The 62,972-nt window shown below is 51.1% G+C and overlaps 1 protein-coding gene across 1 annotated transcript; it reads left to right on the top strand.

Moving 5' to 3' along the window:
- Positions 1-35,275: 35,275 nt before the first annotated feature.
- Positions 35,276-61,814, top strand: CCDC14 (coiled-coil domain containing 14). The gene is made up of 13 exons (XM_040358312.1): positions 35,276-35,391; positions 36,981-37,036; positions 37,142-37,217; positions 39,574-39,646; positions 41,815-41,934; positions 43,391-43,555; positions 45,215-45,303; positions 46,510-46,987; positions 51,557-51,698; positions 52,681-52,754; positions 54,755-54,949; positions 56,539-56,671; positions 60,882-61,814. The coding sequence occupies exons 1-13, from the start codon at positions 35,368-35,370 to the stop codon at positions 61,729-61,731; spliced, it is 2,475 nt and encodes an 824-aa protein (XP_040214246.1). The 5' UTR covers positions 35,276-35,367; the 3' UTR covers positions 61,732-61,814.
- The last annotated feature ends 1,158 nt before the right edge of the window (positions 61,815-62,972 follow it).

The raw sequence follows: 62,972 nt of genomic DNA, 5'->3' as shown, positions 1-62,972 counted from the left end.
GGGGTTATAGGAGTTGGGGGGTTAGGTGTGGAGGAGGGGTTATAGGAGTTGGGGGGTTAGGTGTGGAGGAGGGGTTATAGGAGTTGAGGGTTAGGTGTGGAGGAGGGGTTATAGGAGTTGGGGGGTTAGGTGTGGAGGAGGGGTTATTGGAGTTATGGGTTAGATGTGGAGGAGGGGTTATTGGAGTTGGGGGGTTAGGTGGGGAGGAGGGGTTATAGGAGTTGGGGGTTAGGTGTGGAGGAGGGGTTATAGGAGTTGAGGGTTAGGTGTGGAGGAGGGGTTATGGGGATTGGGGCGGTGAGGTGTGGAGGAGGGGTTATAGGAGTTGGGGGGTTAGGTGTGGAGGAGGGGTTATATGAGTTGGGGGGTTAGGTGTGGAGGAGGGGTTATTGGAGTTATGGGTTAGGTGTGGAGGAGGGGTTATAGGAGTTGGGGGGTTAGGTGTGGAGGAGGGGTTATTGGAGTTGAGGGTTAGGTGTGGAGGAGGGGTTATTGGAGTTGGGGGTTAGATGTGGAGGAGGGGTTATTGGAGTTAGGTGTGGAGGAGGGGTTGTAGGAGTTTGGGGTTAGATGTGGAGGAGGGGTTATAGGAGTTGGGGGGTTAGGTGTGGAGGAGGGGTTATTGGAGTTGGGGGTTAGATGTGGAGGAGGGGTTATAGGAGTTTGGGGTTAGGTGTGGAGGAGGGGTTATTGGAGTTGGGGGTTAGATGTGGAGGAGGGGTTATTGGAGTTGGGGGTTAGATGTGGAGGAGGGGTTATTGGAGTTAGGTGTGGAGGAGGGGTTCTAGGAGTTTGGGGTTAGATGTGGAGGAGGGGTTATAGGAGTTGGGGGGTTAGGTGTGGAGGAGGGGTTATTGGAGTTGGGGGTTAGGTGTGGAGGAGGGGTTATTGGAGTTTGGGGTTAGGTGCGGAGGAGGGGGTATAGGAGTTGGGGGTTAGGTGCGGAGGAGGGGGTATAGGAGTTGGGGGTTTGGTGTGGAAGACGGATTGTAGGAGTTGGGGGTTAGATTTGGAGGGGGGGTTATAGGAGTTGGGGGGGTTAGGTGTGGAGGAGGGGTTATAGGAATTGGGGGTTAGGTGTGGAGGAGGGGGTTATTGGAGTTGGGGGGTTAGGTGTGGAGGAGGGGTTATTGGAGTTGGGGGGTTAGGTGGGGAGGAGGGGTTATTGGAGTTAGGTGTGGAGGAGGGGTTATTGGAATTGGGGGTTAGGTGTGGAGGAGGGGTTATTGGAGCTGGGGTTAGGTGTGGAGGAGGGGTTATAGGAGTTGAGGGTTAGGTGTGGAGGAGGGGTTATTGGAGTTGGGGGGTTAGGTGGGGAGGAGGGGTTATTGGAGTTAGGTGTGGAGGAGGGGTTATTGGAGTTGGGGGGTTAGGTGGGGAGGAGGGGTTATTGGAGTTGGGAGTTAGGTGGGGAGGAGGGGTTATTGGAATTGGGGGTTAGGTGGGGAGGAGGGGTTGTAGGAGTTGGGGGTTAGATGTGGAGGAGGGGTTGTAGGAATCGAGGGGGGTTGTAGGAGATGGCAGGGGGTTGTAAAACAAGGTTTTGGGGGGTTGGTGTATAGAAGGGGTTGTAGGAGTTGGGGGGGTAGGTGTGGAGGAGGGGTTGTAGGAGTTGGGGGGGGTAGGTGTGGAGGAGGGGTTGTAGGAGTTGGGGTAGAGGGGGGGGGGTTGGAGTTGATAGGGGGTTGCAGGACAAGTTTTGGGGGGTTGGTGTATAGAAGGGGTTGTAGGGATTGGGGTGGGGGGTTGTAGGAGTTGGGGGGGGGTTGGAGTTGGGAGGGGGGGTTGTAGAAGTTGGGGTAGGGTTGTAGGACAAGTTTTGGGGGGTTGGTGTATAAAAGGGGTTGTAGGAGTTGGGGTGGGGGGGTTGGAGTTGGGGGGGTTGTAGGAGTTGGGGTGGGGGTTGTAGGAGTTGGGGGGGGTTGGAGTTGGGAGGGGGGGTTGTAGAAGTTGGGGTAGGGTTGTAGGACAAGTTTTGGGGGTTGGTGTATAAAAGGGGTTGTAGGAGTTGGGGTGGGGGGGTTGTAGGAGTTGGGGGGGGGGTTGGAGTTGGGGGGGTTGTAGAAGTTGGGGTGGGGGGTTGTTGGAGTTGGGGGGGTTGTAGGAGTTGGGGTAGGGGGGTTGTAGGAGTTGGGGTAGGGGGGTTGTAGGAGTTGGGGTAGGGGGGTTGGAGTTAGGGGGGGTTGTAGGACAAGTTTTGGGGGGTTGGTGTATAAAAGGGGTTGGAGGAGTTGGGGTGGGGGGGGGGGTGGAGTTGGGAGGGTTGTAGAAGTTGGGGTGGGGGGTTGTAGGAGTTGGGGTGGGGGGTTGGAGTTGGGGGGGTTGTAGGAGTTGGGGTGGGGGTTGTAGGAGTTGGGGTGGGGGGTTGGAGTTGGGGGGGTTGTAGGAGTTGGGGTAGGGGGGTTGTAGGAGTTGGGGTAGGGGGGTTGGAGTTAGGGGGGGTTGTAGGACAAGTTTTGGGGGGTTGGTGTATAAAAGGGGTTGGAGGAGTTGGGGTGGGGGGGGTTGGAGTTGGGAGGGTTGTAGAAGTTGGGGTGGGGGGTTGTAGGAGTTGGGGTAGGGGGGTTGGAGTTGGGGGGGGTTGTAGGACAAGTTTTGGGGGGTTGGTGTATAAAAGGGGTTGGAGGAGTTGGGGTGGGGGGTTGGAGTTGGGGGGGTTGTAGAAGTTGGGGTGGGGGTTGTAGGAGTTGGGGTAGAGGGGTTGGAGTTGGGGGGGGGGGGTTGTAGGACAGGTTTTGGGGGGTGAGGTGTGAAGAAGTGATTTTAGCGGGTTTACAGCAGTTCCTGTATCCCGGGTGTAATTCTCGGTATCTGTTCCTGTTCTGTATGGACGGACTCTGCACAGTACTACTTCTCTGGTCCTGTATCCCGGGTGTAATTCTCGGTATCTCCTCCTGTTCTGTATGTATGGACTCTGCACAGTAACACTTCTCCTGTCCTGTATCTCGGGTGTAATTCTCGGTATCTGTTCCTATTCTGTATGGACGGACTCTGCACAGTAGCACTTCTCTTGTCCTGTATCTCGGGTGTAATTCTCGGTATCTGTTCCTATTCTGTATGGACGGACTCTGCACAGTAGCACTTCTCTTGTCCTGTATCCCGGGTGTAATTCTCGGTATCTGTTCCTATTCTGTATGGACGGACTCTGCACAGTAGCACTTCTCTTGTCCTGTATCCCGGGTGTAATTCTCGGTATCTCCTCCTGTTCTGTATGTATGGACTCTGCACAGTACTACTTCTCTGGTCCTGTATCCCGGGTGTAATTCTCGGTATCTCCTCCTGTTCTGTATGTATGGACTCTGCACAGTAGCACTTCTCCTGTTCTGTATCCCGGGTGTAATTCTCGGTATCTCCTCCTGTTCTGTATGTATGGACTCTGCACAGTAACACTTCTCCTGTCCTGTATCCCGGGTGTAATTCTCGGTATCTGTTCCTGTTCTGTATGGACGGACTCTGCACAGTACTACTTCTCTGGTCCTGTATCCCGGGTGTAATTCTCGGTATCTGTTCCTATTGTGTATGGACGGACTCTGCACAGTAGCACTTCTCTGGTCCTGTATCCCGGGTGGAATTCTCGGTATCTGTTCCTGTTCTGTATGGACGGACTCTGCACAGTACTACTTCTCTGGTCCTGTATCTCGGGTGTAATTCTCGGTATCTGTTCCTAAGGATAATACGATAGATCCTGGATGTAATGATACTGTTGAGGGATGCAGAGCTCATGATAACAAGTGTCAGATTTCCCTTTACTATCTGTGACCCATTGGGGAGATTCACCTTCACTTCCTGTCCCGGAGACACAACAGGAAGTGAGAGGAAATGCGTCAGAATGAGGGGAAATCCCTTTCCAGGACAGGTGTCCCCATTGGATGGTTTCCCCTCTCTTCCTGTAGGCAGGATACATAGAGAGAACACATATCCTGGGGGGGGGGGGCTCAGACAGTAACAAATATCGGGGGCGGGGGTCCAATATATCATAGAAACGTTTCTTCGGGGTCGCACACTTTAATGCTGACATTGGAAAGTGCAGGGAATTGTCAGATGTCTGTATGGCGCACATACAATAAAGTTTTGTATATATAAATAAAACAATTCTACAACAAACAGACAAAGAGAAACATTGTTACTTTATTGTTTCCTCATATTTATTAGGAGGCGGAGCAGCGTTGTCAGTCTGGAGGGAGGATTAGATGGACTAGCAGATTTAGATACACTAACAAATTGAAGCCAAACTCCTTTTACATTGGTGGATCTCCGAAGTCACATGATTTCCAGGGCGACTTTGATGCGATTTTGATTTGACTTTATTTATTCTCTGCACCAAAGAGGATTTGTGCTGGGAGGGGGGAGGTGATATGGTAGAGAGGGGAGGGAGAGGATTGTTTTTTTTTGGGGGGGGGGTCTATGCCAGTAGGGAGGAATTGGGAAAGAGGATCTGGTCTGGGGGGCTCAGTTTGGTGGGGGGGGGGTCTGTAGACGGCCTTGTCCCGGCACTGGTCTGGGGGGGCTCAGTTTGGTGGGGGGGGGGGGTCTGTAGACGGCCTTGTCCCGGCACTGGGGGGTTCAGTTTGGTGGGGGGGGGCTGTAGACGGCCTTGTCCCGGCACTGGTCTGGGGGGGCTCAGTTTGATGGGGGGGGGGCTGTAGACGGCCTTGTCACGGCACAGGGGGGGCTCAGTTTGGTGGGGGGGCTGTAGACGGCCTTGTCCCGGCACATGTCTGGGGGGGCTCAGTTTGGTGGGGGGGCTGTAGACGGCCTTGTCCCGGCACTGGTCTGGGGGGGCTCAGTTTGGTGGGGGGGGCTGTAGACGGCCTTGTCCCGGCACTGGGGGGCTCAGTTTGGTGGGGGGGGGTCTGTAGACGGCCTTGTCCCGGCACATGTCTGGGGGGGCTCAGTTTGGTGGGGGGGGCTGTAGACGGCCTTGTCCCGGCACATGTCTGGGGGGGCTCAGTTTGGTGGGGGGGCTGTAGACGGCCTTGTCCCGGCACTGGTCTGGGGGGGGTCAGTTTGGTGGGGGGGGCTGTAGACGGCCTTGTCACGGGATCGGTCTGGGGGGGCTCAGTTTGGTGGGGGGGGCTGTAGATGGCCTTGTCCCGGCACTGGTCTGGGGGGGCTCAGTTTGGTAGGGGGGGGCTGTAGATGGCCTTGTCCCGGCACTGGTCTGGGGGGGCGTAGGTTGGTGGGGGGGGGGCTGTAGACGGCCTTGTCCCGGCACTGGTCTGGGGGGCTCAGTTTGGTGGGGGGGGGCTGTAGACGGCCTTGTCCCAGCGCTGGTCTGTGGGGTCTCAGTTTGGTGGGGGGGGGGGGGCTGTAGACAGCCTTGTCCCGGCACTGGTCTGGGGGGGGGGCGTAGTTTGGTGGGGGGGGTGTAGACGACCTTGTCCCGGCACTGGGGGGCACAGTTTGGTGGGGGGGGGCTGTAGACGGCCTTGTCCCGGCATCGGTCTGGGGGGGCTCAGTTTGGTGGGGGCTGTAGACGGCCTTGTCCCGGCGCTGGTCTGGGGGGGCTCAGTTTGGTGGGGGGGGGGCTGTAGACGGCCGGCACTAGTCTGGGGGGGGCTCAGTTTGGTGGGGGGGCTGTAGACGGCCGGCACTGGTCTGGGGGGGCTGTAGACGGTGTTGTCCCGGAACTGGTCTGGGGGGCTCAGTTTGGTGGGGGGGCTGTAGACGGCCTTCTCCCGGCACTGGTCTGGGGGGGCTCAGTTTGGTGGGGGGGCTGTAGACGGCCTTGTCCCGTCATCGGTCTGGGGGGCTCAGTTTGGTGGGGGGGGGGCTGTAGACGGCCTTGTCCTGGCACTGGTCTGGGGGGGCTCAGTTTGGTGGGGGGGGCTGTAGACGGCCTTGTCCCGGCACTGGGGGGCTCAGTTTGGTGGGGGGGGGTCTGTAGACGGCCTTGTCCCGGCACTGGTCTGGGGGGGCTCAGTTTGGTGGGGGGGCTGTAGACGGCCTTGTCCCGACACTGGTCTGGGGGGGCTCAGTTTGGTGGGGGGGGGCTGTAGACGGCCTTGTCCCGGCACTGGTCTGGGGGGGGGTCAGTTTGGTGGGGGGGGGCTGTAGACGGCCTTGTCCCGGCACTGGTCTGGGGGGGCTCAGTTTGGTGGGGGGGGGGGGGCTGTAGACAGCCTTGTCCCGGCACTGGTCTGGGGGGGGCGTAGTTTGGTGGGGGGGGGTGTAGACGACCTTGTCCCGGCACTGGGGGGCACAGTTTGGTGGGGGGGGGCTGTAGACGGCCTTGTCCCGGCATCGGTCTGGGGGGGCTCAGTTTGGTGGGGGCTGTAGACGGCCTTGTCCCGGCGCTGGTCTGGGGGGGCTCAGTTTGGTGGGGGGGGGGCTGTAGACGGCCGGCACTAGTCTGGGGGGGGCTCAGTTTGGTGGGGGGGCTGTAGACGGCCGGCACTGGTCTGGGGGGGCTCAGTTTGGTGGGGGGGCTGTAGACGGTGTTGTCCCGGCACTGGTCTGGGGGGCTCAGTTTGGTGGGGGGGCTGTAGACGGCCTTGTCCCGACACTGGTCTGGGGGGGCTCAGTTTGGTGGGGGGGCTATAGACGGCCTTGTCCCGTCATCGGTCTGGGGGGCTTAGTTTGGTGGGGGGGGGGGCTGTAGACGGCCTTGTCCCGGCACTGGTCTGGGGGGGCTCAGTTTGGTGGGGGGGGGGGGCTGTAGGCGGCCTTGTCCCGGCGCTGGTCTAGAGGGGGCGTAGTTTGGTGGGGGGCTGTAGACGGACTTGTCCCGGCACTGGGGGGGCTCAGTTTGGTGGGGGGGGCTGTAGACGGCCTTGTCCCGGCACTGGTCTGGGGGGGGCTCAGTTTGGTGTGGGGGGGGTGTGGACGGCCTTGTCCCGACACTGGTCTGGGGGGGCTCAGTTTGGTGGGGGGGCTGTAGACGGCCTTGTCCCGGCACTGGTCTGGGGGGGCTCAGTTTGGTGGGGGGGGGGGCTGTAGACGGCCTTGTCCCGGCGCTGGTCTAGAGGGGGCGTAGTTTGGTGGGGGGCTGTAGACGGACTTGTCCCGGCACTGGGGGGCTCAGTTTGGTGGGGGGGAGGGGGGCTGTAGACGGCCTTGTCCCGGCACTGGTCTGGGGGGGCTCAGTTTGGTGGGGGGGCTGTAGACGGCCTTGTCCCGGCACTGGTCTGGGGGGGCTCAGTTTGGTAGGGGGGGGCTGTAGACGGCCTTGGTTGATACAACAGATGTTTCTCTTCTTATCTCCCTCAATGAATACAATGTATCAGAATGACGGAAGATTCCCTCTCACGTCTGATTATTAATGGGCGGCAGGTTGTGACGTTGCACCCGGTGTGACCGCCCGCCGCGCGTTCCCAGCCGCGTGATATACGGCGGCGTGTTTACAGTCAGGCGTAATGAACTTTTAATATGTGACCGCGCCGTGTGACATTATCAATGTAATTAGAATCTCCCCGCTCCACATAAAGGGCGCGACCTTTAATCGATCGCCGCCGCGGAGGCTAATCAACGCGACGCAGGTTCACTTAACGCTTTCCGTCACCGGGAAAGACGGCCGGTCCCGCCAAAGGGTTTTACGGGCTGTGCTGCGCCCGCCGGGGGGTCGACACCGCCGCCAACCCTTCACCGCGATGCGGCTGGGCGTTCGTTTCTCTGGTTGGTATTCCAACGACATCCCTGGCATCTGAACGCGAAAAACGATCGCGCCGGTGACCCGCATTCCTGCCCCCCGCACCCCACCGGTGAGCGCTTACGTGCCACTGTTCCTGCGAAACGCCTTGACCCCGTTCCTTCCTAGAGACGTCTGCGAAAGACAAATTCGCCAAACAGGTTTCTCGCTGGCGGTGTCCTGACCGCGAAGAGAGGCGACAGGGGGGCTGGGCACTGCGGCGGCACCGATTACCCCTCCGCCACCTAACACTTTAACCCATTCATACCCCCCCCCCCCGTCTGAGAGTCTTAAAGGGACAGTACATCTCATCCAGAAGGTTGCAGTATGTGATGGAGCTGATATTAATATTCACAATATATCTGTACTGGGCAGGTGCCCCCCCCCTTCTGAGTCACCCCTTGTCTCCGACCCTAACCCACCCCCGAGCACCATTCCTTGGTTCCACCCACCTCCGAGTACCGCCCCCTTTTAGAGAATAGAGAACCAAGCCCGCCTTCTTCTGCTCTGCTCCATGTGTGAGGCTAGACACTTACTGGGGGGGGCAACAGAGGGGTAATAGAAGACCCCTTCCACACTGGGGCGCTTTTGCACCTGTAAAGTGCCTCTCAATGCTCCCCCAGTGTAAAAACCAGAGAGCGGTGTATACCTATACTGCCCTAGCCTGTCTATATACTGCCCTAGCCTGTCTATATACTGCCCTAGCCTGTCTATATACTGCCCTAGCCTGTCTATATACTGCCCTAGCCTGTCTATATACTGCCCTAGCCTGTCCCTATACTGCCCTAGCCTGTCCCTATACTGCCCTAGCCTGTCTATATACTAACCTAGCCTGTCTATATACTGCCCTAGCCTGTCTATATACTAACCTAGCCTGTCTATATACTAACCTAGCCTGTCTATATACTGCCCTAGCCTGTCCCTATACTGCCCTAGCCTGTCTATATACTAACCTAGCCTGTCTATATACTAACCTAGCCTGCCCCTATACTGCCCTAGCCTGTCTATATACTAACCTAGCCTGTCTATATACTACCCTAGCCTGTCCCTATACTACCCTAGCCTGTCTATATACTAACCTAGCCTGCCCCTATACTGCCCTAGCCTGTCTATATAATAACCTAGCCTGCCCCTATACTGCCCTAGCCTGTCTATATACTAACCTAGCCTGCCCCTATACTGCCCTAGCCTGTCTATATACTACACTAGCCTGTCCATATACTAACCTAGCCTGTCCCTATACTGCCCTAGCCTGTCTATATACTGCCCTAGCCTGTCTATATACTGCCCTAGCCTGTCTATATACTAACCTAGCCTGCCCCTATACTGCCCTAGCCTGCCCCTATACCACCCTAGCCTGTCTATATACTGCCCTAGCCTGCCCCTATACCACCCTAGCCTGTCTATATACTGCCCTAGCCTGTCCCTATACTACCCTAGCCTGTCTATATACTACCCTAGCCTGTCTATATTGTACCCTAGCCTGCCCCTATACTGCCCTAGCCTGACCATATACTACCCTAGCCTGCCCCTATACTACCCTAGCCTGCCTATATACTACCCTAGTCTGTCTATATACTACCCTAGCCTGCCCCTATACTACCCTAGCCTGTCTATATACTAACCTAGCCTGTCCATATACTACCCTAGCCTGTCTCTATACTACCCTAGCCTGTCCATATACTACCCTAGCCTGTCTATATACTACCCTAGCCTGTCTATATACTACCCTAGCCTGTCTATATACCACTTTAGCCTGTCCATATACTACCCTAGCCTGTCTATATACTACCCTAGCCTGTCCATATACTACCCTAGCCTGGCCATATACTACCCTAGCCTGCCCCTATACTACCCTAGCATGTCCATATATTACCCTAGCCTGTCCCTATACTGCCCTAGCCTGTCGCTATACCACCCTAGCCTGTCCCTATACTACCCTAGCCTCCCCCTATACTGCCCTAGCCTCCCCCTATACTACCCTTGCCTGTCCCTATACCACCCTAGCCTGTCCCTATACTACCCTAGCCTGCCCCTATACTACCCTAGCCTGCCCCTATACTACCCTAGCCTGCCTTTATACTGCCTTAATTTGTCCCTATACTGCCCTAGCCTGTCTATATACTAACCTAGCCTGTCTATATACTACCCTAGCCTGTCTATGTACTACCCTAGCCTGCCCCTATATACTACCCTAGCCAGCCCCTATACTACCCTAGCCTGTCTATATACTGCCCTAGCCTGCCCCTATATACTACCCTAGCCTGTCCCTTGGAATTGAACATAATGGTAGGTCATATCATTTTGCATATAGACAAGGTGATGTTCCGTGTAAATCTGACTTCCTGATAAAGTTTAGTTCTAATTATCATGATATAAAATAATGGATGTGGGGGGTCTTTTGGTGGGTGGGATTTTTTTTGTGGGGGGGGGTGGGGTGGTCATTTAATTCTTGGACCCAGGCAGCACAATGTCTTGAGCCGGCCCTGGTTAAGGAGAGTTAAAGGATCGGCCTTTTTTTGCGACCCAGGCCCCCCCCCCCCCAGGCACACGCGCTGACGTCCCCGGGATCACATTGTCTGGCGTTCAGGGAGGACTTCCTGCGGAAAACTGTCATCCTGCCTTTTGTGTTCTGTATTTAGCTTCCCCTTTAATTCAACATGGCTGCCACTGTCCTGCTCCAAATGCCCCCCCCCCCTACCCCCCAAGTCAGAGGCCCTGGAAATTGCCCCTCTGTAGGATTCCGGTGCATTCTCTGGATTTCCCTATCGAGAAGCACCGTGAAAATCCTGCTGAATGTGGCTGAAGAGGATTCTGTACAGGTCCAGGGAATGACCTTGTATTGGCTGAACACAGAAGTGACAGGTCCTCTTTATCATTCATATTCAGTCCTCCACAGTCAGGGAAAGCTGAGAATTGGAGACAGACGGGATTTCTGTGTCACCGCCGATCCCCCGCCTGACATTCCTCATCCGCTGTCACTGCTGTCTCATTAATTAGTACCGGGTGAGGAGCGTTCCTGGAGCCAATGTGCGGCCCACGCTTCCCACCCCGGAGCCAATGTGCGCCCCACGCTTCCACCATAGAGTCAATATGCGCCCCACACTTCCACCATAGAGCCAATGTGTGCCCCACGCTTCCACCCTGGAGCCAATGTGCGCCCCACGCTTCCCACCCTGGAGCCAATGTGCGCCCCACGCTTCCCACCCTGGAGCCAATGTGTGCCCCACGCTTCCACCATAGAGCCAATGTGTGCCCCACGCTTCCACCCTGGAGCCAATGTGCGCCCCACGCTTCCCACCCTGGAGCCAATGTGCGCCCCACGCTTCCCACCCTGGAGCCAATGTGTGCCCCACGCTTCCACCATAGAGCCAATGTGTGCCCCACGCTTCCCACCCTAGAGCCAATGTGTGCCCCACACTTCCCACCCTGGAGCCAATGTGCGCCCCACGCTTCCCACCCTGGAGCCAATGTGTGCCCCAGGCTTCCCACCCTGGAGCCAATGTGCGCCCCACGCTTCCCACCCTGGAGCCAATGTGTGCCCCACGCTTCCACCATAGAGCCAATGTGTGCCCCACGCTTCCCACCCTAGAGCCAATGTGCGCCCCACGCTTCCCACCCTGGAGCCAATGTGTGCCCCACGCTTCCCACCCTGGAGCCAATGTGCGCCCCACGCTTCCCACCCTGGAGCCAATGTGTGCCCCACGCTTCCACCATAGAGCCAATGTGTGCCCCACACTTCCACCATAGAGCCAATGTGTGCCCCACGCTTCCACCCTGGAGCCAATGTGCGCCCCACGCTTCCCACCCTGGAGCCAATGTGCGCCCCACGCTTCCCACCCTGGAGCCAATGTGTGCCCCACGCTTCCCACCCTGGAGCCAATGTGTGCCCCACGCTTCCACCATAGAGCCAATGTGTGCCCCACGCTTCCACCCTGGAGCCAATGTGCGCCCCACACTTCCCACCCTGGAGCCAATGTGTGCCCCACACTTCCCACCCTGGAGCCAATGTGCGCCCCACGCTTCCCACCCTGGAGCCAATGTGCGCCCCACGCTTCCCACCCTGGAGCCAATGTGTGCCCCACGCTTCCACCATAGAGCCAATGTGTGCCCCACGCTTCCCACCCTAGAGCCAATGTGTGCCCCACACTTCCCACCCTGGAGCCAATGTGCGCCCCACGCTTCCACCCTGGAGCCAATGTGCGCCCCACGCTTCCACCCTGGAGCCAATGTGCGCCCCACGCTTCCACCCTGGACCCAATATGTGCCCCACGCTTCCACCATAGAGCCAATGTGCGCCCCACGCTTCCCACCCTGGAGCCAATGTGTGCCCCACGCTTCCCACCCTAGAGCCAATGTGTGCCCCACACTTCCCACCCTGGAGCCAATGTGCGCCCCACGCTTCCCACCCTGGAGCCAATTTGTGCCCCACACTTCCCACCCTGGAGCCAATGTGCGCCCCACGCTTTCACTCCGGAGCCAATGTGTGCCCCACGCTTCCCACCCTGGAGCCAATGTGTGCCCCACGCTTCCCACCCTGGAGCCAATGTGTGCCCCAGGCTTCCCACCATAGAGCCAATGTGCGCCCCACGCTTCCACCATAGAGCCAATGTGCGCCCCACGCTCCCCACCCTGGCGCCAATGTGCGCCCCACGCTTCCACCATAGAGCCAATGTGCGCCCTACACTTCCATCATAGAGCAAATGTGTGCCCCACGCTTCCCACCCTGGAGCCAATGTGTGCCCCACGCTTCCACCATAGAGCCAATGTGTGCCCCACGCTTCCCACCCTAGAGCTAATGTGCGCCCCACGCTTCCCACCATGGAGCCAATGTGCACCCTATGCTTCCACCCACAAGCCAAAGTGTGGCAGCGCTTCCCCCGTAGAGCAAATGTGCACCCCGTACCTACACCCCAGAGCCAATGTGCACCCCGTACCTACACCCCAGAGCCAATGTGCACCCCGTACCTACACCCCAGAGCCAATGTGCTCCCCGTACCTACACCCCAGAGCCAATGTGCTCCCGTACCTACACCCCAGAGCCAATGTGCGCCCCACTCTTCCACCATGGAGCCAATGTGCTCCCTGTACCTACACCCCAGAGCCAATGTGCGCCCCACACCTCCGCCCTGGAACCAATGAGAGCCCCACACCTCCGTCCCTGGAACCAATGAGAGCCCCACACCTCCACCCTGGAACCAATGAGCACCCCACACCTCCGTCCCTGGAACCAATGCCGCCCCATGCTCCTATGGTGGGGGGGGAAGAACGATCCCCGGCCCCATGTTCCTATGGCGGGGGGAAGAACGATCCCCATTCAAAGCTTTGCCAGATCATGTGGAACCTCACACTGTACAATTTTCTCAGACTCTCCGATATCTACATAGAATTGTACAATCACATTACACACATTGCAGCTGCGATAGGCTGCCTGACCTCAGCGCACATTAACGCTCCGAACCGCGCTGAGCTGAATCCAGCCAGAAATCCCCCTAAATATGATCAGTGTGGAAGCAGCGGTCTCTCTGCAGAGGTCTGACACGCCCCTTTGCTGAGTCAGAAGTAGAGCTCACCAATTAACAGGCAGTGGCGCTGCAGTCACATCAGAATCCGGGGAGAGAACTGCAGAGTTTATCAGATTATTTTATTACATTTACAGGCAGAGCGAGCGCCTGGGCCAGCACTCCAAGGCTGAGGTCACGTCACACCCGCCCTCTTCAGATCCGTGCCGCTGCAGGGGTCAGGAGAGGAGAGGCCGCGCCGGCAGGAGCAGCACACGGCGGGGTGACTGATGGGCGGCTTTATCTGAGCGGAAATCGTTGTGTAACTCCAGAAATTTCTCATTTCCTAAAATCGCTAAAATCATTTCACCGCATTTGTGACCAAGAAATCTCTGCGCCTGAATTCCCAGGTGTACCCACCTTCCTGGGGGAAAGAGGACCCGTCTACCCACCTTCCTGAGGACCCGTCTAACCCCTTCCTGAGGGAAAGAGGACCCGTCTACCCCCTTCCTGGGGGAAAGAGGACCCATCTAACCCCTTCCTAAGAAGACCCGTCTAACCCCTTCCTAAGAGGACCCGTCTACCCCCTTCCTGGGGGAAAGAGGACCCGTCTACCCCCTTCCTAAGAAGACCCGTCTAACCCCTTCCTGAGAGGACCCATCTAACCCCTTCCTGGGGGAAAGAGGACCCGTCTAACCCCTTCCTGGGGGAAAGAGGACCCGTCTAACCCCTTCCTAAGAGGACCCGTCTAACCCCTTCCTAAGAGGACCCGTCTAACCCCTTCCTCAGAGGACCCGTCTAACCCCTTCCTGAGAGGACCCATCTAACCCCTTCTCTGGGGGAAAGAGGACCCGTCTAACCCCTTCCTGGGGGAAAGAGGACCCGTCTAACCCCTTCCTAAGAACCAATCTAACCCCTTCCTGAGGACCGTCTAACCCCCTTCCTGAGGACCCGTCTAACCCCTTCCTGAGGACCCGTCTAACCCCTTCCTGGAGGAAAGAGGACCCGTCTAACCCCTTCCTGAGGACCCGTCTAACCCCTTCCTGGGGGAAAGAGGACCCGTCTAACCCCTTCCTGAGGACCCGTCTAACCCCTTCCTGAGGACCCGTCTAACCCCTTCCTGGAGGAAAGAGGACCCATCAAACCCCTTCCTGGAGGAAAGAGGACCAGTCTAACCCCTTCCTGGAGGAAAGAGGACCCGTCTAACCCCTTCCTTAGAGGACCCATCTAACCCCTTCCTAAGAGGACCCGTCTAACCCCTTCCTAAGGGGACCCCTCTAACCCCATTCTAAGAGGACACATCTAACCCCTTCCTGAGGACCCGTCTAACCCCTTTCCGTAAACCCGTCTAACCCCTTCCTAGGAGGACACATCTAGCCCCTTCCTGAGGACCCGTCTAACCCCTTCCTTAGAGGACCCGTCTAACCCCCTCCTAAGAGGACCCATCTAACCCCTTCCTGAGGACCCGTCTAACCCCTTCCTGAGGGCCTGTCTAACCCCTTCCTGAGGACCCGTCTAACCCCTTCCTAGGAGGACCAGTCTAAACCCCTTCAAAGAAGACCCGTCTAACCCTTTCCTAAGAGGACCCGTCTAACCTCTTCCTAAGAAGACCCATCTAACCCCTTCCTGAGTACCTCTCTAACCCCTTCCTAAGAGGACCCGTCCAACCCCTTTCTTAGAGAACCCATCTAACCCCTTCCTGAGGGCCTGTCTAACCCCTTCCTGAGGACCCGTCTAACCCCTTCCTAGGAGGACCAGTCTAACCCCCTTCTAAGAGGACCCGTCTAACCCTTTCCTAAGAGGACCCGTCTAACACTTTCCTAAGAGGACCCATCTATCCCTTTCCAAAGGGGACCCCTCTAACCCCATTCTAAGAGGACACATCTAACCCCTTCCTGAGGACCCGTCTAACCCCTTCCTAGGAGGACCAGTCTAACCCCTTCCTAAGAGGACCTGTCTAACACTTTCCTAAGAGGAACCATCTAACCCTTTCCTAAGGGGACACATCTAACCCTTTCCTAAGAGGACCCATCTAACCCTTTCCTAAGGGGACTCCTCTAACCCTTTCCTAAGGGGACCCCTCTAACCCCATTCTAAGAGGACCCGTCTAACCCCTTCCTGAGGACCCATCTAACCCCTTCCTAGGAGGACCAGTCTAACCCCTTCCTAAGAGGACCCATCTAACCCCTTCCTGAAGACCCGTCTAACCCCCTCCTAAGAGGACCCGTCTAACCCTTTCCTAGGAGGACCCGTCTAACCCTTTCCTAAGAGGACCCATCTAACCCTTTCCTAAGGGGACCCGTCTAACCCCTTCCTAAGAAGACCCCTCTAAACCCTTCCTAAGAGGACCTATCTAACCCTTTCCTAAGAGGACCCCTCTAACCCCCTCCTAAGAGGACCTGTCTAACCCCTTCCTAAGAGGACTTGTCTAACCCTTTCCTAAGAGGACCCGTCTAACCCCTTCCTAAGAGGACCGACTAACCCTTTTCTAAGAGGATCTGTCTAACTTCTTCCTAAGAGGACCTGTCTAACTTTTTCCTAAGGGGACTCCTCTAACCCCTACCTAAGAGGACCCATCTAACCCTTTCCTAAGAGGACCCATCTAACCCTTTTCCTAAGAGGACCCATCTAACCCTTTTCCTAAGAGGACCCATCTAACCCTTTCCTAAGAGGACCCGTCTAACCCCTTCCTAAGAGGACCTGTCTAACCCTTTCCTAAGAAGACCCGTCTAACCCTTTTCCTAAGAGGACCCATCTAACCCCTTCCTAAGAGGACCCATCTAACCCTTTTCTAAGGGGACCTGTCTAACCCCTTCCTAAGAGGACCCATCTAACCCTTTCCTAAGGGGACCCGTCTAACCCTTTCTTAAGAGGACCCGTCTAACCCCTTCCTAAGAAGACCCCTCTAAACCCTTCCTAAGAGGACCCCTCTAACCCCATCCTAAGAGGACCCGTCTAACCCTTTCCTAAGAGAACCCATCTAACCCTTTTCTAAGAGGACCTGTCTAACTTTTTTCTAAGGGGACTCCCCTAACCCCTACCTAAGAGGACCTGTCTAACCCCTTCCTAAGAGGACCTCTCTAATCCCTTCCTAGGAGGACCAGTCTAACCCCTTCCTAAGAGGACCCATCTAACCCCTTCCTGAAGACCCGTCTAACCCCCTCCTAAGAGGACCCGTCTAACCCTTTCCTAAGAAGACCCCTCTAAACCCTTCCAAAGAGGACCTGTCTAACCCCTTCCTAAGAGGACCCGTCTAACCCTTTCCTAAGGGGACCTGTCTAATCCCTTCCTAAGAGGACCCCTCTAACCGCTTCCTAAGAGGACCGTGGCTAACCCTTTCCTAAGAGGTTCAACCCTTTGCTAATTAAATAACAGAGGTTTATGCTGCATGTAACTGGGGTCAGCTGTGAAGGGAATCTGTCAGTAATTTCATGTTTATATTTCCTGACATATCACAATATAGAGTAACAGGATCGATGTTCAGACAAGCTCCGCCTTTTATCATTGTAAAGTCATCCTTGAGCTCCAATCCAGGGACTTTGCCTAGGCTGAGGTGATGTTGTCAGTCTGCTGCAGGTATAAGGAAGCATTTCCCCAGTCTTCCCTCCCCCCCAGTGATCAGACTACAACAATGTAACTGACATTGATGGATAATCCTGTCTAAGGAGATAATTGGCTGGGAGAGAGGCGATCGCAGCCAATGTGCCGCGAGTAACATGCTGATGGGGTGTTGCAGCGACGTCTAATTAAAAGCAATAATTAGCGCTAACGTGGTAATTGTTTGCTAATCCACATTTGTTTCCTCAATTTGGGCATCCTGTGTTGTCGGGATTGGAACAGAGGGGAGGAAGGGGCTGATGGGGATTGGTCAGGGCTGGTCTGACAGGGATGTGGGGAGGAGAATGAGCCCCATCTGTACAGAAGACGGAGCTCGTGTGACAGGAGAGATCCCTATACCGGGGAGATGTACAGAAGACGGAGCTCGTGTGACAGGAGAGATCCCTATACCGGGGAGATGTACAGAAGACGGAGCTCGTGTGACAGGAGAGATCCCTATACCGGGGAGATGTACAGAAGACGGAGCTCGTGTGACAGGAGAGATCCCTATACCGGGGAGATGTACAGAAGACGGAGCTCGTGTGACAGGAGAGATCCCTATACCGGGGAGATGTACAGAAGACGGAGCTCGTGTGACAGGAGAGATCCCTATACCGGGGAGATGTACAGAAGACGGAGCTCGTGTGACAGGAGAGATCTCTATACCGGGGAGATGTACAGAAGACGGAGCTCGTGTGACAGGAGAGATCTCTATACCGGGGAGATGTACAGAAGACGGAGCTCGTGTGACAGGAGAGATCCCTATACCGGGGAGATGTACAGAAGACGGAGCTCGTGTGACAGGAGAGATCTCTATACCGGGGAGATGTACAGAAGACGGAGCTCGTGTGACAGGAGAGATCTCTATACCGGGGAGATGTACAGAAGACGGAGCTCGTGTGACAGGAGAGATCCCTATACCGGGGAGATGTACAGAAGACGGAGCTCGTGTGACAGGAGAGATCCCTATACCGGGGAGATGTACAGAAGACGGAGCTCGTGTGACAGGAGAGATCCCTATACCGGGGAGATGTACAGAAGACGGAGCTCGTGTGACAGGAGAGATCCCTATACCGGGGAGATGTACAGAAGACGGAGCTCGTGTGACAGGAGAGATCCCTATACCGGGGAGATGTACAGAAGACGGAGCTCGTGTGACAGGAGAGATCCCTATACCGGGGAGATGTACAGAAGACGGAGCTCGTGTTACAGGAGAGATCCCTATACCGGGGAGATGTACAGAAGACGGAGCTCGTGTGACAGGAGAGATCCCTATACCGGGGAGATGTACAGAAGACGGAGCTCGTGTGACAGGAGAGATCCCTATACCGGGGAGATGTACAGAAGACGGAGCTCGTGTGACAGGAGAGATCCCTATACCGGGGAGATGTACAGAAGACGGAGCTCGTGTGACAGGAGAGATCTCTATACCGGGGAGATGTACAGAAGACGGAGCTCGTGTGACAGGAGAGATCCCTATACCGGGGAGATGTACAGAAGACGGAGCTCGTGTGACAGGAGAGATCCCTATACCGGGGAGATGTACAGAAGACGGAGCTCGTGTGACAGGAGAGATCCCTATACCGGGGAGATGTACAGAAGACGGAGCTCGTGTGACAGGAGAGATCCCTATACCGGGGAGATGTACAGAAGACGGAGCTCGTGTGACAGGAGAGATCCCTATACCGGGGAGATGTACAGAAGACGGAGCTCGTGTGACAGGAGAGATCCCTATACCGGGGAGATGTACAGAAGACGGAGCTCGTGTGACAGGAGAGATCCCTATACCGGGGAGATGTACAGAAGACGGAGCTCGTGTGACAGGAGAGATCCCTATACCGGGGAGATGTACAGAAGACGGAGCTCGTGTGACAGGAGAGATCCCTATACCGGGGAGATGTACAGAAGACGGAGCTCGTGTGACAGGAGAGATCCCTATACCGGGGAGATGTACAGAAGACGGAGTGTGACAGGAGAGATCCCTATACCGGGGAGATGTACAGATTGTCAGCTTATTGCGGGGGAAGCTGAAACGTTGCTATGACAATCGATGACATTGCGGAACGATTGTATTGTCTGACATTCAACAATCATCCTGAGCCACATATTCTACAAATTATATTACCCTCAGCGGGAGGGGGGGGAGAGCCAAGCTTAGACATTGTCATACATTGTCATAGAATTCGATACATTGTCATAGAGTTAGATACACTGTCATAGAATACGAAACATTGTCATAGAATTCGATACATTGTCATAGAGTTAGATACATTGGCCCGGATTCACAAAGCACTTGCGCCAACGTATCTCGAGATACGCCGCGTAAGTGCAAATATGCGCCGTCGTATCTGTGCGGCGTGCCCACAAAACTAAGATACGCCTAAAAATAGGCTTCATCCGACCGATGTAACTTGCCTACGCCGGCGTAGAGTGGGCGCATATTTACGCTGGACGTATTTGGCGCTCCCATTGATTTTCTATTCACATATGCAAATGAGGGAGATACGCCGATTCACGAACGTATGTTCGTCCGATGCAGTGCGCGTAAAGTCATACGTCCGGCGTAAAGTTATGCCCCACAAAGGAGGTGTAACTCAGCAGCATCCATGCAAAGGGAACACAAGTCGACGTATTTTACGTAGTTTACGTAGGACGTGAATATGGCTGGGCGTAGGTTACGTTCACGCCGTAGGCAGTGATCCGACGTATCTTAGGCAGTTGTTCCGACGCGATTGTGAGCATGCGCAATGAGATGCGCCCACGGGACGGCGCATGCGCAGTTGGCGATACGTATCTGTCTGGCGCTCGGCCCATCATTTGCATGGGGTCACGCCTCATTAGCATGGCTCACGCCCACTTCCACTTACGCCGATTTACACCAAGGAAACCCAGCGCAGATTTGGAAGCACTGGCTTTGTGAATTCAGTGCTTGCCTCTCTGCGCTGCGTCAGCGTAGCGTAAAGGAGATACGCTACGGCGGCATAAATATGCGCCACTGTATGTAAATCCGGGCCATAGTCATAGAGTTAGATACATTGTCAAAGAGTTAAATACATTGTCATAGAATTTGATACATTGTCATGGAGTTAGATACATTATCATAGAATTAGATACATTGTCATAGAATTCGATACATTGACAGATTTTTTGCTACCTGTGTCCCCATTGGTGAGATTTGTCAGGACAGGAAGTGATGGGAAATTCCACCAAAAGTCCAATGCAAGTCATCATCATTGTATTGTCCATGACTGGCTTTGTCATGAAAGTGGTCCAAGCGGCTAATTAGCTGCTGGATCGCTTTTAGAAAGCAGCAGGAAGGGACGTCCCCCCCCTCCCCACCCGCCGCTCGACGGTGTTTCTCTGGCTCACCATTTTTACCGGCGCGCCGGGAAACGATCCGACAGTTTGTGTGGCTGACCATAGAGGTGAACAGTTATTTCAGTGACTTGTCTAAGATATCACTGTGGTCGGTCTCAAATCTCAACAATGACCCCCCCCCCAAATCTCCCGTAAAAATCTTCCTCTATTGACAGATTCCCCCCTTAACGTTACCCTGCGGTTAACTTGAAGTCAGAATTAACCAATCAAAAGCCGGCTGAGATGTCTCTCCATGTCTGTTGTATCGCCCTGAGCACCCTGGTAGCTCTGTGCCAGTTGTGGGTCAGCGTGTAAAAGGTGGCTTTTAGGTAAAACCGAGTACCAGCCCCCCTCTATACGCCTGGGGGTCCTCCCCTCTATACGCCCGAGGGTCCCCCCTTTATACGCCTGGGGGTCCCCCTTATAGGCCTGGGGATCCCCCCTCTATATGCCTGGGGTCCCCCCTCTATACGCCTGGGGATCCCCTCTATACGCCTGGGGTTCCCCCCTTTATACGCCTGGGGGGCCCCCTTATATGCCTGGGGATCCCCCTCTATATGCCTGGGGTCCCCCCTCTACAGAAAACTACTGGTGGGGAGGAAACAAGACCAGTCCCCCTGCACAAGGAGAGAGAGAGCGATTGTAGCTGTGGGAGGGGCCCAGCAGGCTCCACCCACGACAGAAAACTACAGGAGGTGGACGGAGACAAGACCAGTCCCTCTGCACAAGGAGAGAGAGCAGAGCTGTGGGAGGGGCCCAAGAGGCTCCACCCACTACATAAAACTACAGGAGGGGAGGAGCCAAGACCAGTCACCCTGCACAAGGAGAGAGAGAGGAGAGCTGTGGGAGGGGCCCAGGAGGCTCCACCCACTACAGAAAAATACAGGAGGGGAGGAGACAAGACCAGTTACCCTGCACAAGGAGAGAGAGCAGAGCTGTGGGAGGGGCCCAGGAAGCCCCACCCACTACAGGAAGGGGCCAAGGAAGCTCCACCCACTACAGAAAACTACAGGAGGGGAGGAGACAAGACCAGTCAACCTGCACAAGCAGAGAGAGCAGAGCTGTGGGAGGGGCCAATGAAGCTCCACCCACTACAGAAAACTACAAGAGGGGAGGAGACAAGGCTAGTCCCTCTGCACAAGGAGAGAGAAAGAGAGCAGAGCTGTGGGAGGGGCCAATGAAGCTCCACCCACTACAGAAAACTACAAGAGGGGAGGAGACAAGGCTAGTCCCTCTGCACAAGGAGAGAGAGAGAGCAGAGCTGTGGGAGGGGACAATAAAGCTCCACCCACTACAGAAAACGACAGGAGGGGGGCAGAGACAAGACCAGTCATACTGCAGTAGGAGAAAGAGAATAGCTGTGGGAGGGGCCAAGCAGGCTCCACCCACTACAGAAAACTACAGGAGGGGAGGAGACAATACTAGTCACACTGCACAAGGAGAGAGAGAGCAGAGATGTGGGAGGGGCCCAGCAGGCTCCACCCACTACAGAAGGGGAAGGGACAAGACCAGTCCCCCTGCACAAGGAGAGAGGGCAGCAGTGGGCGGTCTTTATTACAGGAAGTCTCACACGGGATCACTGCACAGATCTGATAGAAATACACAAATCACACAGAGATTCCAGGAAATGACACATGATGAGCGGATTTCGAGAAGATTTCCTTATGCCGGGCTTATTCAGGGCAGATAATCTCCATACATAATCTCTCTAAGTGATACATATGTATCCATGAATGTCATTAGAACCCCTTTATGTACTCCAGGCCGCGGTTTATACTTAGTGGCCCCTTAAGTGTAGCAGAGGCAGCAGTTTGGGGCTGCAGCACAGGCGTCTCCCCTGCCGCTGCGGTTGGCGCGGGGGGTTGGCACCGCGCTGCCAGGAACAGGCACCTTATAGAGCCGGCTATCAATGGACATTTATACGGTTTTGGTGGAATCCATGTAACGCTATCTCGCCGTATGATCCGCCCGATGACATCACTGGCCGGCCCGCTGGCTGGAAGGGTCTGTGTTGTTCCTCCCGGCTGGTTTATGGGCCGATGAACTAATCTGTACACCTGGGAGCGTTAAAACGTTCCATGAAACACTTCTGTTCATTCAGGACAAGAGGAGCAGTGTTACCCGGCCAGACCCATCAGAGCTGGAACATGGGGGGGGGGACCCGTAACCCCTTCTGTGCCAGAGATGAGATATTCTGGTCCATCATCCTCCCACAGAACCCCGCCATCTGCCCCAGAAGAACCAAGACCCCCTTCTCATGGGAGGATAGTCCTCATACTGAGAGCAGAGGAGTTATAACTCCCCTTATTGTACTCCCAGACCCAACCGCTGATATCTCATGTAACCTATTAAGGAAAGGAAGGTCCTACCAGAGGGCATAGCTGTAGGTCGGCGTGGTCACTTGTGGGCAAATTGTGCCTGGCTATGTGCTGCTGGTCTGGGCTCTCAGTGTTGGTAGATCTTCAGTGACCTCAACTTGAACCCCCCTTTCCAACCCGACTTACTTCTGACCCATTCTTACTAGGCTTGTGTGTCACCTGTGTGCAAAGTCATTTCAAAAGCTTTCATAGTACCTCAGTGGCCTGTGTGCAAAAGGTAGGTTAAGGGCATGAGCGTGTTGGCATGTGTCCCATGCATACAGGTGTGTGCACATGTCTAGGAGGGTATTTAAACCCCTTTCCTATTTGCTGCTGGAGCCTTGACCTCTGCTTGGGAAGCCGACTATCCTGGTCTGCTGCCTGTCTCAACCTCTGTGTGGAAATTGATTATCCTTGTTTGCTGCTTGCCTTGATTTCTGCCTGAAAATTGACTACTCTTGTCTGCTGCCTGTCTCAACCTCTGTGTGGAAATTGATTATCCTTGTTTGCTGCCTGCCTTGATTTCTGCCTGAAAATTGACTATCCTTGTATGCTGCCTGTCTCAACCCCTGCCTGGAAATTGACTATCCTTGCCTGCTGCCTGCTTCGATTTCTGCCTAAAAATTGATTATTCTTGTCTGCTGCCTGCTCTAAATTCTGCCTAAAATTTGACTATCCTTGTCTGATTCGATTTTTGCTTAAAAATTGATTATTCTTGCCTGCTGCCTGCCTCAACCTCTGCCTTAAAACTATTTATGCTTGCCTGCTGCCCATCTTGACCTCTGCCTGGTTACTATCATTACCTAATGCCTCAACCCCTGACTGGAAAACAACTGTCCTTGTCTGCTGCCTGTCTCGACCTCTTCCTGGGAGCCATCCTTGCCTGATGCCTTTCTCGACCTCCCCTGACTGGAGACAAACTATCCTTGTATGCTGCCTGTCTCAACCCCTGCCTGGAAATTGACTATTCTTGCCTGCTGCCTGCTTCGATTTCTGCCTAAAAATTACTACTCTTGTCTGCTGCCTGCCTCGATTTCTGCCTGAAAATTGATTATTCTTGTCTGCTGCCTGCTCTAAATTCTGCCTAAAAATTTACTATCCTTGTCTGATTCGATTTTTGCTTAAAAATTGATTATCCTTGTCTGCTGCCTGCCTTGATTTCTACCTGAAAATTTACTATCTTTGTTTGATGCCTACCTGGACCTCTGCCTGGAAACGAACTATCCTTGCCTGCTGCCTGCCTCGATTTCTGCCTGCAAATTGACTATCCTCTTCTGCTGCGCGCCTCGATTTCTGCCTAAAAATGGACTATCCTTGTCTGCTGCCCACCTCGATTTCTGCTTGAAAATTAACTACTCTTGTCTGCTGCCTGCCTTGATTTCTGCCTGAAAGTTGACTATCCTTACCTGCTGCCTGTCTGAACCTCTGCCTAGAAACTAACTATCCTTGGCCCCTACTTGCCTCGACCTGAAAAACCTGGAAACCGACTATCCATGTCTGATATCTGTCTCAACCTCTGCCTGGAAACTGATTGTCCTTGCCTGCTGCCTGCCTCAACCTCTGCCCTAAAACTATTTATGTTTGCCTGCTGCCCATCTTGACCTCTGCCTGGTTACTATGATTACCTAATGCCTCAACCCCTGACTGGAGAACAACTGTCCTGGTCTGCTGCCTGTCTCGACCTCTTCCTGGGAACCATCCTTGTCTGCTGCCTGTCTCGACCTCTTCCTGGGAACCATCCTTGCCTGATGCCTTTCTCGACCTCCACCAGGGATGCGTTTTCTTTTCAACCATCTTAAATCTGTAGCTTTCCCTGGTCCTTGTTAGGACTTTTCTTGTTATGGGGGTATTTAAAGATGCCAAATTGCACCCCCCCCCCCAATTCATGATGTCCCACGCCCAGCCGTCTCTCACTTGCCAAAATCACTGTGCAGCTTAGTTTTAACACTGGGCACATGCTTGTGTTGATGGCTCTCTCCGGGGCGCAATGTTTACTGTAAGGATAAGGGCACTTTTCTTCTGTTACAAGGCTGACTGGAGTAGTGACAGCGGAATCACTACTCCTGTCAGCCCAGTGTTGGGAGAAGCGAGGAGAGGAGGAGAAAGCCGGGTTGTGGTGCAGGCTGTGCTCTCTCTCCCCCTCCTCCTTCCTGCTAGTGCAGCTCCTGTGTGTCTGTGAACAGCATCGTCTGTGTGTTAATACAAGAGTGCTGCACTGTCAGGAAGGAGGAGGGGGAGTGAGAACACAGCCTGCAGCACGTCCCGGCTCTCTCCTCCTTCCCTCGCTTCTCACAATACTGGGCTGACAGGAGTAGTGATGCCGCTGTTACTACTCCTGTCAGCCTTGTAACAGAAGGAATGTGCCCTCATCCCTGCAGTAAACCATTGCATCCAAGGGGCAGACGCTCCCTCCCGCCCACCCCTTGTCCCAGCCTTGCCTACATGTGTCCAACATTAAAGGGAGCCTACAGCTTTAACAACCACAAACCCTGCGCCATCCTGACCGCAGCCGGCCTATCACGTGGCACAGAGCCCATAAAGAAGCACAGAGCCTGGTAATAACCAGCTAATTGCTTACAGCGTGATTACCTTCCCTGAAAGGGCTCAGTCACCCCCTCAAACGATCCTCTGAAAAGCGATTGTGTTTTCCTTTTCAGGAGAGATTGCGCGTTCTCTGATCTTATCAGCCAATTACGGTTTGCGGCTCGGCCTAATGATCGCAATCTCATTACAGCTGGTAGAAACAAGGGAAAGAAAATAAATAAATAAAGGTGGCGAGGAAAAGGAGCAAATCGCCTCTTTGTTCTAAACGCCTTCAGGACTTGTCCAAATCAGTCTTGTTCTGTTAGGTCTGTACAGGCTCTCTAATAGCCAGATTCAGAGAGAGTTACGCCGGCGTATCAGTAAATACGCCGTCGTAACTCTGAATCTGCGCCGTCGTACATTTAAGTGTATTCTCAAATTGAGATACACGTAAATCTAGCTAAGATACGACCGCCGGCGCCGTCGTATCTTAGCTTTCTATTTAGGCCGGCCGCTAGGGGCGTGTACGCTGATTTACGCCTAGAATGGGTAAATCAGCGAGATACGCCTATTCACGAACGTACGCCCTGCCGTCGCAGTAAAGATACGCCGTTTACGTAAGGCGTTTTCAGGCCTAAAGATAAACCACCAAAAAATGGCGCAGCCAATGTTAAGTATGGACGTCGGACCCACGTTGAATTTAAAAAAATTTACGTTGTTTGCGCAAGTCGTCTGTGAATGGGGCTGGGCGTAATTTACGTTCACGTCGAAACCAATGAGTCTTTGCGCCGTAATTTGAAGCATGTGCACTGGGATATGTCCACGGACGGCGCTTGCGCCGTTCGTTAAAAACGGCAATCACGTCGGGTCACGATTCATTAGCATAAAACACGCCCACCTCTTCACAATTTGAATTAGGAGCGCTTAGGCCGGCACATTTACGCTACGCCGCCGTAACTTAGGACGCAAGTGCTTTGTGAATACAGCACTTGCCTCTCTAACTTACGGCGGCGTAGCGTATATGAGATACGCTACGCCTGCCTAACGTTACGCCCATCTACGTGAATCCAGCTATAAGTATCCACTGTGTGAAGTGATAAACTGATCATAATAGATCCACAGAGTGGAGAATGAGCGCTCCTGACCAGTGGCGGCTGGTGCTCAACATTTTTTTGGGGGGGGGGGGCGCAAACGTAAAAAAAATAAAAATGCAGCCTCACCGTGCCCATCAAATGCAGCCTCACTGTGCCCATCAAATGCAGCCACTGTGCCATCAATTGTCACCACTGTGCCATGCCATCAAACGCAGCCACTGTGCCATCAATTATCACCACTGTGCCATGCCATCAAATGGAGTCACTATGCCATCAATTCGCACCACTGTGCCATGCCATCAAACGCAGTCACTGTGCCATGCCATCAAACACAGTCACTGTGCCATGCCATCAAACGCAGCCGCTGTGCCATGCCATCAAATGCAGCCGCTGTGCCATGCCATCAAACGCAGCCGCTGTGCCATGCCATCAAACGCAGTCACTGTGCCATGCCATCAGACGCAGCCGTTGTGCCATGCCATCAAACGCAGTCACTGTGCCATGCCATCAAACGCAGCCGCTGTGCCATGCCATCAAACGCAGCCGTTGTGCCATGCCATCAAACGCAGTCACTGTGCCATGCCATCAAATGCAGCCGCTGTGCCATGCCATCAAACGCAGCCGCTGTGCCATGCCATCAAACGCAGTCGCTGTGCCATGCCATCAAATGCAGTCACTGTGCCATGCCATCAAACGCAGTCGCTGTGCCATGCCAAACCCAGTCACTGTGCCATGCCATCAAACGCAGTCACTGTGCCATGCCATCAAACGCAGCCACTGTGCCATCAATTGTCACCACTGTGCCATGCCATCAAATGCAGCCACTGTGCCCCTCAATTGTCGCCACTGTGCCAATTGTCACCACTATGCCCCTCAATTGTCGCCACTGTACCAATTGTCACCACTGTGCCCTTTAATTGTTGCCACTGTGCCCATTGTCACTACTGTGCCCATTGTCACTACTGTGCCCATTTTTGCCACTGTGCATGTCACTGTGCCCTTTTATTGTTGCTACTGTGCCCATTGTCCCTACTGTGCCCATTGATTCCACTGTGCCCGTTGTCGCCTCTGTGCCCATTGTCGCCGCTGTGCCCTGTAAAATGCCCTTACCTTAATCCTTCCACGTCCCTCGATGTCTTCTCCCGCCTTGGTGACGCTTCAGCCAATCAGGTTACCGATAAAAGGTGGGTGCCACGCTCGACGAAGAAGACCCAGAACCAATGGCGTCTGTCCCATAAATACCCCTCCCCAGCATGCACAGCGAGGACAAACCTCATGCTAGGTGCAGGTTGCTCTGTAGACAGGTCCTCGCTCTCCTGAATAGTGTCCCATCATTGGTGTCAGTGGGAGGAATAGTGTCCCATCATTGGTGTCAGTGGGAGGAATAGTGTCCCATCATTGTGTCAGTGGGAGGAATAGTGCCCCATCATTGGTGTCAGTGGGAGGAATAGTGTCCCATCATTGGTATCAGTGTGAGGAATAGTGTCCCATCATTGGTATCAGTGGGAGGAATAGTGTCCCATCATTGGTGTCAGTGGGAGGAATAGTGTCCCATCATTGGTGTCAGTGGGAGGAATAGTGTCCCATCATTGGTGTCAGTGGGAGGAATAGTGTCCCATCATTGGTGTCAGTGGGAGGAATAGTGTCCCATCATTGGTGTCAGTGGGAGGAATAGTGTCCCATCATTGGTGTCAGTGGGGGGAATAGTGTCCCATCATTGGTATCAGTGGGAGGAATAGTGTCCCCTCATTGGTGTCAGTGGGAGGAATAGTGTCCCATCATTGGTGTCAGTGGAGGAATAGTGTCCCATCATTGGTGTCAGTGGGAGGAATAGTGTCCCATCATTGGTGTCAGTGGGAGGAATAGTGTCCCATCATTGGTATCAGTGGAAGGAATAGTGTCCCATCATTGGTATCAGTGGAAGGAATAGTGTCCCATCATTGGTGTCAGTAGGAGGAATAGTGTCCCATCATTGGTGTCAGTGGGAGGAATAGTGTCCCATCATTGGTGTCAGTGGGAGGAATAGTGTCCCATCATTGGTGTCAGTGGGAGGAATAGTGTCCCATCATTGGTGTCAGTGGGAGGAATAGTGTCCCATCATTGGTATCAGTGGAAGGAATAGTGTCCCATCATTGGTATCAGTGGAAGGAATAGTGTCCCATCATTGGTGTCAGTAGGAGGAATAGTGTCCCATCATTGGTGTCAGTGGGAGGAATAGTGTCCCATCATTGGTGTCAGTGGGAGGAATAGTGTCCCATCATTGGTGTCAGTGGGAGGAATAGTGTCCCATCATTGGTGTCAGTGGGAGGAATAGTGTCCCATCATTGGTGTCAGTGGGAGGAATAGTGTCCCATCATTGGTGTCAGTGGGATGAATAGTGTCCCATCATTGGTGTCAGTGGGATGAATAGTGTCCCATCATTGGTGTCAGTGGGATGAATAGTGTCCCATCATTGATGTCAGTGGGAGGACAAGTGTCCCATCATTGGTATCAGTGGGAGGAATAGTGTCCCATCATTGGTGTCAGTGGGAGGAATAGTGTCCCATCATTGGTGTCAGTGGGATGAATAGTGTCCCATCATTGGTGTCAGTGGGAGGAATAGTGTCCCATCATTGGTGTCAGTGGGATGAATAGTGTCCCATCATTGATGTCAGTGGGAGGACAAGTGTCCCATCATTGGTATCAGTGGGAGGAATAGTGTCCCATCATTGGTGTCAGTGGGAGGAATAGTGTCCCATCATTGGTGTCAGTGGGAGGAATAGTGTCCCATCATTGATGTCAGTGGGAGGAATAGTGTCCCATCATTGGTATCAGTGGGAGGAATAGTGTCCCATCATTGGTGTCAGTGGGAGGAATAGTGTCCCATCATTGGTGTCAGTGGGAGGAATAGTGTCCCATCATTGGTGTCAGTGGGAGGAATAGTGTCCCATCATTGGTGTCAGTGGGATGAATAGTGTCCCATCATTGATGTCAGTGGGAGGAATAGTGTCCCATCATTGGTGTCAGTGGGAGGAATAATGTCCCATCATTGGTATCAGTGGGAGGAATAATGTCCCATCATTGGTGTCAGTGGGAGGAATAGTGTCCCATCATTGGTGTCAGTGGGAGGAATAGTGTCCCATCATTGGTGTCAGTGAGAAAAATCTAACATTTCTGGCAATGTGAAGCCTGCACAGTGGAATCAGCTTGTTCTGTAGTTATCACACAGCGCCATCTAGTGGAAATGTTTGGAAACTACATTAAAATCCCACCATTAGTATTTTACCCAATGAAGTACCACAGGGGTGTGTATATTTAATCATGAAAAAGTTCCTATTTACACTCATGCAATGTTTGTTTTGCTTGTGTTTACACACTTTGTGGCACATGGCATTGAGTGTGCCCTTAATAAGCGTCCACTGGCCAAATAATGTGGCCGTCACACGTAAAAGTAAATATTCTTTATCACACGTGTCGTGGAGTACTGATGGGAGAGGTTAGCATTTGTAAGTCCGAAAAAGAAAACAAAAGCTGCCGCCACACGCTTTAACCACTTCAGCCCCGGACCATTTGGCTGGCCAAAGACCGGGGGCCACCTTTTGCAATTCGGCGCTGCGTCGCTTTAACAGACAATCGCGCGGTCGTGCGACGTGGCTCCCAAACAAAATTGAAGTCATTTTTTCCCCACAAATAGAGCTTTCTTTTGGTGGTATTTGATCACCTCTACGGTTTTTATTTTTTGCGCTATAAACAAAAATACAGCGACAGTTTTTTAAAAAAATGCAATATTTTTTACTTTTTGCTATAATAAATATCCCCCCAAAAATATATATATCAGTTTAGGCCGATACGTATTCTTCTACCTATTTTTGGTCAAAGAAAATCGCAATAAGCATTTATCGATTGGTTTGCGCAAAAGTTATAGCGTCTAAAAAATAGGGGATAGTTTTATGGCATTTTTATTAATAATTTTGTTTTTTTTTACTAGTAATGGCGGCGATCAGCGATTTTTATCGTGACTGCGACATTATGGCGGACACATCGGACACTTCTGATAGGGGGTTAAGTGTTCCCTAAGGAGTGATTCTTACTGTAGGGGGGGCGTGGCTACGACTGACACGTCACTGATCGCTGCTCCTGATGACAGGGAACACAATCAGTGACAGTGTCGCCAGGCAGAACGGGGAGATGTTGTGTTTACGTCCGTGAGACGATCGCGGGTATGCCTGCAGCGAGTCCGCGAGATCGCCGTGGGCGCGCTCACGGAGATCGCGGCAGGCGCGCGCGCCCCCAACAACCGTTTCTTAAAGGGGACGTACAGGTACGTCTCTTTGCCTGCCCGTACCATGCTGTATATCTGCGTGCGGCGGGCGGCAAACGGTCAATGGCCATAAGAGGACATCATTAGTGTGGCTCTGCCCCCTTGTACATGTTACGTCCCCTTCAAAAGACTTCCTCAGTATAAAGCTACTGGGGAATTCCTTTTAAGGGGATGTAACTCCTATGGGGGGGGGGGGTGGAGCCATGCTAGTGACTTTTTTGATGTAGTATTCCCTCTCAGAAACCCACACTGGAATTGAAGGGTCCGCTATTGATTTGGGGGGGACCCCATTTTTGGACCCCAAAACACGTTGGATTGTCCACCTGACTTTTATTGGAATAAAGTTGTATTTGGACCTCTATTTGGTTTTAATTATTGCTATCGGACTGATATGGAGATATTTTTTTTTAGCCCTGATGAAAGGGGGGCACTCGTGGACCCCTGAAACGCATTGGCTTATAACATCTAAAATTCCAAATTGGTCTCACCACTCCACTCCCCCTTAATGCCCATGGGATGACATTACTAGCATGGCTGCGCCCCCTATACATGTTACGTCCCCTTCAAAAGACTTCCTCAGTAGGGTCCTACTGAGGAAGTCATTTGAAGGGGACGTAATCATTATGGGGGGGCAGAGCCCCGCTAGTGACATTTGTTGGTGTGGTGTTCCCTCTCAAAAACCCATACTGGAATTGAAGGGTCTGCTTTTGCTTGGGGGGAGGCCATGAAGGGGGGCACTCTTGGACCCCGAAATGCGTTGGGTACTTTTTGGATTGTCCCTCTCTGACTTTTATTGGAGTATGTATCTGGACCTCTATTTGGTTTTAATTATGACTCCCAAAAAGGGGGTATTGTATTGCTATCCGACAGATATGGAGATGCCCATATTTTTTTTAGCCCTGATGAAGGGGGGCACTCGTGGACCCCCAAAACCCGTTGGCTTATAACATCTAAAGTTCCAATTTGGTCTCTCCACTCCCCCTTAATTCCCATGGGATATGTGTTATGTCCTTTTGAAGGGGATGTAACTCGTATGGGAGGGGGCGGAGCCATGCCAGTGACTTTTTTGGTGTGGTGTTCCCCCCCAAAAACCCATAGTGGAATTGTCCACCTGACTCGCCCCCTATACGTGTTACGTCCCCTTCAAAAGATTTCCTCAGTAGGATCCTACTGAGGAAGTCCTTTTGAAGGGGATGTAACTCGTATGGGAGGGGGGCGGAGTCATGCCAGTGACTTTTTTGGTGTGGTGTTCCCCCCCCAAAAACACATAGTGGAATTGTCCACCTGACTCGCCCCCTATACGTGTTACGTCCCCTTCAAAAGATTTCCTCAGTAGGATCCTACTGAGGAAGTCCTTTGAAGGGGACGTAACTCATAAGGAGCCATGGCAGTGACTTTTTTTGGTGTGGTGTTCCCTCTAAAAAAAACATTTTAAGGGTCTGCTATTGATTTGGGGGGGAGCCATATAGAAAAAAGCCCCCCCCCAAAATATATATATATATATATATACAGTATATATACTCGACCCTCATCCTTCTTGATGTTCCTCTATTGTGAAAGTCTGCAAAGGATTGTTTACATCAACTACAAAATAAAAGAAGCCTCCAGGGAAATGCTGTGAATTAACTGCATTGGGGTAGCAAGGGGGGCGGAGCTACCTGTTGCTCCCTGACCCCCCCATCCCGTCTCCCTCTCATCTTCCTCTGACCCCTCTTTTTTTGGTGTGGTGTTCCCTCTAAAAAAAATTTAAGGGTCTGCTATTGATTTGGAGAGAGGCCATGAATGGGTGCGCTCCTGGACTCCCAAAACACGCAGGATTGTCCACCTGACTCGCCCCCTATACGTGTTGCGTCCCCTTCAAAAGATTTCCTCAGTAGGATCCTACTGAGGAAGTCCTTTGAAGGGGATGTAACTCATAGGGAGCCATGCCAGTGACTTTTTTTGGTGTGGTGTTCCCTCTAAAAAAAAACATTTTAAGGGTCTGCTATTGATTTGGAGAGAGGCCATGAACGGGTGCGCTCCTGGACTCCTAAAACACGCAGGATTGTCCACCTGACTCGCCCCCTTTACGTGTTACGTCCCCTTCAAAAGATTTCCTCAGTAGGATCCTACTGAGGAAGTCCTTTGAAGGGGACGTAACTCATAAGGAGCCATGCCAGTGACTTTTTGTGGTGTGGTGTTCCCTCTAAAAAAAACATTTTAAGGGTCTGCTGTTGATTTGGGGGGGAGCCATATAGAAAAAAGCCCCCCCTAAAATATATATATATATATATATATATATATATATATATATACAGTATATATACCCGACCCTCATCCTTCTTGATGTTCCTCTATGGTGAAAGTCTGCAAAGGATTTTTTACATCAACTACAAAATAAAAGAAGCCTCCAGGGAAATGCTGTGAATTAACTGCATTGGGGTAGCAAGGGGGGCGGAGCTACCTGTTGCTCCCTGACCCCCCCATCCCGTCTCCCTCTCATCTTCCTCTAACCCCTCTTACCCCCCCCCCCTCCCCCGCCTCCTCCACTTCCTACAATCTCCCGTCTCTTTCATCTTCCTCCCTTTGATTTCCTCCGAAGTCTCTTCTCAGCTGGTGAGCGGCCGCGCCGCCGAAATGTCACCTCTAATCTTCCCGCGCCATTGTGCCGATCATTCTCTGATCGTCGTCTGCGCCGCCGAAAAACTGTACAGAAGCGCCGGAGCCTCTGAGCCCAGCAAAGTGAGACTTCAAAAAAAGTGGAGGTTGAGTGGAGTTCAATGACCGGATCCAGAGACTCGGCTTCCGTCACCGAAACTCTCCGCGGCGGATCTTTGTTATCACCGGCCGCCGAAGATCAACCGCGTGAAAGAGAAAAACGTAAAACATAAAATCAGCTTTTTTGGGGGGAAACTTTACATTTTCTAAAAAAAAAATTGTATCAAAGTAAAACATTTTAGTTATTTCTGAATCTGTTACAGAGTTACTTACCTGGAGACCCCGCTAAACATGTGCACTGCCGAAAAATGTGTTCATTTTCGTTTTTCTGTTTTTTAGCTTTTTTTGGAAAATATGAAATTCCAAAATTTGGGTTGGGCGGTCCTAGGCAGGGCTGTTTTTGCATAGGTAACGCCCACATGTGACGTTGAGCCTCCATGATTGAAAGAACTGAAATCCAATGAATGAAAGGGGCGGAGCCAGGGACAATCAAACTGGAGCCCTCAGTTCTGATGCAAGCAGTGGGAGGAGTTATGCAAATATCAACATGCCTTGATGGGTGGGCATCAGTCAGGGCGGGTGGGCGGTCCTAGGCAGCGCTGTATTTGCATGAAGACCACCCACATGTGATACTGAGCCTCGTCCTAATGATTGAAAGAACCGAAAATCAAATTAATTAAAAGGGCGGGGTCAGAGACGGTCAGGCTGGGGAGGAAAGAGCTAGAATAGATGATGCTTGATGTCCTCCAGCCAGGACAGGAGGCGGGGTCTATCTGGCTTCTAACGCACACTGCGAGCAGAGGCGTTGCTAGGGGGGTGCGGGGGGTGCGGTCCGCACCGGGTGACACCTGCTAGAGGGGTGACACCATCCTGTTTTTTTTAATTTTTTTTATTTTTTAGCTGACATGCCCAGCCTGCCCTGTGCAATCCCAGCCTGCCCTGTACCACCCCAGCCTGCCCTGTACCACCCCCAAACTTTCCCATGCCACCCCAACTTGCCCTGTGCCACCCTAACTTGCCCTGTACCACCCCAATCTGCCCTATGCCACCATAACTTGCCCTATACCACCCCAACCTGCCCAATGCCACCATAACTTGCCCTGTACCACCCCAACCTTTCCCATGCCATCCCAACTTGCCCTATGCCACCCTAACTTGCCCTATACCACCCCAACCTGCCCTATGCAACCCTAACTTGCCCTATACCACCCCAACCTGCCCTATGCAACCCTAACTTGCCCTATACCACCCCAAACTACCCTATATCACCCCAACATGCCCTTTACCACCTTAACCTGTCCTATACCACCCCACTACACCAACCTGCCACTATACAACTCTATACTACCCTAACCTGCCACTATACTGCCCTATACTATCATTTATAGGGGCTGTTTGGGGTGTGCCCCGTGCCCGTGCGCTGCCTGCTTGGTGCTGGGCAGCCTAGACAGAGGGGGGGGTGACACCATGTTTTACCGCACCGGGTGACACCAACCCTAGTGACGCCACTGACTGTGAGAAGCTCAGAGTGTGCAGTGAAATCAGAGGAAGCTATTTGATTCCAGGGGGGAGGAGCCTGTTGGGACATTATGGAATATATAGGGGGCAGAAGGTTGTCGCCATTTCGCGGTTTGACATGTTTGGTATCGATTTACTCGGCACAACCTCGGCTTTTCTATTTCACAAAAAAACTGGGAGATGTTTTGCATTTTTTGTGCCCTAAAGATAACTTTAGTGTATTTATAGTGAAATTTTACACAAAAATCTTATAAAAATCGGAACCACCCACCATTTCATTCTCCGGGGTCTCCGCTTATTATATGACCTTTGGGGGGTTTTAAGTCATTTTCAGACCTAAAATTTTTTTTTAAATGTGCGCAAAATATATATATATATACAAAAACGTCCCAGGCAGAGAAAGGGTTAAAGGAATTCTTTATTTTTTATTGTTTCCCTTTAATATTCCTGATTTACCTGAGCGCTCCCCGGGAGGGGGTGTGGCCTTTCTGTAACGGGAATGGGAATGGGAAAGGGGGCGGGTTCGGGACTCTATGGGAGGAGCTAGTCATTCCAAGTGATAGGCAGTGGGCTGGATCAGTGCCGAGGGAGGGAGGTGAGGGGCGGAGTGTGGGAGGAGTCGCTCGGTTGTTTATAGAAGATTGGGCGGGGATAGTGGTTCGCGATGGCTTGAGAGGGCGGGGTCGGCGTCTTTCCCGCCTCCCAAAGGCGCTCGGCACTTTCCGGCGGTTGCTGGTTTCCATGGAGACACTTCCGGGCGGCAGAGACAAGTGAGGAAGAGAAGAGAGAGAGCAGGATGGCGAGAGCGGGGGGAGGCAAGGTGAGAGCTGAGGGGGGACACAGGGAGGGACAGGTGAGAAATGAGGGGGGACACAGGGAGTGACAGGTGAGAAATGAGGGGGGGACACAGGGAGGGATAGGTGAGAAATGAGGGGGGACACAGGGGGGAGGCAAGGTGAGAGCTGAGGGGGGACACAGGGAGCGACAGGTGAGAGCTGAGGGGGGACACAGGGGGGTACAGGTGAAAGCTGACGGGGGACACAGGGGGGGGTACAGGTGAGAGCTGAGGGGGGACACAGGGGAGAGGTGAGGTAAGAGCTGAGGGGGGACACAGGGGGGTACAGGTGAAAGCTGAGGGGGGACACAGGGAGCGACAAGTGAGAGCTGAGGGGGGACACGGGGGTACAGGTAAGAGCTGACGGGGGACACAGGGGGGGGTACAGGTGAGAGCTGAGGGGGGACACAGGGGGGGTACAGGTGAGAGCTGAGGGGGGACACAGGGAGGGACAGGTGAGAGCTGAGGGGGGACACAGGGAGGGACAGGTGAGAGCTGAGGGGGGACACAGGGAGGGACAGGTGAGAGCTGAGGGGGGAGGCAAGGTGAGCGCTGGATGGGACAGGGTGACATCTAGAGCGGACAGAATGACATCTGTGGGGGGACTGGGGGTAACAGGACAGGGAGACATCTGGGGGGGGGGCAAGGAGGGGAGGGGAATAGGGCGACATCTGGGGGGCACAGGGTGATATCTGGGGGAGGGGAGGACATCTTAAAAGGGAGGGTGACCTCTGTGGGGGAGGGGGACATCTGGGGGAGACAAGGAAAGGGAACGGGTGACATCTGGGGGGAGGCTAGGTGAGAGCTGAGGGGTAACAGGGAGACATCTAGGGGGGACAAGGAGGTGAGGGGGGACAGGGTGACATCTGGGGAGAGGGGACAGGGTGACATCTGGGGAGAGGGGACAGGGTGACATCTGGGGGAGACAAGGAGGGGAGGGGGACAGGGTGACATCTGGAGGGGAGGGGGACAGGGTGACATCTGGGGGAGACAAGGAGGGGAGGGGGACAGGGTGACATCTGGAGGGGAGGGGGACAGGGTGACATCTGGAGGGGAGGGGGACAGGGTGACATCTGGGGGAGACAAGGAGGGGAGGGGGACAGGGTGACATCTGGGGGAGACAAGGAGGGGAGGGGGACAGGGTGACATCTGGGGAGGGGGGGCAGGGTGACATCTGGGGGGTTATTTCTGGGGGAGATGGGGAGGGGGACAGGGTGACATCTGGGGGAGGGGGGACAGAATGACATTTGTGGGGGAGGGGTTGTAGGGCACTGAGGTGTACGACTGAGGAGGGGAACAGGTTAATTCAAGGTGGAGGGCAGACATGGGTGCGGTGAAAGGTGACTTCAGGGTGGAGATGGGGGGGGGGTGACTTCAGGGTGAATATTTTGGGGGTAGTGGTGCAGGTTAATTCAGGGTGGAGGGCAGAGTGGCGGGGGGGGGGGGGTAAGGCTGCTGTGACGTAGATCAGGGTGGGGGAAGCTGCTGATGTAGCGGATGGGGGAGGGGGGTGTAGGTGAGGCCGCTGTGACGTTGATAGCAGATTGGATGATTCCTGTCATGTGATTTTTCAGGTTGTCTCTTCTGGGAGGATTTTGGTTCCGGTCCGGCCCCTGAGTTGTAGGAGGAGGTAGGTATCCCCCCCCCCTTCCCCCCCCCCCCTTCCCCCCCCCCCCTTCCCCCCCTCCACACCTCCCTTTCCAACCCCCATCACTCATCTCTCTTCTCTCCGCAGGACTGCCCCCAGGAAGATCTCCACCACCTCCGCCGACTCCGGATACTCCCTGTGCTCCACCGACTCCGAGGACCAGGTCAGTGTAATCCTGATCATGTGACCAGGCCAGAGTGATACTGATCATGTGACCAGGCCAGAGTGATACTGATCATGTGACCAGGCCAGAGTGATACTGATCATGTGACCAGGCCAGAGTGATGATAATACTGATCATGTGACCAGGCCAGAGTGATACTGATCATGTGACCAGGCCAGAGTGATACTAATACTGATCATGTGACCAGGCCAGAGTGATAATAATACTGATCATGTGACCAGGCCAGAGTGATAATAATAATACTGATCATGTGACCAGGCCAGAGAGATGATAATATTGGTCATGTGACCAGGCCAGAGTGACGATAATGCTGATCATGTGACCAGGCCAGAGTGACGATAATGCTGATCATGTGACCAGGCCAGAGTGATGATAATACTGATCATGTGACCAGGCCAGAGTGATAATGATACTGATCATGTGACCAGGCCAGAGTGATGATAATACTGATCATGTGACCAGGCCAGAGTGATGATGATACTGATCATGTGACCAGGCCAGAGTGATGATAATACTGATCATGTGACCAGGCCAGAGTGACGATAATACTGATCATGTGACCAGGCCAGAGTGATAATAATACTGATCATGTGACCAGGCCAGAGTGATAATAATACTGATCATGTGACCAGGCCAGAGTGACGATAATGCTGATCATGTGACCAGGCCAGAGTGACGATAATACTGATCATGTGACCAGGCCAGAGTGATGATAATACTGATCATGTGACCAGGCCAGAGTGATAATAATACTGATCATGTGACCAGGCCAGAGTGATGATGATAATACTGATCATGTGACCAGGCCAGAGTGATGATGATAATACTGATCATGTGACCAGGCCAGAGTGATGATGATAATACTGATCATGTGACCAGGCCAGAGTGATGATGATAATACTGATCATGTGACCAGGCCAGAGTGATGATGATAATACTGATCATGTGACCAGGCCAGAGTGATGATGATAATACTGATCATGTGACCAGGCCAGAGTGATGATGATGCTGATCATGTGACCAGGCCAGAGTGATGATGATAATACTGATCATGTGACCAGGCCAGAGTGATCATGTGACCAGGCCAGAGTGATGATGATAATACTGATCATGTGACCAGGCCAGAGTGATCATGTGACCAGGCCAGAGTGATGATAATACTGATCATGTGACCAGGCCAGAGTGATAATACTGATCATGTGACCAGGCCAGAGTGATAATACTGATCATGTGACCAGGCCAGAGTGATAATAATACTGATCATGTGACCAGGCCAGAGTGACGATAATACTGATCATGTGACCAGGCCAGAGTGATAATAATACTGATCATGTGACCAGGCCAGAGTGATAATAATACTGATCATGTGACCAGGCCAGAGTGACGATAATACTGATCATGTGACCAGGCCAGAGTGATAATAATACTGATCATGTGACCAGGCCAGAGTGATGATGATAATACTGATCATGTGACCAGGCCAGAGTGATGATGATAATACTGATCATGTGACCAGGCCAGAGTGATGATGATAATACTGATCATGTGACCAGGCCAGAGTGATGATGATAATACTGATCATGTGACCAGGCCAGAGTGATGATGATAATACTGATCATGTGACCAGGCCAGAGTGATGATGATAATACTGATCATGTGACCAGGCCAGAGTGATGATGATAATACTGATCATGTGACCAGGCCAGAGTGATGATGATAATACTGATCATGTGACCAGGCCAGAGTGATGATGATGCTGATCATGTGACCAGGCCAGAGTGATGATGATAATACTGATCATGTGACCAGGCCAGAGTGATCATGTGACCAGGCCAGAGTGATGATGATGCTGATCATGTGACCAGGCCAGAGTGATTATGATAATACTGATCATGTGACCAGGCCAGAGTGATGATGTGACCAGGCCAGAGTGATGATGTGACCAGGCCAGAGTGATGATAATACTGATCATGTGACCAGGCCAGAGTGATGATAATACTGATCATGTGACCAGGCCAGAGTGATAATGATGCTGATCATGTGACCAGGCCAGAGAGATGATAATACTGATCATGTGACCAGGCCAGAGTGATGATAATACTGATCATGTGACCAGGCCAGAGTGATAATGATGCTGATCATGTGACCAGGCCAGAGTGATAATGATGCTGATCATGTGACCAGGCCAGAGTGATGATAATACTGATCATGTGACCAGGCCAGAGTGATAATGATGCTGATCATGTGACCAGGCCAGAGAGCTCTCTCTTCTGATTGGACCATAGTCGGTGCAGGTTTCTGGTTTGTCTGATGCTCAGTATTGCTCTCATTGCAGGTTTTAGTCATCAATAAAGGATTGGATCGATGTGCGGCTTTATTACAAGACATCCTGCAGAGCGAGGCACGAGGTACGGACCCCTCCTGCACACTTCCTTTATGTTTCTTCTTTGAGAGGCTATGCAGTCAGATTGTACCCCTCCCCCCTCCCAGGAGATTGGAGTGTTCACAGTTGAACCCTGTAATCAGCATAAAAAAAATCTCCCCGGGGGCCCCTCCCTAGGTATGCAGAGAGAGCAAAACCAGACTGCCCAATGCCGTTATTTATATGAGATTTCTTCCCACTCCCTTTTAACCTGGGAGCCCTGACTTGTGCTGTGGGGGAGGGGTTCCCAGACACGCCCCCTCTTTGCTGTCTCTCACATACAGAGAGCACTATGAAGTTTCTCACATTCGGAGCTGCCTGACCCCTTTCTATGTGATTGACGACACGGTAAGGAGGGAGAGGAAGTTAAAATACAGGAAGCGCTCCCAGCGAACCTATGAGGAGTGAATATACTGATATTGGCACAGCTGCAGGGATTGCTGGACAGAATTGGTAGCTGAGTTTCTCGGTCCCCCTGTATAGAGTATTGAGGTTCTCCGGCCCCCCTCTATATAGAGTATTGAGGTTCTCCGTCCCCCCTCTATATAGAGTATTGAGGTTCTCCGTCCCCCCTCTATATAGAGTATTGAGGTTCTCCGTCCCCCCTCTATATAGAGTATTGAGGTTCTCCGTCCCCCCTCTATATAGAGTATTGAGGTTCTCCGTCCCCCCTCTATATAGAGTATTGAGGTTCTCCGTCCCCCCTCTATATAGAGTATTGAGGTTCTCCGTCCCCCCTCTATATAGAGTATTGAGGTTCTCCGTCCCCCCTCTATATAGAGTATTGAGGTTCTCCGTCCCCCCTCTATATAGAGTATTGAGGTTCTCCGTTTTTTTCAGTCTCTGTCCCTCTGTTGTAGGGCTGAGGTTCTCTGTCTCTATCCCTCTGTTGTAGGGCTGAGGTTCTCTGTCTCTATCCCTCTGTTGTAGGGCTGAGGTTCTCTGTCTCTATCCCTCTGTTGTAGGGCTGAGGTTCTCTGTTTTTCAGTCTCTCTCCCTCTGTTGTAGTGCTGAGTTTCTCTGTTTTTCAGTCTCTATCCCTCTGTTGTAGGGCTGAGTTTCTCTGTTTTTCAGTCTCTATCCCTCTGTTGTAGGGCTGAGGTTCTCCGTTTTTCAGTCTCTATCCCTCTGTTGTAGGGCTGAGGTTCTCTGTCTCTATCCCTCTGTTGTAGGGCTGAGGTTCTCTGTCTCTATCCCTCTGTTGTAGGGCTGAGGTTCTCTGTCTCTATCCCTCTGTTGTAGGGCTGAGGTTCTCTGTCTCTATCCCTCTGTTGTAGGGCTGAGGTTCTCTGTCTCTATCCCTCTGTTGTAGGGCTGAGGTTCCCCGTTTTTCAGTCTCTATCCCTCTGTTGTAGGGCTGAGGTTCTCCGTTTTTCAGTCTCTATCCCTCTGTTGTAGGGCTGAGGTTCTCCGTTTTTCAGTCTCTATCCCTCTGTTGTAGGGCTGAGTTTCTCTGTCTCTATCCCTCTGTTGTAGGGCTGAGGTTCTCTGTCTCTATCCCTCTGTTGTAGGGCTGAGGTTCCCCGTTTTTCAGTCTCTATCCCTCTGTTGTAGGGCTGAGGTTCTCCGTTTTTCAGTCTCTATCCCTCTGTTGTAGGGCTGAGGTTCTCCGTTTTTCAGTCTCTATCCCTCTGTTGTAGGGCTGAGTTTCTCTGTCTCTATCCCTCTGTTGTAGGGCTGAGGTTCTCAGTCTCTATCCCTCTGTTGTAGGGCTGAGGTTCCCCCGTTTTTCAGTCTCTATCCCTCTGTTGTAGGGCTGAGGTTCTCCGTTTTTCAGTCTCTATCCCTCTGTTGTAGGGCTGAGGTTCTCCGTTTTTCAGTCTCTATCCCTCTGTTGTAGGGCTGAGTTTCTCTGTCTCTATCCCTCTGTTGTAGGGCTGAGTTTCTCTGTCTCTATCCCTCTGTTGTAGGGCTGAGGTTCTCTGTCTCTATCCCTCTGTTGTAGGGCTGAGGTTCTCCGTTTTTCAGTCTCTATCCCTCTGTTGTAGGGCTGAGTTTCTCTGTCTCTATCCCTCTGTTGTAGGGCTGAGGTTCTCTGTTTTTCAGTCTCTATCCCTCTGTTGTAGGGCTGAGGTTCTCTGTCTCTATCCCTCTGTTGTAGGGCTGAGGTTCTCCGTTTTTCAGTCTCTATCCCTCCTGTTTCCCTAAATACAGACAAGGCAACAAAAGCGCCCAAAGCGACCTTTCCAAGAGCCCATTGTAAATCCTCTGTAAAAGTGAAGAAGAACGCAGTGAAGAAGCCGTCTACCGCATCACATGTGCACAGAGAGAAAGGTAAGTGCTGTCCAATCACTGAGCTCATCCTATGATGCTGCGGCGGAGGAGATGGAGGAGGAGTGTCGGGTCTTTGCTGTCCAATCGCTGAGCTCATCCTATGATGATGCTGTGGTGGAGGAGTGTCAGGTCTCTGCTGTCCTATCACTGAGCTCATCCTATGATGCTGAGGAGAGTGGGGAGGGGTGTTATGTCTCTGCTGTCCAATCACTGAGCTCATCCTATGATGATGATGTGCTGTAGAGGGGGGAGTGTCAGGTGTCTGCTGTCCAATCGCTGAGCTCATCCTATGATGCTGTGGAGGAGGAGTGTCAGGTCTCTGCTGTCCAATCACTGAGCTCATCCTATGATACTGCGGCGGAGGAGATGGAGGAGGAGTGTCGGGTATTTGCTGTCCAATCATTGAGCTCATCCTATGATTACATCGCTGAGGAGGGTAGAGGGGAAGTCCCTCCTCTGTGCTGCCCAATCACTGAGCTCATCCTATGATGTCATGACAGAGGGGAGTTCCTGGCCTGTGCTGTCCAATCACAGAGCTCATCCTATGGTGTCATGGCAGAGGGGAGTTCCTGGCCTGTGCTGTCCAATCGCTAAGCTCATGCTATGATGTCATGGCAGAGGGGAGTTCCTGGCCTGTGCTGTCCAATCGCTGAGCTCATCCTATGATGTCATGGCAGAGGGGAGTTCCTGGCCTGTGCTGTCCAATTGCTGAGCTCATCCTATGATGTCATGGCAGAGGGGAGTTTCTGGCCTGTGCTGCCCAATCACTGAGCTCATCCATCCTATGATGTCATGGCAGAGGGGAAGTCCCTCCTCTGTGCTGTCCAATCGCTGAGCTCATCCTATGATGTCATGGCAGAGGGGAGTTCCTGGCCTGTGCTGTCCAATCACTGAGCTCATCCTATGATGTCATGGCAGAGGGGAGTTCCTGGCCTGTGCTGTCCAATTGCTGAGCTCATCCTGTGATGTCATGGCAGAGGGGGGAGTTCCTGGCCTGTGCTGTCCAATCGCTGAGCTCATCCTATGATGTCATGGCAGAGGGGAGTTCCTGGCCTGTGCTGCCCAATCACTGAGCTCATCCTATGATGTCATGGCAGGGGGGAGTTCCTGGCCTGTGCTGTCCAATTGCTGAGCTCATCCTGTGATGTCATGGCAGAGGGGGGAGTTCCTGGCCTGTGCTGCCCAATCACTGAGCTCATCCTATGATGTCATGGCAGAGGGGAGTTCCTGGCCTGTGCTGCCCAATCACTGAGTTCATACGGTGATGTCATGGCAGAGGGGAGTTCCTGGCCTGTGCTGTCCAATCGCTGAGCTCATCCTATGATGTCATAGCAGAGGACGGTGGAGGGGGTGTTCCTGGGCTGTGTGGTCCTCATTACACTCTCTGGAGTTTGTGATTTATATTCACCATGTTGTAGACCCCATAATACAAATCGTCTTATTTCCTCTTTCACAGTTGTTGTCAGGAAGTTGGCCCCCTCAGGGGGTTGTAATAACGTGAAGGGGGAGGGGCCCCCTGTGACCGCCTCCTCTCCAGCACTGCCCGTCGCTAACTGTGACCTCATACAGACCCAGATGCAGCTTCTGAACAGAGCCGCCTGCAATGCTGCGTCTGCACCAGGTATACGAAAACTGATCGACTCTTTATTTCTTGTTTCAATTTGTGGATTTTTATTTTTTTTACCACTTAAGCCCCGGACCAATATGCTGGCTAAAGACCCAAGGGGTTTTTACAGTTCGGGACTGCGTCGCTTTAACAGACAATTGCGCGGTCGTGCGACGTGGCTCCCAAACAAAATTGGCGTCCTTTTTTCCCCACAAATAGAGATTTCTTTTGGTGGTATTTGATCACCTCTGCGGTTTTTATTTTTTGCGCTATAAACAAAAATAGAGCGACAATTTTGAAAAAAATGCAATATTTTTTACTTGTTGCTGTAATAAATATCCCCAAAAAACATATATAAAAACATTTTTTTTCCCTCAGTTTAGGCCGATACGTATTCTTCTACCTATTTTTGGTAAAAAAAAATCGCAATAATCGTTTATCGGTTGGTTTGCGCAAAATTTATAGCGTTTACAAAATAGGGGATAGTTTTTTGCATTTTTATTTTTTTTTATTTTTTTTACTAGTAATGGCGGCGATCAGCGATTTTTTTTTTTTTTTCGTGACTGCGACATTATGGCGGACACTTCGGACAATTTTGACACATTTTTGGGACCATTGTCATTTTCACAGCAAAAAATGCATTTAAATTGCATTGTTTATTGTGAAAATGACAGTTGCAGTTTGGGAGTTAACCACAAGGGGGCGCTGTAGGAGTTAGTGTTCACCTAGTGTGTGTTTACAACTGTAGGGGGGTGTGGCTGTAGGACTGACATCATCGATCGAGTCTCCTCTATAAAAGGGATCACTCGATCGATACGCCGCCATAGTGAAGGACGGGGAAGCCGTGTTTACATACGGCTCTCCCCGTTCTTCAGCTCCGGGGACCGATCGCGACGGAGCGGCTAAAAACAAATAGCCGCGCCGTCGTCCCGGATCGCTCCCCGAGCGGACCCGACCTCCGCATGTACCGGGGGGGGGTCCCGATCGGACCCCCCACCCACGTCTAGGCAGGCACGTACAGGTACGTGATTGTGCCTGTCCGTGCCATTCTGCCGACGTAAATGAGGAGGTCGGGAAGTGGTTAATGAATCCGTGTGAAGTGCAAACAGCGGATTCCAGCGGCAGGACTCGGCGGATTCCTACAGCTGGGATCACTCGGCCCGTACAAAGAAATGATCGCATGACTCCGCCCCCATCCTGCGGTTAGGGACAGACCAGCAAACCAGGTTGGACATCGATCCCTAACCGGCAGGTACCTGCTGTGTAAAGGAGGCATTAATTCATGACAAAGGATTCCCAAAGCACTGTGTCACCTAAAGAGAGATCACAGAATCTGCATGCCTGTAGGCCGGCTTTGTCTAACTGAAACCTTTTTTTGGAGCCGCCTATTTATTAGGCAAATATGAGCATGCATTGATGGGCGGGTGTCAGTCTGGGGTAGTGGGCGGTCCTAGACGGGCTGCATTTGCATAGGTAACGCCCACATGTGATGTTGATCCTCCATGATGAAATCCAATGATTGACGTTCGGGTTCAGTGTCTGCATTCCCGCCATCTTTCGTGGTTTTTCTGGTCATGTGACTTGTTGGCGATTTTCTCTTTATATTTTTGTAGCCATTTCTTTGTAAATTTTGAATTATTATGACGTTAATTCCGAGTAACCTTTCATTCACAGCCCCCGAATCCGCTGTAATGTTCAACTACCGCCTGCCGACATCAACCCCGACCCTCCTGTCACCGCAACAGCCGGCAAACCCTCCTCCGGTGAGAAATGTCATCAGGGCGAGCCTACGTGGATCTATGGAGGAGGGGGGATCCTACCGCTCACATACAAGGATCTATGGGGGAGGGGTGATCACACCGCTCACATACAAGGATCTATGGGGGAGGGGGTGGTCCTACCACTCATTTACAAGGATCTATGGAGGAGGGGGTTACCCTACCGCTCACATACAAGGATCTATGGAGGAGGGGGTTACCCTACCGCTCACATACAAGGATCTATGGAGGAGGGGGTGATCCTACCACTCGCATACATGGATCTATGGAGGAGGGGGTGATCACACCGCTCACTTACATGGATCTATGGAGGAGGGGGTGATCACACTACTCGCATACATGGATCTATGGAGGAGGGGGTGGTCCTACCACTCATTTACAAGGATCTATGGAGGAGGGGGTTACCCTACCGCTCACATACAAGGATCTATGGAGGAGGGGGTGATCCTACCGTTCACATACAAGGATCTATGGAGAAGGGGGTGATCACACCGCTCACATACATGGATCTATGGAGGAGGGGGTGATCACACCGCTCGCATACATGGATCTATGGAGGAGGGGGTGATCACACCACTCGCATACATGGATCTATGGAGGAGGGGGTGATCACACTACTCGCATACATGGATCTATGGAGGAGGGGGTGATCACACCACTCGCATACATGGATCTATGGAGGAGGGGGTTACCCTACCGCTCACATACAAGGATCTATGGAGGAGGGGGTTACCCTACCGCTCACATACAAGGATCTATGGAGGAGGGGGTTACCCTACCGCTCACATACAAGGATCTATGGAGGAGGGGGTGATCCTACCGTTCACATACAAGGATCTATGGAGGAGGGGGTGATCACACCACTCGCATACATGGATCTATGGAGGAGGGGGTGATCACACCGCTCACTTACATGGATCTATGGAGGAGGGGGTGATCACACCACTCACATACATGGATCTATGGAGGAGGGGGTGATCACACTACTCGCATACACGGATCTATGGAGGAGGGGGTTACCCTACCACTCACATACACGGATCTATGGAGGAGGGGGTTACCCTACCACTCGCATACATGGATCTATGGAGTAGGTGGTGATCACCCGACTCTTACATACACGGATCTATGGAGGAGGGGGTGTTTCTTCGGTATGCTCTGGGACTGATGATGATTCTGTTTGTTTTGCAGGATGCCGGCTATGGAGTGTATTACCAGTCTCTGCCACTGGGGGGAGCAGCTCACCTTCCATCAGTTAGTTCCGCGCCCCTGTCACACTCTGTGCCCCCCGCAGCCTGTAATGTACCTGTGCAGCAAACCTCCAACGCTTCCTCCTATCAGCCGACCCGCCCAGCTGACATGCAGTCCGGTAATTATATGAACCAGATCCGCGACTCGGATCTCCTGCAGTGTGTGGCCGCACATTTGGCACAGCTGCGCAGTCAGGAAGCAACAAACGCACCCGAGCCGGAAAAAGAGAGACTTGTGACCGAGACTGAGGAGGTGTCAACTGATGAGGAGGAGATGAGGGACAAGGCCGTGGCAAGAGACATCAGCTGTCAGACGAGCTTCAACAGCCAGAAAAAGAGCAGCCCCGAAAAAACCCAACGGAAGATCCGAACCGTCAAATATCTTCTGGGAGAGATAAAGACTCTAGTGGCCGATCAAGGTATCGATCACTTCTCTGTGCTAATAGTTATCCCGCTCTTCCTTCTCAGTACTAATAGTTATCCCGCTCTTCCTTCTCTGTACTAATAGTTATCCCGCTCTTCCTTCTCTGTACTAATAATTATCCCGCTCTTCCTTCTCTGTACTAATAATTATCCCGCTCTTCCTTCTCTGTACTAATAATTATCCCGCTCTTCCTTCTCTGTGCTAATAGTTATCCCGCTCTTCCTTCTCTGTGCTAATAGTTATCCCGCTCTTCCTTCTCTGTACTAATAGTTATCCCGCTCTTCCTTCTCAGTACTAATAATTATCCCGCTCTTCCTTCTCAGTACTAATAGTTATCCCGCTCTTCCTTCTCAGTACTAATAATTATCCCGCTCTTCCTTCTCAGTACTAATAATTATCCCGCTCTTCCTTCTCAGTACTAATAGTTATCCCGCTCTTCCCTCTCTGTACTAATAGTTATCCCGCTCTTCCTTCTCAGTACTAATAATTATCCCGCTCTTCCTTCTCTGTACTAATAGTTATCCCGCTCTTCCTTCTCTGTACTAATAATTATCCCGCTCTTCCTTCTCTGTACTAATAATTATCCCGCTCTTCCTTCTCTGTACTAATAGTTATCCCGCTCTTCCTTCTCAGTACTAATAATTATCCCGCTCTTCCTTCTCAGTACTAATAATTATCCCGCTCTTCCTTCTCAGTACTAATAATTATCCCGCTCTTCCTTCTCTGTACTAATAGTTATCCCGCTCTTCCTTCTCAGTACTAATAATTATCCCGCTCTTCCTTCTCTGTACTAATAATTATCCCGCTCTTCCTTCTCTGTGCTAATAGTTATCCCGCTCTTCCTTCTCTGTACTAATAGTTATCCCGCTCTTCCTTCTCTGTACTAATAATTATCCCGCTCTTCCTTCTCTGTACTAATAATTATCCCGCTCTTCCTTCTCTGTGCTAATAGTTATCCCGCTCTTCCTTCTCTGTACTAATAGTTATCCCGCTCTTCCTTCTCAGTACTAATAATTATCCCGCTCTTCCTTCTCTGTACTAATAGTTATCCCGCTCTTCCTTCTCTGTACTAATAATTATCCCGCTCTTCCTTCTCTGTACTAATAGTTATCCCGCTCTTCCTTCTCAGTACTAATAATTATCCCGCTCTTCCTTCTCAGTACTAATAATTATCCCGCTCTTCCTTCTCTGTGCTAATAATTATCCCGCTCTTCCTTCTCAGTACTAATAATTATCCCGCTCTTCCTTCTCAGTACTAATGATAGTCGTCCCGCTCTTCCTTCTCAGTGCTAATAGTTATCCCGCTCTTCCTTCTCAGTACTAATAGTTATCCCGCTCTTCCTTCTCAGTACTAATAGTTATCCCGCTCTTCCTTCTCTGTACTAATAGTTATCCCGCTCTTCCTTCTCTGTGCTAATAGTTATCCCGCTCTTCCTTCTCAGTACTAATAATTATCCCGCTCTTCCTTCTCTGTACTAATAGTTATCCCGCTCTTCCTTCTCTGTACTAATGATAGTCGTCCCGCTCTTCCTTCTCTGTGCTAATAGTTATCCCGCTCTTCCTTCTCAGTACTAATAATTATCCCGCTCTTCCTTCTCAGTACTAATAATTATCCCGCTCTTCCTTCTCAGTACTAATGATAGTCGTCCCGCTCTCCCTTCTCTGTGCTAATAGTTATCCCGCTCTTCCTTCTCAGTACTAATAATTATCCCGCTCTTCCTTCTCAGTAATAATGATAGTCGTCCCGCTCTTCCTTCTCAGTACTAATAGTTATCCCGCTCTTCCTTCTCTGTACTAATAATTATCCCGCTCTTCCTTCTCGCTACTAATAGTTATCCCGCTCTTCCTTCTCGCTACTAATAGTTATCCCGCTCTTCCTTCTCGCTACTAATAGTTATCCCGCTCTTCCTTCTCTGTACTAATAATTATCCCGCTCTTCCTTCTCTGTACTAATAATTATCCCGCTCTTCCTTCTCAGTACTAATAGTTATCCCGCTCTTCCTTCTCGCTACTAATAGTTATCCCGCTCTTCCTTCTCTGTACTAATAATTATCCCGCTCTTCCTTCTCTGTACTAATAATTATCCCGCTCTTCCTTCTCGCTACTAATAGTTATCCCGCTCTTCCTTCTCGCTACTAATAGTTATCCCGCTCTTCCTTCTCTGTACTAATAATTATCCCGCTCTTCCCTCTGTACTAATAATTATCCCGCTCTTCCCTCTCTGTACTAATGATAGTCGTCCCGCTCTCCCTTCTCTGTACTAATGATAGTCGTCCCGCTCTTCCTTCTCTGTACTAATGATAGTCGTCCCGCTCTTCCTTCTCGCTACAAAAGATAGTCGTCCCGCTCTTCCTTTTCAGTACTAATGATAGTCGTCCCGCTCTCCCTTTGGGTGTGAGATCCAGGTATCCCATTAGAATATTGTGTGTCCTCTACCTGTGCACCTAACCCTTCCCTTATAACTATATGCATTGCTGATAGAGGCCTGGGTGATCCTGCCATTTCCATGGGATTCTTTATTATAAGTAACAATGCTATTGCAGCCGATCCTCTGTCTTCTTCTTACACGAGGAGTTGTACACTTCCTCTTTTTCCCTCTGGGAGCCGCCTCACCTGACACTTTGCATTGGATTGTGTTGTGACTTTGGCAGGTTGACTGGCAGAAGCTCCTTCTCCCCAACTAGAGGCCGCAAGAGACGCTCTTCAGCAGCTTGAGAAGCGGCTCTAGCACACTGACAGCTGCTTCTTCTAACTGATGATCTACCCTACCTGACCATCTTCAGTGGTTTGCAGGGTGATTGACAGAAGCTCCTTGTACCCAGATAACCTCCCCATGTGACACTCTTCAGCAAATTGCAGAGAGGAGCTCCAGCAGGGTGATTGACATCGGCATAGATCTTCCTGCAGTGCTGCCTACAGGCAGCATCACAGGTAGCCTGCTATCTCCATGTCCCATCCTCAGAGTGTGGAGCAAGGTCAGGATTATCACATGGGTGCCGTATAAAAATACATTAAGGTATTTTTCCAATATGATTATAAAATGTAATTTTACATGTTTCTGTGTACTTCCTGTACACACGGCCAGGTTACAGTGAGTTTATATACACTATAACAAATAAAATGCTGATGTGACCTGTTGCAACCATTGATAAAAGAAAACAAAGGTATGCTTCCATCCCTTAATGCATAATAGGGAAAAACAAGAGAAGTTGGGACTTTATACATACACTATAACAGTAGCTGAGATTGAGATTCTCCTCAAAAAATACAACTCAAGATTCATGAAGTCAGGAACTTAAAGCGAAGGTCCACACAAAAATGTAACCTCTGCTTTTTGGAACCCCCCCCCCCATCCGGTGTCACATTTGGTACCTTTCAGGGGGGGAGAGGGGTGCAGATACCTGTATAATACAGGTATTTGCCCCCAATTCCGGGCATAGACCCCGCAGGGGTTACACCACCACATGTACAATTTTTTTATTTTATTTCTGAATTCTTTTTTTTTTTTTTTTTTTTTACAAATTCGTTAATTCCAAAATTTCTGACTTTCTGAAATTTCAAATTTTATAATTTTGGAAACTCAGGGCTAGATTCAGTAAGAGTTACTCCGGCGTATCAGTCGATACGCCGTCGTAACTCTGAATTTACACCGTCGTAAATTTAAGCGTATTCTGGAAACCAGATACGCTTAAATTAGGCTAAGATACGAGCGGCGTAAGTCTCTTACACCGTCGTATCTTAGGGTGCATATTTACGCTGGCTGCTAGGTGGCGTTTTCGGCGTAGAATATGCAAACGACCTAGATACGCCGATTCTCAAACGTACGTGCGCCTGGCGGTATTTTTTTACGTTGTTTGCGTAAGGCTTTTTCAGCGTAACGTTGCTCCTGCTTCTATGAGGAGCACGCAATGTTAAGTATGGACGTCGTTCCCGCTTCGATTTTTGCATTTTTTACGTCGTTTGCGTAAGTCATTCGTGAATAGGGCTAGACGTAATTTACGTTCACGTCGAAACCAATACGTCGTTGCGGCGTACTTGGGAGCAATGCACACTGGTATATGTACACGGACGGCAGATGCGCCGTTCGTAAAAAAAAAAACGTCAATCACGTCAGGTCATCATACATTAACATAAAACACGCCCCCCCTTCCACATTTGAATAAGGCGGGCTTACGCTGGCCCATTTACGCTACGCCGCCGCAACTTACAGAGCAAGTGCTTTGTGAATAATGCACTTGCCCGTCTAAGTTGCGGAGGCGTAGCGTAAATAACATACGCTACGCCCGCACAAAGATACGCTGCCCTTACTGAATCTAGCCCTTAATCTCCAAAATTTGGAATTTTGGAAATTGGAATTTCGTAATATTTAAATATCAGACATTTCGAAATTAGGAAATTCAAAATTTAAAAAATTCGGAATTTAGAAAATCCAGAAATGTGAAAATCTGAAAATTTGGATTTTTTATTTTCCGAAAAATGCAAAAAAAGAATGTAACGAAAAAATTATTTTTTGGCAGTGCACGTGTCTAGTATTTTATAACGTTGATCTGACGTGTGTTTGCAGATGACGGGGAGGCTCTGCGTCTGGTTACAGAGCTGGAGCACAACGTGTCTCTTCTGCCGGCGGTGGTGGGGGGTACGAATGTTCATGCGGAGATCGCCCTGGCCCTGCAGCCCCTGAGGAGCGATAACACCCAGCTGAGGAGGTGAGTGACGGCAGAATGACACAACAACTGAGTTCTTCCTCTTAGATGTCTCTGGATAGACTGCGAACCTCAGGAGTGCGCAGGCAGCACTCTGAATTTTTTTTATATATATACACACACAGTGGGGAATAATAATCGTCTCCCCTGCAGAGTGTGTAAGTTTTGCCCACTTACATAGAAATGAAGGGTCTATAATTCTTCTCATAGGTGTATTTTTTATGATGGAGACAGAATATCAACCAAAAATCCAGAGAGATCACATGATATAAATGGAGGAAAATAAGTATTTGACCCCCTTAGTAGTTGGGGGAGGTTCCTTGTTGGGAAGCACAGAGGTCGGACGTTTCTTGTAGTTGGTGATCGGGTCTCCACACATCTCAGGAGGGATTTTCTCTTCTTTACAGATCTTCTCTAAATCCTTTAAAGGTGAAGGCAGAAGGTGCATTCTATGCATTAAGCTAAAAACCTGTGTGTAGCGCCCCCCCCCCCCTCCAATACCTGAGCCCATGTCTATCCAGCGATGTATGTGAGTGCCTCGACCATCCAGGATTCTCGCTCCTGATTGGCTGAGACACAGCAGTGGCACCATTGGCTCTCACTGCTGTCAATCAAGTCGGTTAGCCAATCAGGAGAGAGAGAGGGGACAAGGCTGAACCACGGCTCCGTGTCTAAATGGAGACACAGAGCTTCGGCTCGTGTGCCCCCATAGCAAGCTGCTTGCTGTGGGGGGCACGTGACAGGAGGGAGGGGCCAGAAGTGCCGAAGAGGGACCCTAGAAGAGGAACGGGTGCCGCCCTGTGCAAAATCATTTTACGTTAGGTGGTCAGCAAGTGGTTAATCCCAAACTATTTGCCCCTTGAGGGTTAAAGCTGAACACCTTCTGTAGAAGATGGTAGAGCTTAGTTACATCTCACATATCATTGTAATGGCTCTTCATCAGCAGCTTCCGTTATTTATGACATCTAATATTTACTATTTCCAGGAGACTGCGAATCCTGAACCAGCAGCTGAGAGATCGGGAGAGAACGGCGAGATCAGACGAGCAGAGCAATGAAGGTGAGCCACTCCCCAGAACTAGGGAGCAGCCATATCCCCCCCCCCTTTTTTTGTTTTTGTTTTTTTATTTAATTAATAATTTTTTTTTACCATAAAGTAGAGATTGCATTAAAGTAAAAGTTATTTTTATAAAGATAAAAATAATAAAAAAAATAAATTCTATACTTGCCTGCTCTGTGCAATGAAACGGAGCAAGCACAGAGTGACTGGGAACCTCCTCTTTGGTCTGCTGCCCGCCCTCCTGGCTCCTCCCCTGCTGAGTTCCTCCCAGAGAAAGCTGCTTGCTATGGGGGGGCACTTGTGTGTGTGTGTGTGTGTGTGTGTGTGTGTGCTTCCTCCTGAGCCGACTCTAAGCTAGATTCAGCAAGAATTTACGCCGGCGTATCTATAGATACGCCGCGTAAATTCAAAGCTGCGCCGGCGTATCTTCTTTCTGTATTCAGAAAGCTAGATACGCCAAAATTAGGCTAAGATCCGACTGGCGTAAGTCTCTTACACCGTCGTATCTTAGGGTGCATATTTACGCTGGCCGCTAGGTGGCGCTGCTGTCGATTTCAGCGTAGAATATGCAAATGACCTGGATACGCCGATTCAGAAACGTACGTGCACCCGGTGCATTTTTTTACGTCGTTTACATTGGGCTTTTCCGGCGTAAGGTTGCTCCTGGGTCTATGAGGCGTACGCAAGGTATGGACGTCGTTCCCGCGTCGAATTTTGAAATTTTTACGTCGTTTGTGTAAGTTGTTCGCGAATAGGGCTGGACGTAATTTATGTTCACGTCGAAAGCAATGACGATTTGCGGCGGAATTTCGAGCATGCGCACTGGGATTCTTTTACGAACGGCGCATGCGCTGTTCGTAAAAAACGTAAAATACGCGGGGTCAGCAATAATTTAAATAAAACACGCCCACATCATCTCCATTTGAATTAGGCGGGCTTACGCCGGCCCACATATGTTACGCCGCCGTAACTTAGGGCGCAAGTTCTTTATGAATACGGAACTTGCGCCCTAATTTACGGCGGCATAACGTATCGGCGATACGTTACGCCTGCGCTAAATTACGCAGGGCTATCTGAATCTAGCCCTCTGTGTTTCCACAGAGCACAACTCAGCCCTGCCTCCCTCTCTCCTCACTGGCTGTGATTGGCAGGAGCCAGTGGTTCCCGCTACTGCCTCTCTATCCAATGAGGAGAAAGACGGTGCTCTTGCGCACATCACTGGATCGAGATTGGGATTAGGTAAGTATAAGGGGGAGCTGAATGCATATGGTGTGTTGTGTTATTTTTTTTTTTTTTCTTCATGCATAGAATGCATTAAAGGAGAAGTCCAGCCAAAGCTTTGTTTGGCGGTACTCCTCCCATGGAGCACAGGAGTGCAATTCGTTTTGCACCCCTGTGACCCGTTTTCAGCAGAGAGTGGACTGAAATTTTAATTTGTTTTAATTTTGGAAATCGGCTTTAATAGTACATTTTAAAATAACATTTGTAGTCCCAGAATAATCCATACATTTTGGCCTATATTTTTTGTGTCTGGATGCAGCACGACACATGATTTGCACGTTTTTAAAGGAGAATTACGGGCAGGCTCGGCTACTCTCGCGCTGACGTCCAGGACGTCGGCGCGAGAGGGCCGAGACTGCCCGACTATACACGAGTGTACTGCGCTCGGTATATGCCGGCGCAGTATTTAAACTCAGCACGAGAAAGCGGGTATCGGCGTATATCGCGCACCCACGATTTTGCCCTGATTTTCAGGGCAAAAAAGTGCGCGGTATACGCCGATAAATACGGTAACTTCACCTGATCCTCATCACAATATAAGAGTTGCCTTCTGGGGGGGGGGGGTTTATTCGAGGTCCATGGACCCCATGTTGAAGATGAATGCTCGGTCCATGTGAAGCCAGCAGCCATATCGGGGCTTGTCCTGATCCTGAAGGAGAAGCTCCAGTTTGTTGCCGATCATTTTTATAATTGTTTTGTTGTTGTGATTGTCTCCCCAGTGACGTCCCTCCAGTCTATGAATGAGACATTACAGCAGCAGCTGACAGAGTCCCAGAAAAGCCTGGAGTCCCAGCAGAATAAGAACGAGGAGCTTCTGAAGGTGGTGGAGACCCAGAAAGAGGAGAAGGAAACCCTCTGCCAGGTCATCCAAGAGAAGGAACGGGAAATCCTTCAGATTCTGCAGCAGAAGAGCGGTGAGTGTTCTTCTCCGGGGAACTTTCACCTTCATCACCCGACCGGCGCACATCATTGACTCGTATAAAGCGAAACGAAACCTATCGATTTCACCGTTTCCAAAAAACGTTGGGCTGTCCGTGCATTAGTGCTAAAGTGACGCTCGTTTTTAGCATCGCTTTAGCGTCGCTTTTCTGCCGCTAGCAGGGCGATTTTAACCACTTGTCCACGGGAGGACGTCATATGACGTCCTCGGCTTTGTGCGGTGATATCTGAATGATGGGGCAGCTACAGGCATCATTCAGATATCGCTGTCTTCAGCCGCCGATTCTGTGCACGATAAGAACGATCAAAGCGGCGTTTCCGCTGCTTGAGCGTTCTTATAGGCAGCGGGAGGGGACGTCCCCCCCTCCCGCCGCCATCCGGTGCTTCTCCAGGCTCTCCCGTGCCATCGGGGCCCCGGAGAACGAATCGGTCGGCGCTGCCTGGAAAGCATAGAGATGACTGGTGACCAGTTGGTCACCACTCATCTCTATGACCGTCGGAAGCAAGGGGCGCGACGTTATGATGTCACGCCCGATACCCGGAAGTAAACAAAGCCGCAATCGCGGCTGTCGGCATGTGATCGGTGATTTTTTATTGTTTACAGATTTCATGCTTGTAAGCCTGGAGGAGAGATGTGGGGGAGGGGGAGGTCTTATTGACCCCCCGCCTCTCTCCATAAAGGGGACCTGTCACACTGATTCCTATTCATGTTTACATTAAAAAAAAAAAACGCTCCAAAGAAGCTTCAGGACTATTTTTTGAGTGGAGCAATAAGGCTGCTTTGACACTGGGGTGGCGGGTCCATTAGCGGTAAAGCGCCCACTAGTTTTAGCAGCGCTTTACTGCTGTTTAAGCAGCGCTTTTTGGCCGCCAGCAGGGCAATTTTGACCCCCAAGAAGGGGTTAAAAGCACCCGTGTTGCGGCACTTTTGAGGCGATTTGGAAGTGCTGCCCATTCATTCCAATGGGCCGAGGCGGTGTAGGAGCGCTGTATACACCACCCCAAAGATGCTGCTTGCAGGACTTTTTTTTCCCCGTCCCGCAAGCGCACCGCCCCAGTGTCAAAGCACTCAGGCTATCGGATCGGGTCCCGGCGCTGCCATTCGAACAAAGGGAAATGGGCATTGGAGCTTTGCGGCTTCACTGCCCATTTCCTACGGCGCTTTACGAATGGCCGGCTGTCTTCTGGGAGACGCATAGGTAGGTCCCAGAAGACAGCGTGCCCCACTCCCCAGAAGACAGCGGGAGGAGGACAAGAAAGAAGATGGCTGCGGTATGTGTATAATATATATATATATATATATATATATATATATATATATATATATATATATATATATATATATATATATATATATATATATATATATATATTATATATATATATATATATATATATATATATATATATATATATATAATTTTATGTATTTTAAGGAGCCTGTTTCTGTGATTTTTATTTATTTTTTAGGGTGGACCTTCGCTTTAAGTAATAATGACCCTCCAGAGGATTGGTTTTCTTGTATGGGGGGGGTAATAACGAGACAATGGTCGTTGTGTTTCAGAGTCGGAAGGCGCGGTGGGGAACATGAAGAGCCTCCAGTTTAGGTTGGAGTCTGCGGAGAAGGAGAATCAGATTCTGGGGATAACGCTGCGGCAGAGAGACGTGGAAGTTGCCAGACTGAGAGAACTCGCCAGGTACGGAAATCTTCACAATTCATGGTGATTTATCTCCAACCAATCCCATTCTTCCAGCACTGGGTGTGCTGTGCCAGCCTGTGTGTGATGAAGTGCCCCCTGGAGGGGAGGTGGGGAGACTCTATCGATGACATCAGACCTACAGCCCCTACAGTAGTAAACACACACTAGGTGAACCCTAACTCCTACAGCGCTCCCCTGTGGTTAACTCCCAAACTGCAACTGTCATTTTCACAGTAATCAGTGCAATTTTTAAATGCATTTTTTGCTGTGAAAATGACAATGGTCCCAAAAATGTGTCAGAAGTGTCCGCCATAATGTCGCAGTCACGAAAAAAATCGCTGATGGCCGCCATTAGTAGTAAAAAAAAGAATAAAAATGCAATAAAACTATCCCCTATTTTGTAAACGCTATAAATTTTGCGCAAACCAATCAATAAACGCTTATTGCGATTTTTTTTTTTTTTTTTTTTTTACCAAAAATAGGTAGAAGAATACGTATCGGCCTAAACTGAGGAAAAAAAAAATTATTTATGTTTTTGGGGATATTTATTATAGCAAAAAGTAAAAAATATTGCATTTTTTTCAAAATTGTCGCTCTATTTTTTTTTATAGCGCAAAAAATAAAAACCGCAGAGGTGATCAAATACCACCAAAAGAAAGCTCTGTTTGTCGGGAAATAAGGACGCCAATTTTGTTTGAGAGCCACGTCGCACGACCGCGCAATTGTCAGTTAAAGCGACGCAGTCCCGAACTGTAAAAACACCTTGGGTCTTTAGGCAGCATTATGGTCCGGTCCTTAAGTGGTTAATCGGATAATAGCCTTAAAAAAAAAAAAATTGCATTTTTAAAATTTTTTGGGCCAATTTGTTGTTGGGCAGATTACAAAACACAAATTGCAGCAAAAACACATTACATGCTTTTCTGCAGCTTCTCTATTGAAGTATATTGTACCAAAAAAAAAAGAAAAAATAGCACCGTTTCGCGTTTTTAAAAAGTCCTCGCCCTTTCTTAATACACAGCAGCCGAAAAAAAATCATGGATGTGAACGTGTCCCATAGGAAACCATGTAAATGCACTGCAGTGTGTTTCTGCAAAAAGCACCAAAAACACACAGAGGTGCGACCCCGGCCTGAGATGTTTAGTGACATAATGGGGGGGTTAAAAAAACAAAAATAAGTAGAAAAAGAGCAAATAATCGCGACTGTAAGGGGTTTATTTATTTTTTTTACTGTGGGACAGTGAAAGTAATATTTACAGTAACGATTTGCTTTTTTGTACTATAAAGGGCTAATTTTAGTTTTTTTTAACCCCATTATGTTACCAGCCGATTAACCACTTAAGACCCGGACCTTTAGGCAGCTAAAGGACCTGGACAGTTTTTCGATTCGGCACTGCGTCGCTTTAACTGACAATTGCGCGGTCGTGCGACGTGGCTCCCAAACAAAATTGGCGGCCTTTTGTTTCCCACAAATAGAGCTTTCTTTTGGTGGTATTTGATCACATCTGCGGTTTTTATTTTTTGCGCTATAAACAAAAAGAGCGACAAATTTGAAAAAAATGCAATATTTTTTACTTTTTGCTATAATAAATATCCCCCAAAATATATAATTATTTTTTTTTTGTTTAGGCCAATACGTATTCTTCTACATATTTTTGGTAAAAAGAAATCGCAATAAGCGTTTATTGATTTTGGTTTGCGCAAAATGTATAGCGTTTACAAAATAGGGGATAGTTTATTGCATTTTTTTTTTTTTTTTTTTTTTACTACTAATGGCGGCGATCAGCGATTTTTTTCGTGACTGCGACCATTATGGCGGACACTTCAGACAATTTTGACACATTTTTGGGACCATTGTCATTTTCACAGCAAAAAATGCATTTAAATTGCATTGTTTATTGTGAAAATGACAGTTGCAGTTTGGGAGTTAACCACAGGGGGCGCTGTAGGAGTTAGTGTTCACTTTGTGTGTGTTTACAACCGTAGGGGGGTGTGGCTGTAGGACTGACGTCATCGATCGAGTCTCCCTATAAAAGGGATCACTCGATCGATGCGCCGCCACAGTGAAGCACGGGGAAGCCGTGTTTACATACGACTCTCCCCGTTCTTCAGCTCCGGGGACCGATCGCGGGACTCCAGCGGCAATCGGGTCACGGAGCTTCGGACCGGGTCGCGTGCACGTGCCTGCGACCCACGGCTGGGCACTTAAAGAGGACGTACCTGTACCTGCTTGTGCCCAGCCGTGCCATTCTGCCGACGTATATGTGCAGGAGGCGGTCCTTAAGCGGTTAATCAATTAATTTCATAATCGATTAGTTGTTTCGGCCCTAGTCACTTCGTATGAGAATTTTCATATGGTAAGTAACCTCTTCACTTTCAACAAGCATCCAAAAAAAAAAAAAAACGGACGTTCGGTCGTCGGAAAATCAGACCGTGCGTACGAGGCTTTTCTTTCGGCAGGGCAGAGGTATTTAGCAGCCGGTGTCTGTTCTCACGGCCGCCAAAGTCATCCAATTGGCTGCGCAGGGGGCGGGAGCAAATCCCTTTTTAAAGCCACTTCAGGCATTTTACATAAAGAGGAAAAGAACGTGACTAACTGGATGAGAAATAAATGGTGTCTGGGTGTCATTAGATGTTCTCAGTCTTCTGGGTTTAGGGACACAATGTGAGTTCGGAGCCTTGAGGGGGGGGGCGTCCTCTCCGCTTCATGTACTGGAAGGGTAATTAGGCCGCAAGTCGGCTCTGCTTTCTGCAGACGACATCTGGAATGGGGCAAGTATAAGAAAAGGATAACCTCCATGGGGGGGGGAGGGGGTGAAGAACGCAGTCCGTGAACTCCTAATGCTGTCCAGGAAGGTAAGATGGATAAATTGACCTGCGAATATAAAATAAGAACAAAGGCGCACAAGGTTTCTGCAAGAGAAGACATTCCGTATATACTCGAGTATAAGCCGAGTTTTTCAGCACCTTTTTTTTTTTGTGCTGAAAATGCCCCCCTTGGCTTATACTCGAGTCACCTTTTTTGCACCTGATCTCTCGGACCCGGTACCAGCCGGCCCCTGGAACCCAAACTTGGCACACATGTAGCCCCCACTCTTCCTCTACAAGAGTGCAAAGTTTGTAGTCTGGGGGACCTACGGCCGGGGAGCACCCATTTTTTTTTTTTTTTTTTTTCAAACCGGGCACCCCTTCCATAGACTCCCATGTTAAACGTCGGTCTAGTCATGGGCACAGTGAGGCAAGCACATGGGCACAGTGAGGCAAGCACATGGGCACAGTGAGGCATGCACATGGGCACAGTGAGGCATGCACATGGGCACAGTGAGGCATGCACATGGGCACAGTGAGGCATGCACATGGGCACAGTGAGGCATGCACATGGGCATAGTGAGGCATGCACATGGGCACAGTGAGGCATGCACATGGGCACAGTGAGGCATGCACATGGGCACAGTGAGGCATGCACATGGGCACAGTGAGGCATGCACATGGGCACAGTGAGGCATGCACATGGACACAGTGAGGCATGCACATGGGCACAGTAATGCAAGCACATGGACACAGTGAGGCATGTAGATGGACACCCTAGGCTTATACTTGAGTCAATACATTGCACCCCTTCAATAGACTCCCATGTTAAAGGGTAATTTCTCCGGTGAATTTGGGGACCTGGTACCGGCTGGTCGTAGGTCCCCGGAACCTGGCACACATGTAGCCCCATTTCTCCTCTACAAGAGTGCAAAGTTTGTAGTCTGGGGGACCTACGGCCGGGGAGAACCGATTATTTTTTTTTTTCCCAAACTGGGCACCCCTTCCATAGACTTCCATGTTAAACGTCAGTCTAGTCATGGGCACAGTGAGGCATGCAGATGGGCACAGTGAGGCATGCAGATGGGCACAGTGAGGCATGCAGATGGGCACAGTGAGGCATGCAGATGGGCACCCTAGGCTTATACTTGAGTCAATACGTTTTCCCATTTTTTGTGGTAAAATGAGGTGCCTCGGATTTTACACTGTAAGGGGCTTCTACAGGAAGTGATCTATATTTTTGGGGTCATATTTGGTATACCTGCAATTCTCCTCATGAATGAGCTGTACACAGCCTGCAGCCTCCTGAGCCTTGTATGGCCCCCCGGTGTGGACACGGCAATCGTTCTGCATCGGTAATGAGGAGGGTGGTCACACTTTATTTTTTATTTTTTTTTTGCAGGACTCTGCAAGCCAGCATGGCCAAGCTGCTGTGTGACCTGGGAAAGGACACCACCAAAGCCAGGCCCGGGGCTCCTCTGACGCAGGCCGCACTGGTCAGCTTTGAGAAGCAGCTCCGCACTGACCAATGTCCGGCCAGCAGCTCCATCCTCAGCTACCTCAAGAGACTGGAGATGGATCAAGTGATCCCGGGTAGCAGCGATCAGCCGGATCCCGCTGCTTCCACCTACCAGAAGGAACTGACCTCTGACCCCAGCGATGACTTTATCATGAATTATCCGAGACCTGAGTCCTCCATCCCCTCCCATAGCCCCCAAAAGCTCCGCCCAGAAGGCAACAGCCGGTCCTGTTCCCTGATCGGCGACGAGTACAAGCCGGATGAGACCACCTACTTACCGCTGGCCAGTAGCCCCCGCAAAGCCAACTTTGCACCCGCCGCTCGGCTGATGTGCACCCCACCGAAGACCTGCAGCGCAGAGAGAGACGTCGGGGAGAAGATGAAGGTCTTCGGTGTTTCCGAGGGGAACCGCCCCATTCAGAGGAGTTTATTCGATGTCCCGGACACGGCGGGGAAGCCCAACAAGACCCGAGATGTAGACGTGCCAAAACCTAAAGAGCCCTCCGGGGGTCATCCGCCCCTCCTCCATCATCTGAGCAACCTGAGAATTACTGACAGTCGCCTGAACGAGCACTCGGCGTTCGATGTCATGTCTGCGACATCCGATTGGTCCATTGCCTCTTTCTCCACCTTCACCTCACACGACGAGCAGGATTTCCGGAACGGTCTGGCCTCTCTGGATGCCAATATCGCCAAATTACAGAGGACTTTACAGAGCGCCAACAACAAGTAATGTGGATAGTTGTACCCGTAAATTATGTTTACTTTTTATTTTTCTAATGAAATATTTAATAATAAAATTTGGTTTGGAAGTGTGACGTGTAAAGGCGGGACTTTCTTGGAACAGTCTGATTGGTGGACAGAGCATGTGTAAAGGCGGGGCTTGCTTGGAACAGTCTGGTGGAAAGTATGTGTAGAGGCGGGGCTTGCTTGGAACAGTCTGGTGGAAAGTATGTGTAGAGGCGGGGCTTGCTTGGAACAGTTTGATTGGTGTAGAGGTGGGGCTTGCTTGGAATAGTCTGGAGGACAGTAGTATGTGTAGAGGCGGGGCTTTCTTGGAACAGTCTGGTGGAAAGTATGTGTAGAGGCGGGGCTTGCTTGGAACAGTCTGGAGGACAGTAGTATGTGTAGAGGCGGGGCTTTCTTGGAACAGTCTGGTGGAAAGTATGTGTAGAGGCGGGGCTTGCTTGGAACAGTCTTATTGGTGGACAGAGCATGTGTAGAGGCGGGGCTTGCTTGGAACAGTCTGGTAGACAGTATGTGTAGAGGCGGGGCTTGCTTTGAACAGTTTGATTGGTGTAAAGGTGGGGCTTGCTTGGAACAGACTGGTGGACAGAGTATGTGTAGAGGTGGGGCTTGCTTGGAACAATCTTATTGGTGGACAGAGCATGTGTAGAGGCGGGGCTTGCTTGGAACAGTCTGGTTGGTGGACAGAGCATGTGTAGAGGCGGGGCTTGCTTGGAACAGTCTGGTGGACAGTATGTGTAGAGGTGGGGCTTGCTTGGAACAATCTTATTGGTGGACAGAGCATGTGTAGAGGCGGGGCTTGCTTGGAACAGTCTGGTTGGTGGACAGAGCATGTGTAGAGGCGGGGCTTGCTTGGAACAGTCTGGTGGACAGTATGTGTAGAGGCGGGGCTTGCTTGGAACAGTCTGGTTGGTGAACAGAGCATGTGTAGAGGCGGGGCTTGCTTGGAACAGTTTGATTGGTGTAGAGGTGGGGCTTGCTTGGAACAGACTGGTGGACAATATGTGTAGAGGTGGGACTTGCTTGGAACAGTGTGATTGGTGGACAGAGCATGTGTAGAGGCGGGACTTGCTTGGAACAGTGTGATTGGTGGACAGAGCATGTGTAGAGGCGGGACTTGCTTGGAACAGTTTGATTGGTGTAGAGGTGGGGCTTGCTTGGAACAGACTGGTGGACAATATGTGTAGAGGTGGGACTTGCTTGGAACAGTGTGATTGGTGGACAGAG

Source organism: Rana temporaria, chromosome 6 (assembly GCF_905171775.1).
Source record: "Rana temporaria chromosome 6, aRanTem1.1, whole genome shotgun sequence".
In the NCBI taxonomy this organism is placed as follows: domain Eukaryota; kingdom Metazoa; phylum Chordata; class Amphibia; order Anura; family Ranidae; genus Rana; species Rana temporaria.
This window is presented reverse-complemented; position numbering and strand designations above follow the sequence as displayed.

Excerpts from the sequence above, each read along its gene's own strand:
- CCDC14 (XM_040358312.1), top strand. The coding sequence starts at position 35,368 with ATGGCGAGAGCGGGGGGAGGCAAG. Across the intron at positions 46,988-51,556 it reads GACTCTAGTGGCCGATCAAG|ATGACGGGGAGGCTCTGCGT; the intron begins GTATCGATCACT and ends GTGTGTTTGCAG. Across the intron at positions 51,699-52,680 it reads GATAACACCCAGCTGAGGAG|GAGACTGCGAATCCTGAACC; the intron begins GTGAGTGACGGC and ends TACTATTTCCAG.